Source organism: Zingiber officinale, chromosome 4A (genome assembly GCF_018446385.1).
Source record: "Zingiber officinale cultivar Zhangliang chromosome 4A, Zo_v1.1, whole genome shotgun sequence".
In the NCBI taxonomy this organism is placed as follows: Eukaryota; Viridiplantae; Streptophyta; class Magnoliopsida; order Zingiberales; family Zingiberaceae; genus Zingiber; species Zingiber officinale.
Window position 1 is genome coordinate 28,788,739 of NC_055992.1, and position 72,089 is coordinate 28,860,827.

General features: G+C 37.7%; 1 protein-coding gene across 4 annotated transcripts; it reads left to right on the forward strand.

Annotated features, from left to right (window-relative positions):
- The first annotated feature begins 1,823 nt into the window (after window positions 1–1,823).
- Window positions 1,824–38,151, forward strand: LOC121969759. 4 transcript variants are annotated; one of them, XR_006108642.1, is made up of 5 exons: window positions 3,670–3,879; window positions 9,177–9,335; window positions 14,000–15,152; window positions 15,376–15,514; window positions 35,816–36,082. XR_006108642.1 is itself a non-coding variant. In XM_042519996.1 (3 exons), the coding sequence occupies exon 3, from the start codon at window positions 36,081–36,083 to the stop codon at window positions 37,890–37,892; it is 1,812 nt and encodes a 603-aa protein (XP_042375930.1). In that variant the 5' UTR covers window positions 3,670–3,879; window positions 9,177–9,335; window positions 35,816–36,080; the 3' UTR covers window positions 37,893–38,151. The 4 variants fall into 4 exon arrangements, 3 of the variants coding, with proteins under 3 accessions (XP_042375929.1, XP_042375930.1, XP_042375931.1); XM_042519996.1 differs by lacking the exons at window positions 14,000–15,152; window positions 15,376–15,514 and having other exon boundaries at window positions 35,816–38,151; XM_042519995.1 differs by lacking the exons at window positions 3,670–3,879; window positions 9,177–9,335; window positions 14,000–15,152; window positions 15,376–15,514 and adding an exon at window positions 1,824–2,202 and having other exon boundaries at window positions 35,816–38,151.
- Window positions 38,152–72,089: the final 33,938 nt, after the last annotated feature.

A 72,089-nucleotide genomic window follows, 5' to 3' on the forward strand; every position in this document is an offset into this window, starting at 1 on the left:
TGAAGCCCAAGTAGGGGGACACAAATTATTCCACATAGTTCCACCATGTCGTTAGAGGAAATCTCGTCATCGGTGTCTGACAAAGTGGCAAAATTTAGATGCATCAACTTTAGGAACCAACTAATTGAATTGAGCTCTTAAAATATCTTTTAAGGCCTCAAGGAGTATAACAAAACTATTTTTAAAACTCAACTAGTTTAGATTTGAAAATCTTTCGGAAGTGAAAAAAAATCTCTTACTACACTTGTTCTTACAAATAATACAAGACAAATACAAATATAAAAATGATATCAAGAGGAATAGAAATAAACATGTTTACACAGAGAAGCTTGATCTTGATCATTGTTTATCGCTTTTGGATTGTCTCATAAAGTCTGAAAATATAGTAACACTATCCTCTAAAACCCCTAAGAATTAGTATACAAAATCCTCCACGAAACTCTCTCTTATAGACTTCAAGTCTTAGTCGCTTTTTGCCTATGTCAATTGCTCTACTTGAATCAAATGTTGTACCTACAAAACAACTTTTTCTAACTCTTCATGGATCACAACAGTTAATTTCTATTCACCACTAGTCGACTCTTGCCACATCAGTCAACTGTTGCTACTGAATTCAAAATATTCTATTCACTGTAATAATGCCAACTAATGACAATTAGTCGAGTTCCCGAATCAATCTAAAAATTTTGTGTTAGCTTAAATAGTGGTCAATTGCTCATACTTAATAGTCGTCTAATATATAACAAACCCACTTAAATCCCGTCAAATCTCAAACTCATGATTTAGTGGTTCATCAATTAATTATTACTACCTAATAATTGATTGATACCTTTGTTTTAGTCTTATAAAAAGCTAAATTCTCATCTTGCCTAATATTTGATTGATTTTAATTTATTAAGACTTTCTTTATCTAGCATTGAATCAACTTTAAGCTGTCGGAATTTTATCATTTTCTATCATCCGATTAACCTGAACCTATTTAGATTTTTCTCATCGTCAAGTGTTCGATTAATTTTGATCCATTTGAACTTTATGTCTTATGCCAAGTGTCTGATCTTTCACGTTTCACTTAGACTTCACCTCTTATATTAACTCTTCATTGGACTTTCAATCATCAAGTATCTGATTAATTGTGACCTACTTAAACTTCGACCTTATTAATTTCTTATTGAACTCTTAACTGTGAAATGTCTAATTAACCATGATTCACTTAGACTTTTTTAATATTAAATATTCTATTAATTTTGATCTATCTTACTTTTCACTCAACCAACAAATATATTAATTAAATATTAAAATTTAATTTAAATTAATTCTAACTTAATTAACAGAGTTCAGTAATCTTAATAAAAAGGTTGATTGAACGAAGAAGGATAACTCTATAAAAAAATTCAATAATTTGTGATAAAGAAGTGAATATATTCATCCTCAACGTCCCCGTCAATCCATCCTAGGGCCAACTCTATAAAAAAAAAAAAAAAAAACTTAACAAGCTTTATCTGAAATTTGATTATTTTGTATTCACTTAACCGCTTTAACTATAGTAAAACCACCATGGATCAAATTTCAAAAACAAATTTTTTTTTATTATTTTTTGAAAATCTATGAAGTAATTATTTTATAATATTATTTTAGATTTTTAAAGGGACACTTTAGAAATTTTGCCGGAAATATAAATGGATGGCTTCGTGGCTCCTACAGCAAAACGAGTGAAATCCTTAATAAAGTAGAGAGAAAAGTGGGGATGCGGGCCCACCCGCAGCGCACCACGGACGGTTGCGAGCCGCTGCCGACGTGGTATCTCATGCCCCGTCGTGACGTGTCGAGGCGGCGCCCCACGCCCTACCGCCTCATCGCCTGCTCCCCTTTCATGTTCTCGCTCGGTCGCCTCTCACTTCTCACCTTCATTAATCAAATAGCCAATTGATTCCCCTTTATATTAATTTTCTTTTAATCCTCGTTTCCGCTCGCTTATAAATATCTCCTATTCATTTCTTGTTTTATTCCTCTTTATCGCTCTGGTTCCTCTCACGCTTCCCGGTTCGCTCATCGCCGGAAGCCGGCGGCCGTAACTGAAGCCGAATCCACGGCGGTCCAGGCGAGTGCTCCTACTTTTCCTCTTTACCGCTTTGCTTCCTCTCACGCTTCCCGCTTCGCTCATCGCCGGAAGCCGTAACCGAAGCCGAATCCCCGGCGGCCCAGGCGAGTGCTCCTACCTTTTTTTATTGCTTCAATCTATCTCGTCAGTTTCTCCCTCCGAGGTATGGTTTTTTGGATTTGCTACCTTTGGATGCTATTGGCGCTACAAAATTTTATGCTGTAACCGATGTAGTGAATCATTCTTCGGAGTTCCTTCAATCTGAGATCTGTAATTCCATCTTCGTTGTTAGTGTTTGACTAATGATGAATGGCCGCAAAAGGAGGAAAGTTTTTCCAATGAGAATTAGATTAATCCTTATTGGTGCTTCCGTAGAGTGTTTTGGTTCCTTTCTCGTGGGTTGTCTTTCTTTACAATGGTTCCGCATTTTCAGTATCACTGTATTCTCCAGTATTCTAACTATTTCAATATTTAGTGGCTTCGATAGCATATCCGAATCTACCAGCTTCTATTAAAAAAAAAATATAGAAGCGAAGTGATCGAACAGTCAAGTCTACGTTACATACATTATATATATCTGCAACCGGCGTACATTATATTTATCTGCAATCTTCTATTTTTTTCACTAGTTATGGTTTGTAAATAACTAATATCTTGTTGTTCATATCATGTCATTTTTCCTCAAAGAAAAAAAAAGGTCTTATTGTCTCCCAGCTTCAATGTTCTGTTTTGTTGCAGGAGATGTATGATAGTTATTCTCATATTATCAATCCTTTCTATTGGAAAGATGGTTTTGAAACGGTGAATAAGGAAACTGTTAGCAGCACCTTGAGACTAGAATTCATAAAAATGAAAATTCTGACCCCTAATTCTTCATTAAAATTTCTTTATGATGAGTTTTAGACTTAATCCCATTTGTTGCACAATAACAATTTCCTGCTATTTTTATTGTTTTCTACTCAACGATAAATTTGATCTCATTGACTTAGTTTTTTATACAATCTTATCAAGCAGTAAAAGAATTATCTATATATTTTTCTTTAAGTTATTGTTGGTGCAATCATGCCCCAAATGTTCTAGTGTGACTTTTTTTTTTTTGATCTATATACCTAAATTTCATTAAGGGAATATGTACATCAAAACCTTGACACAAAGTGCCCCTATTAAGACATGGGCTATGTGCGCGACCACCATAAAAAAACTTCCTTATCCACTTCCCTCACCTATTACCCATTATTCATACAACACCTAAACCCTCTAGGTATAGTACAAATAAAATCTTGTATACTTGTACCTTAATTTTGTGTATGATGCACTCTTTCAAGCACACCACTCCCTTAAACACGTTTATTTCTGCTAGCCATATTAGTTACATTGTGGATGCAAAAGCGATTTTCTTGGCCTAGTTTCACTAGTCAGTACCTCAAGCTTCTTATGGAAACATTTCATGGCACTTTGTGGTGGTCATTTGTCTCTTGATTCCCATTCAACACCATATATGATCCTATATAGACTTGTTGCACTTATAGTCAAAGAATAGGTACTCAGTTTATAGCTTGGTGTTGCAGAATTCACATGATCCTGAGAGCTCTTGGAAGGTAATGCAGTTAGCAAACGTCCCTTTGCTTCCAAGCACAGGATGAAGGCTTCTTTCGGTAGTATACAAGAGCTTCAAATCAACTCTATAGCTGGCTGCACTCTACTTTTTGGTTTGAAGAACTCATAGGCTAGAGCGGTGCATAGCTGATTATCCTTACTCCAGCTTGATCTGAGGTTGATGGGTGAGTTTACCGAGCTTGTATTTTGCACTGCCAGTTGCTTGAAGATTGGTGAATCTCTTTTCTTTGGATGTCATTCTCACACTGATTGTAAATGGAGGTATATGTCATTGATCCACTTGACATAAAGTGTGTCGTCCTTGGCATGGATGTTCCAAAGTACCTTGATGAGAATAGCATGGTTCTACTCATATCCCTGAAATGAGTCTCCTTCTTCTTTGGCACAACAGAAGTTCTTCCACACCACCAAAGACCACTTCGACCCCCATAGAAACATTCTGCAAAGTCTGGTAATCCAAGTTACTAACCTTGTTGGTATCATGAAGGCAAATAGCTAAAGACATTCCATTCCTTATAACATTGATTGAATTAGCTTGGCTCTAGTAGTATAGAATAAGGTTTTACTGGTCCAACTGTTGATTAGAGAAGCTATCCTGTCCATAAGAAGTGTATAATGCACATTCTTGAGTTTTGTAGGTGCAAGTGGCATACCCTAATATATGAACCTCAGTGTACCCTTTGGGGATCTGAGTAAGGTTCTACATTTACTCTATCTCTGAGCTTACGATGTTCGAAGTGTATATGATTGGCTTCATGGAATTTACCTACAATCCTAATGCTGATCCAAATTCCTCTAGGCCTTGTAAAAGGATGTCAACTGAAGTGTTGTTCCCTTAGCCATGAGGATTAGATCATCTGCGAAAGGCAAGTGTGATATCTTCAAGATGGCACACTTTAGGTGATAGTTGAAATCCAGGTTTGCTGTCCTCCATTATAACAACTGGATAGGTATTCTATGTAAAGAAGAAAGGGGTTCAATGACAAAGGATCCCCTGGTGGAGCCCCCTTCTTCCCTGAAAGTGTTTATATAATGTATTATTGACCTTCACTGATTAGGATATTTAGTAAACTGGCCAGGGAATCCCATAACAGTCATGACCATCTCTAAGAACTCCTAGCTAATCAAGTCATATGCTTTTCTTAGGTCAACCTTTATCATGCAATGTGGTGAGATATACTTTCTGCTATATTACCTCAATAGCTTCTGAGTTAAGTGTATGTTCTCAACCATGCTCCTTCCTTTAATGAAGGTTGCTTGTGCTAGATCTATGGCTGAGTTCATAACCATGCATCTTAGTAATTACTTTGTATGTCACATTACAACATCAATGGGCTCGTAGTCTTCCACTCTTGGAGCATGATTCGCCTTGGGAATTAACACAATTTCAATGTGGTTGATTTTCTTCAATAAAGAGCTTAATGAGAAGAATTCTAGAACTACTACCATGAAGTATTGGCCAACTATCTCCCAAGCTTTCTTGTAGAAGCATGAGGAAAAAACCATCTGGTCCTATTGATTTGTCATCCCTAATTGTGGACAATGTTGATTTAACTTTGTCCTCCGTGGAAGGTTTGGTCAAAGCTTCTCCTTGTCAAGTAATAAGAGTACCTGTTGCCATCATCCATTGTTCAAACCCCGTACTTGGACTTGCCAAACCTAGCAAAGATGTGTAAAAATCCATAAACTCAGCAGCCAACTCCTGTTGTGATTATGCCCTTAAGCCATCTGGCTTATAAGTCACAGCTATGTAGTTCCTCTTGCCATTCTGTTTGACCATGTCATAGAAGAATTTTGTGCACTTGTTGTTGTGCTTTAGGTGTTGGCACTTGGCTTTCTGCTGATAAAACATGCGTTCATCATCACAAAGCATTATTGTCTTGGGTCGCAAAATTGCTGCCCGTTCCTGAAGTTGCAGATTTCTGGTTTCAGCATGGTACTATAATTGGAAAGTCTCTAGCTGTCTCTTGGCTTGCTTTATCTGAGTTGAGTTATGCCTGTAATGCTTCTCATTCAGTTGTTTCAGTGGTTGTCCAGTGTTTTTAGCCGCATACATAGGGAATATCTCTGAGTTCCTCTCTGAAACCAATTCCATTCAGCTTAAACCAGTGCCATGAACTCTAGATGATCCATCTGCATATTGAAAAAACAAAATGCCACTCTTCCCTTCTCCTCCAATCAAAACAAGGTCACCACACTAGGGAGTGAGATGAAAGACAACCTGCAAGTAGATAGGAAGTTCGCTTGTCCATAAGTCCTCTATTGCGTCCATAAGGTGTTAACCATTACCCAATCTAACTTCTCCAAATAGAACTGTTAGTTCAAGTGTAGAAACAACCCTTGGGAGACATATCACTTAATATCAAAGAAAGGAAACAATCTGATATCATTTCAGTCTCTTTGGCTGTATTTGACCTTCTAAAATTTACATAGTTGTAATATTGCATCTTGACCTCATCTCAACCTGATAATTTGAAAAATAGACAATAAGACAGTAGCCCCCCCATCTTCTTCTACTTTATCAAAGAGCACTTCATCCTCTCTTTGAATCACCTTCAACCCAAAGCCTTCCTCCGAATCCCTGTTATCGAAGAGATTCAGCTAGGGACTCTTTCCCGGCAGTACATTCTTCCCACTGAACTTTTTTATGGAAATCTTCTTCTACTTATAGTTGTTACTGTCTTCTCCATCCCCATCCTCTTCACCCTTAGAGTTGGGAACTTTTGTGTAAGAGCCTTCTTCCCCCAAGGCCAATGCCACACTGGAGTTCTCCCTTCCTCCTAACATAAGATCAACATTGTGTGTAGCTTCTTGCAAGGTTGGGAAGGCCTTAATAAAGCATGTGGTGGCTATTACTGCTTGGGTTGTTGAAGACTCCTTGTTCATGGCCTTCTTCTCCTTACCCATTGGCAGACCCCTCCTAATTGTATGAGGTTGTGTGGTGGAAGATGCTGGCCTCCCTTAAATGATATCTAATCATTTCAGGCTAACGTTCCCTCACCACTTGCACCGACCCTTGGTTTCGACCAACATTAATGAGGAGTTTGCACTGCCTTTTGTACCTTGCACTCTTGACTCCTACTTGAAACAACCAGAGAAGAGGCTATGTGGGGTTCGAGGTCCGTAGGGTAACACCAGTTCCTTCACTCGCTGATCGGAGCTAATGAGGGGAAGTTGAGCGACGCCTCTTGGACCCCTCCGCTGAATGAATGAAATTTTTTTCCAATGGGTTTTGCCAGCATCCATAGTTGACCACTTATGAGCCATGCTAACCCTATGATGGGAGTTGTTGGTCGAGAGAGGGGGGAAGGCGGTTAGGGAAGAAAATCCTAAGAGAGCATCTCTCTCTAGCTCTCTCTTTCTCATGCCTACTGAGAGCATTTTCTTATGAATTAGGTATGAGCTTAAGTTTTGATGTTTAGGCAAGAGGTTTTAGTTAGGCTTTGCTTATATATGTGTGTTTAAATGTACAAGGATTTGCAGGAACACATGGAACTCAGAAAGCTCATGGCTTGGCATGGCTAAGGTGGCGCGTGGTCAAGGTGGCATACTCAGTGGCTTCGAGGTTTGAAGAGATTGAAGAAGGATGGACCAAGACTTCCAAGGGACTGTAAGACAGAGCACTAAGGTGGCGCTGAAGCAACTCTAAGGCAATGACCTAGCGCAATTAGGTTGGCAACTTAATGGCTTGAGGTCCGCAAGTGATTAGTGAAGGTTGTATGATGTGGATGAGGGGTATTGAGACAATGAGGACGACAACCAATAGAGGCAAACTACATAAGCAAGAGGCATGAAGGATGACATAAAGAAGAGCCAAGGGCTCGGGTGCATTTGAGAGACATATGACTTGAGGTGAGATAGCTAAGTGTAAAGTCAAGTTGAAATGGGTAAAACTGTAGTGAGCAATGTTGAATGATCTATATCCATGGGACGAGGGTAGAGCTCAACATAAGCGAACTTGACCTTAGAAGTGGTTGAAGTCCAGGTTACTAATTGACTAGTGGTTGAGAAACTCAATACATGTTTCAAAGTTTGTGGTTTAAGCAATTGACTATTGATGGACATTAGTTGGTTAATGAAGCAATCAATTGGGGCAGTTGATTGACTCTAAGGAGCCGACAAACAAAATGATTTTGTTCGTGGCTGAGTCGACTAGGTAGTTGACAGATGAGTTATCTGATTGTTAATGTGAGTCAGAAGTTATGCTACACAATAACGGTTGGATCATGATGGAGTAGTCAATTGATGGTGCATGCCAATCGATTGTTGGACGGTAGACAACAACAAACATTAGTGGATTGAATGCTATAAAAGGAGAGCTCGTTAGAGGCTCGAAGGATGACGAAAATAAAATTGGTTGTCTTATTAAAGCTTCTCTTGTGTACTTAAGCTTCTAATAATCGTCATATTCTCATGTACATATAAGAGGTTTCTCCACCTTTGGAAGAGTTCTGAGAAGGAGAAAGATAGTAACTTTTGGGAGTGATCCACTAATGAATCATAGGTTATGGAGTAGGAGTCTAAGGCATTGCCGAACTATGTAAATGTTATTGTTAGCAATTTTATTAAGTATGATAGCATGATTGTTTCATTTCCATTGCGCTAATTGTGTTTGACATTGCTAGTTTGATAGCAAGAGTATAGAATTGCATTTGTAGGTTATGATCACTATTCACCCTCTCTGACCTTTTTTATAATCCTAATAAGTGGTATCATAGCCTAGTAGCTTTATAAGGATTACTTGTCAATTGAGGCATTGGAGAAAGTGCTGGAATAGCGTACCCAACTTCTTTTTTTATGAAAACTATGAACACCACTGTATTGAGAGGACACCGAGTTTTGAATGGAATTGATAGAGTGTTGATGAACAATTAACCATTGCTTTGGGGGTATACACAACTTAGAGATGAAGAAGGAAAGAAAGTTCGAACAAAAGATTGGATGAAGCACCAATTTGAGCTATATAAAGGGTACACGAAAATTTAGAATCCTCTAATATTGGTGGTGCCTAAAACAATCTTGGATGAGATAGATGAAGAATGTAAGGATACACACAACACTTTGGAGTCCAATTGTGTGTGTTCATGAGGATTCTAAGAAAAGGGAAAAAAAGTCAAAGATGAGGGAAGTGAAGAAAAATTTGAAACTCCATAATTGGAAGAAGTGGAAGAGATTAGAAGTCCAAGAGTTAAGGAAGTCAATGAGGACTCTAGACCTTGTTCGTTGGATGGATCGGGCAGGGAACCATCCACATCTTTATGAAGTGAGGAAGAAGCATTAAAAGCTCAAGTTTTGAGTACCTCCACCGAAGTCAAAGAGCACATTATATGCTTTAAGTGCAATAAAAAAGGACACGGTAAAAATAGATGCCTAATTGCCATGGAGAAGGAAAGAAATGTAAAGAGGTAAATCTTTCTAAACTTGTTAAAATGAATAATATTTTATCTAACCAATGTTGTAGGAACTTGGATGCCATGAAGAACCACATCATTTGTTTCACGTGTGGAGAGAGGTCATTACCATACTAAGAGCCCAAAGAAGGGGAGGTCAAGAAGAAGCAAATGAGGAAATGGGCAAATGGATGCTTATGTTGAGGGGGAACTCCAAAGGTAAAAAGAAGGTAAACTCCCATAATTTGAATTTCAACTCAAATTTATAATTTGAATTTCAACTCAAATTTGAATTCTTCCATGTATAGGAGTAATAATTTTCTCCATTAACCCATACATAACTATGGTTTTAAATATCCTGATAAATCTAGGATTGTAATTCATGATAATTTTAGGAAACAATTTCATGATAGGACTACTTTGTTTAGGAAGACGCAATTAAAATGGAACAGGCAAGCAAAAAAGGAAGGATAAACATATTCCTAGGAATAGGTCTAGGAATATCTATGGAAGACAAGATAAATTTAGAATTCACAAACTAGAATTGGAGACCAAGCTTTGACGGTAAAGCTTGTGGACCTAGAGAAGATCCAGAAAAAAAATTTACCATTGGATCTAAAAACTTAAATGCAATGTTGGAAAGCTAAAACTCATATTTGGAATCCATTTGGAGAATTTGAATATAAGTTAAGGGCCATGGTCGATTAAAAAAAAAGTAGCCTAATGCATGGAGCTCCCGCTATGCAGGCTCCGACCTGGGGAAGGATCCATTGTATGCAGTCTTACCTTGCTTTTTACAAGAGGTTGTTTCCAGGATTCGAACCTGTGACCTTTGGTCACAAAGCAATAACTTTATTGTTGCGTCAAGGCTCCCCCTTAAGGGCCATGGTCGATGCATAAGAAAAATTGTTAGGAGATATTTGGTTCAAAAGTCAAGCCCCTTTTTTACCGAATCATCAAAGGGGCGCCCTATGTTGATTTTTTATCAAAAGGGCACCTCACTCTCATACGAGCTATGATTTCGTAGCTATTACAACATGATTTTTTGTTTTAAAAATTAAAATTGTTTGGAGCCTCTAAAAAGGATTTAAATGACATTTTGAGCCTTGAATTAGGTCGTTATGGGTTCCATCCCATAGTTAGTTGTAGATCTCTAAACGAGCTTCGATTTGATATATTGTGTGTCCCGTAGTTCAACCCGAACCAAAAGTTATGACCTCTTAAAGTTTAGGGTTTAAGGACTTGGTTTCAGGCTAAAAAAATGTCATTTAAATTTTTTTCGGAGATTTCGAACAATTTTAGTCTTAATTTTTTTTAAATGTTGTAATAGCTATGAAAACTCCGCCCATGATGACCGGTCATGGCCGGTCCCAAGCCCGGATAAAGGAGGAGGGTTGCGTTAGGTTGCCAGCCAGCGTCAAACTATGGCAAATATTCAATGAATGAATCCATTAAACTATTGTGCTAATGTTAGGTTGTTCCCCGGAAGGAACGCTTTGCTACATCTCTAGAACTCGGGTGTAGTGATAAATATGCAAGAGTTCACGTTACAGGGTCCGACTGTAACGTCTCAGCAAGGACCACTACATCTCCATGAGAACTTGGGTGTAGTGTTAAATAGGCAAAAGATCTCACACCATAGGTTAGATAAAAACAAATATGATAAGAAAACTAATAATCTAAGATTTGGAACATGAAATATAGGAACTCTCACTGGTAAATCAATGGAGGTAGTAGATATGATGATTAGGAGAAAAATTAGTATTTTGTGTGTACAAGAGACAAAATAGATAGGCGAGAAGGCAAAGATGATAGAGAACTCAGGTTTTAAGTTATGGTACACTGGAAAGAGTAAAGCAAGAAATGGAGTGGGTATCATTGTAGATAATTTGTTAAAGGATGAAGTTGTAGGAGTAGTTAGAAAAGGGGATAGAATTATAGCCCTTAAGATAATAGTGGCGAAAGAAACTATGAACGTATATGCACCACAAGTAGGATTAGATGAAGCTACCAAATCAAGGTTTTGGGAGGACTTAGATGAAATATTACAAAATATTCCACCAAATGAAATGATTTTAATAGGAGGTGATCTAAATGGGCATGTTGGAGTGAAAAATGAGGAATATGAGAGAGTGCATGGGAGTTATGGGTTTGGAACGAGAAATGAGGAAGGGAAAACTATATTAGATTTTGCAATAGCATATAACCTTATATTAGCTAATACGTTTTTTAAGAAAAGAGAAGAACACTTAGTCACATTCAAAAGTAGGAATAATAAATCGCAAATTGACTTTCTTATGGTTAGGAAGAAGGATAGAAAGATTTGTAAAGATTGCAAAGTCATCCTGGAGAAAGCTTAACTACCCAACATAGGGTAGTAGTGTTGGATATACGCCTCAAACATAATATCAATAGAAAGAAAATATATACAATTCCTAGAATTAAGTGGTGGAAGTTAAAGGATGGGAAACAAAATATATTTAAGGAGAAGGTAGAAGTACAAGCATTAGGTGAAATATACGATGACTCTAATACAACATGGGATAAGATGATATCAAAGTTGAAAATAGTAGCTAAGAGTGTACTCGGTGAGTCAAAGGGACATGCACCACTAAGTAAAGAATCTTGGTGGTGGAATGAGAAAGTACAAGAGAAAGTGAAGGAAAAATGAATAGCTTATAAGGAATTATATATTTGTAAGAATGAGAAAAACTTAAAAAAATATACAATAGCCAAGAAAGAAGCTAAGAAAGTAGTGAGTGAAGCAAAAAATGAAACTTTTGAACGGTTATATCGAAAATTGGATACAAAAGAAGGGGAAAGAAACATTTATAGAATAGCTAAAGTAAGAGAAAGGAAAACAAGAGATCTTAGCCAAATAAAATGTATTAAAGATGAATGTAATAGAGTATTAGTAAATGATGGAGAAATAAAAGAGCGGTGGAAGAGGTATTTTCATCAATTTTTTAATGAAGGTTTAGGTGACCAACTTAATTTAGGTAATTTAATTAGGTCAAATGAGCATAGAAATTTTAATTTTTATCGTAGAATTCAAACTTTAGAAGTAAAACAAACTTTAAATGAGATGCACAATGGAAAAGCCGTTGGACTAGATGATATTCCGATAGAGGTATGGAAGTGCTTAGGGAAACAAGGTATTGAATGACTTACAAAATTATTTAACATGATATTGAAAACGAAAAGAATGCCTGATCAATGGAGGATAAGTACTCTAGTTCCCTTATATAAGAACAAGGGAGACATACAAAATTGTGCAAACTATAGGGGTATTAAACTAATAAGTCATACTATGAAACTTTGAGAAAAAGTAATAGAAAAAAGATTAAGGAAGGAGACCATAGTGACAGAAAATCAATTTGGGTTCATGCCTGGAAAGTCGACAATAGAAGCTATACATCTCCTTAGACAATTAATTGAAAAATATCGGGAGCAAAAACAAGATCTACACATGGTATTCATTGACTTAGAAAAAGCTTATGATAGAGTCCCAAGAGAAATTATATGGAGAATTTTAGAAAAAAGAGGTGTTAGCGCAACATATATTTAACTAATTAAGGATATATATGAGGACTTCAGGCGGAGTAACTGAAGCATTTCCAATAAAGATAAGGTTATATCAAGGATCAGCCCTAAGTCCCTATCTTTTTACACTAATTATGGACGAACTCACTGCGCACATTCAAGAACAGTACCGTGGTGCATGTTGTTTGCAGATGATATTATTTTGGTAAATGAGACACGTGAAGGAGTAAATGCTAAGCTAGAATCTTGGAGGGAAACACTAGAAGGGAAAGGTTTTAAGCTTAGTAGATTAAAGACAGAATATATGGAATTTAAGTTTAGCAATATTAGAAGTAATGAAACAATTGTTAAGATAGGAGAAGACGAGTTGCCCAGAACCAAGAGATTTAAATATTTAGGATCATTTTACAAAATGATGGAGGGATTGAGAGAGACGTCTTACATAGAATCAAGCGGGATGGGTGAAATGGAGGGCGTCGGGTGTTTTATGTGACCGTAAAGTACCTCTTAAACTTAAAGGTAAGTTCTATAAAATCATAGACCTGCTATGTTATATGGAGTTGAATGTTGAGCTATGACCGAATTACAAAGCATAAGATCGAGAGAGAGAATTGACGGAAAACCGAACGAATGGAAAAAATAAGGAAAACGAATTAGAAGAATTCTAAAGTCGGTCGGTTCGGTTCGGTTAACACGGTTATCGATTGCTACACTTAGACGACCAATAAATGCTCCAGTTAGGCGATGTGAAACTATGATAAACATGCATATCAAACGAGGAAGAGGAAGACCAAAAAAGACTTGGTTAGCAACAATAAAACAAGATAAAATTTATTTAAATATAGATGATGATATAATAGGAGATAGAGCTCAATGGCGTAAAAGGATTCATACAGCCGACCCCACCTAGTGGGAAAAGGTTTGGTTGTTGTTGTTGTAATAGCTATGAAACTGTATTTGCTATAACTTGTAGTAGCTACAGGTTTGTAATTGCTACAACGCATCGATTTAGGCGGGAAAAAATAGGAAAGAGATAATAATGGAAATAAATCGCCATTGTGTAGTAAAGGGTAATTAGGTAATTATACATAGTAGTAGGCATCCTTTTGATAAAAAAATCAAAATAGGGCGTCATCTTGATCATGTTGGAAACTAGGAGTTAATAGTATCATGGGAACCGAAGAGTTTCTGTTGGAAACTAGGAGTTAATAGTGTTTACTGGAAATCGAAGAGTCTCTTTCTTGTAAAGTGTGTATCATCTCTTGTATAAATTAGGTACCTGCTAAGTAATAAGTTCTAAGTTTTGGATTCACAAAGTCCTGAGTCTTGATTACTCTTTACATGGTATCAGAGCCAGGGGTTTGTCTATTTCTTCTCAAATCCAGAAGACAACACCTACCAGACAAGGTCGCCTCTTCTTCCTCTGCTTCACTAGCTTATCACTGTTACTATGGCTTCATCCTCATCGAGCATGGTCCAGCAAGGTTCAGGAGTCCAGAAAAGTCCCTTTTCATTTGCCTTTTCAGGAACTCCCTCTATTACCTCTGAGAAACTCAATGGCAAAAATTATATGGATTGGTCTTCGGCTGTTGAGATTTGGTTCCTTGGTCAAGGGCTTTCGGATCACCTCGAAACTCAAGTAGCGGAGCATGATGATGCATCGAAGGCTGAATGGCAGAGAGTTGATTATCAGCTGGTGTCTCTTCTTTGGCAGTCTATTGACCCATCACTCTTGGTTCATTATCGCTCCTACAAGTCCTGTTATGATATCTGGAAAAAAGCTAAGAGTGTTTATGCCAATGACATTCAACGGCTCTATGATTCTGTCCATAATTTGGCAACTCTTCAGATGCAGGATCATGACTTAACTTCATATCTCAACAAAGCCCAGTCCACGATTCATCAAGTCAAGATGCACCTAACATACAGCGATCCCAGCAAAGTGTTGGAGAAATTGGATCAAATGTATATGGTGTTTGTTCTTCACGGATTACATAAGAATTTTGACAGTGTCAAGAATCAAGTCCTTACCAACCCAAATATTCCTACTGTCGATGAACTCATTGATCGGTTGGTTCGTGTGCCATTGACCGATGGGTCTCTCAAAACTGAAGTTGATTCTGCTATACTCTTTACCAACTCTGATCGTGGAGGCCGGGGTCGTGGACGTGGGAGAGGAGGTCGTGGAAATCGACCACAGTGTTCCCATTGTAATCGAATAGGACATACTCGAGATCGATGCTTCACTTTACATGGCTTCCCAGCAAAATCTGCAAATATGTCACAGGTGCAAGTGGTAAACTCAGCCAAGAAAGATGAATCTCTACAAGAAAACAAGTTCGTCATGTCTAACGACGAATATAAAGAGTTCCTTAATTTCAAAGCTGCTTCTAGCGATGTAGCAGCCCTAGAACTTCAATCTGGTAATTCTTCGGTTTGCTTTTCTCACTCTTTGCCCTCTTCCTCCTGGATTCTGGACTCCGGTGCATCCGACCATATTGCTGGTAATCCTTCATTGCTTTCAAACTTGTCTTCCACAAAAAAAACCCATGTTATAACCCTTGCAGATGGTTCAAAAATACAACCAAAATTTCTCCCCTTCCTACTCTAAATTTAGATTCTGTTCTTCTTGTTCCCGGCAGCCCGTTTAATTTACTATCAATTAGTAAGTTAACTCGCTCTCTCAATTGCTCAGTAACCTTTCTTCCGGATTCTTTTCATATCCAGGACCGGAGTACGGGACAGATGATTGGCGCAGGCTCTGAGTCGCATGGGCTCTACTTCCTTCAATCTTCATCCTCTACAGTTTGTGCTGCGGCTGATTCTCCAGATACTCTTCATAATCGTCTAGGACATCCAAGTCTGAGTAAGTTGAAAAAGATGGTTCCTAGATTTTCTCATTTACAATCTCTCCAATGTGAACCTTGCCAACTTGGTAAGCATGTTCGTTATTCCTACAAAAATAAGAAAGCTAGTCGATCCAAGTTTCCTTTTGACTTAATCCACTCTGATGTTTGGGGACCTTGTCGCACCACTTCTGTTCTAGGTTTTCGTTATTTTGTTACCTTTATAGATGATTATTCAAGATGTACTTGGATCTACTTAATGAAAGAACGATCTGAACTATTTGAGAATTTTAAGAAGTTTTGTTCCGAGGTTTCTACCCAATTTGGTCGTACAATCCACATCTTCCGTAGTGATAATGCTAAAGAATACTTCTCTTCTTCATTCAACTCTTTTGTGATCGCTAAAGGCATGATTCATCAGTCTAGTTGCTCACACACATCACAACAAAATGGTATTGCAGAAAGAAAACATCGACATTTGCTTGATACTGCTCGTACTTTATTGCTTCAAGCTAATGCTCCTCTAAGTTTTTGGGCTGATGCGGTTCTTACCGCAGGATATTTGATCAATCGAATGCCATCTTCAGTATTGGGTAATCAAGTTCCTCACTCCCTTTTGTTTCCCAATGAACCAACATACAAGATACCTCTGCGTATCTTTGGATGCACTTGTTTTGTGCATGATTTATCTCCAGGAAAAGATAAACTCGCAGCCAAAGCAATTAAATGTATCTTCCTTGGATATTCAAGGGTTCAGAAAGGTTACAAATGTTATTCTCCTTCGTTGCATCGGTTCTTTATCTCTGCCGATGTGACTTTCTTTGAGAATACACCATTCTTCACCTCCAAAGAAGAAACTGTCATTCCATCCCCGGTCTTGCCAATACCCTTTCTTGATACAACCACTCCTAAGACCAATGTTCAAGAAGGATCTCCTCATTTGATCACTTATCAGCGTCGTTCCCGCAATGTTCCAACTCCTCAACCAGCTCCTGTTCATGAGCCCAGTGCTTCAGTGCCTGACCAAGCATCCCAACCGATTTCGGATCCTTCTGATCTCCCAATTACGGTTCGCAAAGGTAATCGTATCACTCGTAACCCTCATCCTATTTACAATTTTGTTAGTTATCATCGCCTTTCTCCTGTACAATGTGCTTTCACTTCTTCCTTGTCCTCTGTTTCTATCCCAAAAAATGTACAGGAGGCCCTTTCTCATCCAGGATGGAGGCAGGCAATGACTGAAGAAATGCAAGCATTGAAGTTTAATCAGACATGGCCCCTGGTTCCTTTACCCATAGGGAAAAATCCTGTTGGATGCCGATGGGTCTTTACTGTGAAGGTTGGGCCAAATGGCACTGTGAATCGACTTAAAGCACGCCTTGTGGCTAAAGGGTTCACTCAGATTTTTGGCCAAGATTATGGAGATACGTTTTCTCCTGTGGCAAAAATGGCTTCGGTTCGAATCTTTCTTTCCATGGCAGCCATGAACCAGTGGCCCTTACACCAGCTTGATATCAAGAATGCATTTCTGCATGGTGACCTATCTGAGGAGATTTATATGGAGCAACCACCTGGGTTTGTTGCTCAGGGAGAGTCAGGCCTGGTCTGTAGACTCCACAAGTCCTTATATGGCCTTAAACAGTCTCCTCGATGTTGGTTCGGACGATTCAGCTTGGCTCTACAAGAATTTGGAATGATCAGAAGTAAAGTAGACCACTCAGTATTCTACAAACATTCTTCGAACCTATGCATGTACCTTGTGGTGTATGTAGACGATATTGTCATAACAGGAAATGACCACGCTGGAATTCAAAGATTGAAGGAACATTTACTCCGTCATTTTGAAACAAAGGACTTGGGAAAACTGAGATATTTTCTTGGAATAGAGGTTGCTCAGTCCAAGTCAGGAGTCGCCATATCCCAGAGAAAATATGCCCTCGATATCCTTGAAGAAACTGGAATGTTAAATTGCAAACCAGTAGAGAACCCAATGGATCCAAATGTCAAACTTCTTCCTGATCAAGGCGAACTATTCTCTGATCCCAGCAGATATCGAAGATTGGTGGGGAAGCTAAATTATCTCACTATCACTAGACCAGACATTGCTTTCAGTGTAGTAAGCCAGTTCCTAAATTCCCCTCGTACTGAACATTGGGATGCTGTTGTCCGAATTTTGAGATTCATTAAAGGGTCACCTGGAAAAGGATTGGTATATGAAAATAGGGGACACAAAGAAATTACTGGCTATGCCGATGCAGATTGGGCTGGCCCCGAGTGATAGGAGATCCACCTCTGGGTATTGTATTCTATTTGGTGGAAACCTCATCTCTTGGAAGAGCAAGAAACAGAATGTGGTTGCACGATCAAGCGCTGAAGCAGAGTATCGAGCTATGACCCTTGCTACGTGTGAACTGCTATGGTCAAAACAACTCATTGCTGAGTTGAATTTCTGTGAGGTTGGAACGATGAGGTTAATATGTGATAATCAAGCAGCTCTCCATATTGCTTCTAACCCAATGTTCCATGAACGAACAAAGCACATAGAAGTGGATTGTCATTTTATCCGTGAGAAAGTTGTTTCTGGAGAAATCACCACGTCCTTCGTCAACTCTAATGATCAGCTGGCAGACTTGCTCACCAAAGCTCTTCGAGGACCAAGGATTGCGTATCTCAGCAACAAGTTGGATGCCTTTGATATCTACGCTCCAACTTGAGGGGGAATGTTGGAAACTAGGAGTTAATAGTATCATGGGAACCGAAGAGTTTCTGTTGGAAACTAGGAGTTAATAGTGTTTACTGGAAACCGAAGAGTCTCTTTCTTGTAAAGTGTGTATCATCTCTTGTATAAATTAGGTACTTGCTAAGTAATAAGTTCTAAGTTTTGGACTCACAAAGTCCTGAGTCTTGATTACTCTTTACAGATCACTCCAAAAAAAAAGTGCATACTTTTGACTTTTCTTTTTTTGGTGTGGCAACGGGAGAGAAAGGAAAAAGTTTTAGTGAGAATCTTATTCTCCTCTTTCGAGGTTCTTGGATTAACAACAATCAAAGTTTTTATCCCATTAAGTGGGACAGGTTATAAGGATCTTCCTACGATATGAGGCTCGATCCTGTCTATATCCTTATTTATATTTAAACGAATTTCATTCTATTTTATCATTATTAACCAAGTCATTTTTAGTCTTTCTTTCTCTATCGATGAGTGTATTTGTTATAGTCTTACATCGCTTAACTGAGACATTCATTTATTTGATACCTAAGTACTTGTCTATATTATCTTAAATGCGTTTTTCGGAGTTTTTCCTCATAGGTGCAACCTCAATTTTCTCCTGAATGTTTTTGTTTCTTATCTATCCATCCTCCTATATTCGCACATCCACCTTCATCTTAACATCCTTATTTTTGCGACTCATCTTTTGCTTGTGTGCTCACTTTATAACCCAATATTCAGTTTCATATAACATAACAAGTTTAAATTGTTGAACTTCCTTTTAACATTTAAAGGTACTTTATGACCACAATAAACATTTGACGCACTCCTTCATTTCAACCATCATACTTGTGTTATATGGAAAACATCTCTATCAACCACTTCAATGTTTATGTTTTGATTAAGAGGACCCTAATTTAAAATTAGAGGGAGAAAAGAGAAAAAATTTATGGGTGTTGGTGCAATTGTGCCTCAAGTGATGTATGGGCAAAGGATTTAAGTTAGGTCTTACATTGTGTTTAGTATGTGTGTTTGAGTGTACGGAGACTTGTAGGAACACATATGAAACTTAGAGAGCTTGTTGGTTGTTAACTTAGTGTGACTAAGATAACATGCTTAGTGGCTTGGAGGTTTGGAGAGATCAAAAAAGAATGATATGACACATCTGAGGAATCGTAGGACAAGGAGCACTAAGGTGGTGCTAAGCAATTTTGGAGCAATGACCTAGCACGTTTAGGTGGTAGCTCGATGGCTTGAGGTTTGTAAGAGATCTGAGAAGATTGCATGTGGCAGACCAAGAGACCGTAGGACGAGGAACATTAAGGCAATGAGGATAACAACCATTGGAGCCAAACAATATATAGGCATGAGACTTGAAGGATTGTATGTGGAGGAGTTGAGGGCTTAGGTGAATCCAAGGGACATATAACCTACGGTAGATGATCGAGAGCAAAGTCAAGCTGTAAAAGTAAGACTCTTGTAAGTTGATTGTTGGGTGACCTGTAGCCACGGGATGAGGATATCACTCAATATAGACGGGCTTGACTATAGAACCAATCGTAGTCAGTGTCTACAGTCGATTGTTAATGGACCACAATTGACTTGCGATTGGGAACTAGTACTCTAAATGGATAAAGGTTGACTAGTCAATTAGTATGGAATCCAATCAGTTGGTGTTGAAGTCAATTAATGAAAGAGGCAGTCGACTCGTAAACTAAAATCCCGAAGTTGTGGTAAACTAGTGTTTGTGATTTGGAGCAATCGACTACTGTTGATTTCAATCGGCTAGAGGAATAGTCAATTGGGGTAGGTTCGATGAGCCAATGAATAGAATGATTCTTCACGACTTAATTGACTAGGCAATTAACTTATAGTAAGTAACCAGACAACTGTTTGCTGACATGGAAAGCATAAAGAAATCGTTGTTGCATGATAACTATTAAATCATGTGGACTTGATGAAGATGGAGAGTCAACTGTTAGGCAATAGGCAGACTTATAACAAGGATTCGAAGGGTATAGGAGGAGTCGTGGAGACTTCTAAGGTTGACGAAATAGAATTAGTTAAACTCTATTAAAAGCCTTATATTTATGTGCTTTTCCTTTTTAGAATTCCTTTGTAATCTCGAGCTTGAACTTGCAAGATGTTCTCCACCTCTAGTAGTTGATCGAGAAGGAGAAAGTTAGTGGTGTTTTTTAGAAGTGATCCACCTATAAATCATAGCCGTGGAGTAGGGGCCTGGTGTTGCTGAGCCATGTCAAACAAACATGTTGGCTATTGGTAGGTGCGATTGGTTTTTTGTTTTCATTTCCACTACTAGTGGTTTGTTTGTAACCTTGCTATCGAGAGCAAGAGCATATTAGAATCATGCTTATAGGTTAACGATTGATAAGATTGATTGTTATTCACCCCTTCTCCCTCTAGCTTGGTCATTTGATCCTATCAATGGGAACCTGGTTCTCCTCTATAATGAATTTAGGAAAGTTTAAGTCAGTGGGAGCCTATATGTAGGTTCCGGTGCATGATATTGCATTTTGTGCATGTGCATGGGCGTTTTATTATTGTTTTGGTTTTCTTAACATAAACAAATTGCTAAACATCAGAAAATGGAATATTATTGGTTGGTGTAATCGTGCCCTAAGTGGTCTAGTGTGATCTTGAATTTTATTGTCTAGGGAAAAGGTTTAAGTTAGATTTTTCCAGTGTATTTTATGTGTGTTTGAGTACGTCAAGACTTGTAGGAACACACATAGAGCTTAAAAAGTTCATGGCTTGGTGTGGCTAAGTTGTCGCGTCGCCAAGGTGGCATGCTTAATGGTTTGGATGTCTGAGGAGATCAGAGAAGGATGAGATGGGGCATTCGAGGGACTATAGGATGAGGAGCATTGAGATGATATTGGAGTATCTCTGAGCAATGACTTGGCAAGTTGGTAATTTATTGGCTCGTGGTCCATGAATGATCAATGAAGGTTGCATGTGGCAGACCAAGGGAAGCCAATGTGACAAAAAACTACTGCAAGTCATTGCAGAAAATGCCATTGTAGAAAATATTACAATGAAAAAAATTTGTGTAAGTTTGTGACAATCTACAGTGTTCCAAATCTATTGCAATTCAACAATCATATATGACAATTCTTGTGATGGAAAACACCAATCATGAATAACCAATCTGACACTAACTATTGTGAGTGTTGTGTAAGGAATTGAATTGCAATCAACAGTGTAAACTTGTCATAATAAAGTTTCACATTTTTATCCATCATAGAAAGGTTTTATATTAAAAACATTTTTTAAAATAGAAAATCCTTTTTACATAAGATAATGTTAAGGATACACAAGTCTTGTATACAAATTACACATACATAACATTCCAAACATCAAAATGTCGTAGTTACATGATAAACAAACGCACAAATATAAACCAGATAAGAAAATGTTGCTATTGATTTTAAGATTTGTCACTCTTTTCAATTTCATTCTAATCCGTATGTTTGGAAATACTAGTGCCAAGTATACCAAGACTATAGGAGTGATCCTATGAGAAAGTCAATATGAAAAGATAGACTTTTGAATATCTCTCAATAGGATAAATCCTCTATTTTAAAAGTTGTATTGGCATTTAAAAAGGCTGTCAAACAATGACAAGTCAAATAAATAAACATTGAAACCATTTTTCACACCATTAAGAGATGGTATTGTGAATATAAATGCATTTGGAGAGGAATGAATCGGATGCAAATGCGTTTGGTGAAGGATTATAGGATTTCTTGGGCTAATAATGCATAATCAATATGATGTTCTTTTAATCTACTAGACATATCAATAACAATTTTATAGTTATCATTAACGTGTTCTTTTTAGTACCGTAGATGTGCCTTATGCACATGATAGATATCTTTGTCTAAAAGATAGAAGTATAAAAATGAAACAAATAAATAAGTCTTTGAGCTTTGAACTCCAAAAGTGACTATAAAATAGACATGTTTGTAAATATTGTGATAGAATTATCACAAATTAGAAACTTACTTTCCTAATTTTTTTTCTTTCTTTTATTCAATTTTGTTTTTTTTTGTCCTCTTAGGGTAGTGTTGCAATGGTGAATTTAATGTTGGATGTTCCCTAGAGGTGGTGAATTGTCAAGAGCTCTTTTGAAGGCTCACTTCAAGATCATTTGCCATAGGACATAAGTTACATGTGATAGAATTTTAGTGGGCATATGATTAATGTCATTTTGAATGTTCTTAAAGTAGGTAGGCCATTAAGATGCTCTATGGGGGTAAGATTAGGGCATAATGAAAAGCGCTTTAATCTCTAGAGAGAAATTGAGGTAGGAATTATGTCTTGTAGTGCTATGATTTTCTTCATCACTATCTCTCTATTTTTCTCTTGAAATGTAGAATGAGGAGTCTTGAGGTTACTTTTTTAAAATCACCTCCTTGGGACTCATTTTCATGAGATAGTTGATTTGATGACGGTGTGGCTTTTGCTCTTTTTCATATAGTATAGGATTAACATTACTCTCGAACCTTTTGTTTCCTATTTACGTTTAATAAGAAAGAAGATTTATAAGTTTTCATTGTTATTTACAACTCTAGTTTAGAGAGCACGGTGTCTAATGTTCTTCCTATTGTATTTTACGGTGTATATATTTTCACTTTCTTGGTGTGAGATCATATGGTTCGTATCTATCTGAGATGACATGGGCAGTGTTCATAGGGAGAACATCACACTATTGTATAAGTTTACTAGTTCATTTGATAAAAACCAAAAGGTTTAAAATTTTGAGTTGGTACTGGATTTAAGTTTCGGTTTATAACCATAATGATACACTGTATAGTGTCGTGCTAATATGACTTTGGTACTTTTTTAAATGTAAAACATATTATAAGATTAAGAATTATTTCATATTATATTATAAAATTAAGAATAATTTGGTTCAATATTTAACCAAAATAATAGTATATTTTATAAAATTAGGAATTATATTATATTTAATTTTTTTCATATCTCTTGAAAAAATTCTTAGTTGAAAAAGGAAAAGAAAAGATTTTGTGAATTAGGGGAACAAAGAGAAATATTAGAAGGTGAAAAAAATCAATGAATGAAAGAGGAAAGTAACTAATCAACAGGAGAAGTAAAAAAAGAAAGGGAAAAGAGGTAAAGAATTAGTAGGAATGGCTACTGCAAGGCCGCCACGAGCTTGTGGAAGGCCTTCTTTGTTACACAAGTTTTGGTGAGAAGAATCGCCTGCTGCCCAATCCTAATTGGCTCGTCTTATCATCCGTGACCGGTAAACTTTCTACTTTCTTCTCTTCATTCTCTTATCTTTGGTTTTTGTTGGCTCTATGTTGAATCCGGTGTTGTGCCTATCGGTAAACAAATGCAAATTTCGCTTGTGTCGGCTAGCACAACACGAAACTTTAAACCTTGAACCAAACATTTTTATGATTGCTAATGATGTTTGATCTACCCGCACAACTATAATATTTTTTAATTGTATATAATTGATTGCCTTTTGGAAACTACATTCATAAACTTTTATCAATAATAATCTTATATCTTGTATCCTTATTTTGCAAATGTATACAAAAATATTTGTGTACTTTTTTCATGTTTCATCTAGTATGTGTTAAATTGGGAATTTGACTATGTTATTTTTTTTAATTTCATCTTTATCGTTGTTTAATGGTTCATCTAAAGAGTATCTTCACTTTGATCCTTTTCTATTAATTTAAAATCATCTTAGTGTTTGATTGATGTCTAAACATGTTTGTGCAACATCCTTTAACATGTTTGTGCAACATCCTTTCCTTTTATCAACAAACTTGATTAGATTATCTAGGTTGCTTAAATTACCCTATCTAGGTTCATCTTGCATTTTGATTGTAGTATCTTTGCAAGTAGCATGGATACCTTTCATATCTCTTACAATAGTTGTGGTGGCGTTTTCTCTTATCTAACCCGCTATCACCTATGGATAAACAAGGAGGGTTGCTAGTTACGACCTACAACACATCAGATTTTCTATAGGTTGTAATGGAAGATCTCCACTCCCTTAGATGCAAATATACTCGGACTAATGGGCATATATGCTGTAAATTGAACCGTGCCTTAGAGAACAAACTCTAGCTAGAATTGGAAAGCAAAAGTATAGCTGTTTTCCGACCACCAGGACACCTCTTGGATCACATTATTTGTGTTGTATCAATCCTAGAGGACATTATCTGAAGGAGGAAGTCTTTCAAGTTCTACAACATGTGGACTACGCATGAGGATTTCACTCGGTTGGTGGTCGGAGGCCGGAAGCAAGTGGGTGAGCAAATACCAAATGACACAATAGGATATAGACTCAAGGCCAAATTAAATTAGTTGAAGGAGGACTTGAAACAACTCAATAAGCAACATTTCTAACACATAAGTGATAGAGTTGCTCGGGTGCAACAACAATTGACAGAACTCCAAGAGGTAGGGTTAGAAGGACAATAGGAGAAGAGTATAACGTGCGACAGAAGGTAGCCAGGAAGCTAGCTGAGATCGAGTCTCTTTTTTTTACCTATAGCGTGCAAAACATAAATATTTTAAGAGGGTTGACAAAAATACCACATTTTTTCACTCCCTAGTAAAAAGAAACAACAACAAAAAAAAAGAAGGAAATTGTAGCATTTGAGAAGAGTAATGGAGATGTCACTATAGATTTTTGTGAGGTTGTGGGGAAATTCAGAGTATGTAAATAATGCACCAAAAGAGAATGAAGGAGGAAGACTACAATCTACTTTTATTCATACATAATTAAAATCTCAATACATAGTTAAATAGAAAAAAGAGTACAAGGTAATATTCTAAAATAAGGAAATAGAATAAAGAAATATTTTAATCCTAATAATTACCAATAATTATCTTCCTAAATTTATTTCAATCAAATAAAATCATGACATATTTAATTTAATCAAATCATGCCTAATTTATCGAAATTCCCCCTAAGTTGGTGCAAAAATGTTCATCATGCATAACTTGCTAACTTGTGTTTCAAGCAGTTGTCGTGAAAGACTCTTGGTCAAAACATTTGGAACTTATAGCATGGTTGGAACACATGGAGTGAAAATTGTTCGGTCTTCCAACTTCTCGTTTATAAAGTGTTTATCAGCTTCCCTATGTTTTGTTCTATCATGTAGAATGTAGAACTGGATTATGAACAATACTGATTGCTGCTTTATTATCACATTATAGTTTCATGACAAGGTTTATTGGTCTCTTTAATTCATCCAAAACTCTCTTTAGTCAAAGAATCTCACATACTCCGTGAGTCATTACTCTAAACTCAGTTTTTGCACTACTTTTGGCTACAACACTTTGCTTCTTACTTCTCTAAGCTACCACGTTCCACACAAATGTGTAGTATCATGAAGTTAACCTTCGATAAGTAACAGGGCCTGCTTAGTTGCATTTGTATATACTTTAATGTCTCTTTTCTCATCCTTTCTGAAGAAAAGTCCCTTTCCAGGTGTTCCTTTTAAATACTTTAGGATTCGGTACACTGCATCTAAATGTTCTTCACATGGAAAATGCATGAATTGACTGACCATGCTCACTACGAAAATAATGTCTGGGCGAGTATGAAACAAGTAAATTAGTCTCCCAACAAGTCTTTGAGTCTACTGGGGTGCCATTTTTTATATCTCCCAACTTTGTATTCACTTCAATTGGAGTATCTGCACCCACTCATCCCAGTTTCTTTCAAGAGATCGAGAATATGCTTTCTCTGAGACACCATAATACATTTCCTTGATTTTGCTGTCTCCATTCTAAGAAAGTACCTTAGCTGACCTAAATCTTTAATCTTGAATTCTTGGGCTAGATTTGCTTTCAATCTGCTCATCTCTTTTATATCATCTCTAGTTAAGATTATGTCATCGATATACATGATTAGCACAAAGATCTTGTCTTTCTTAGATGTCTCTGTGAATAAAGTATGATCAAATTGTCCTTGGGTGTAGCCTTGGCTTTTTACAAACTTTGTGAGCATCCCGAACCACGTTCTGGGCGATTGCTTTAGTCCATAAAGAAATTTTTTCAGCTTACATACTTTTGATTCAAACTGATTAGAAAATCCTAGGGGTGCCTCCATATAGACCTCTTCTTCTAAATTACCATTTAGAAACACATTCTTCACATCTAATTGATTTAGTGGCCAATTGAGATTTGTACCAACTGATAATAAGACTCAAACAATGTTCAATTTAGCTTTTGGAGAGAATGTTTTAAAATAGTCTACTCTGTAAGTTTGCATAAAGCTTTTAGCAACCAAATGAGTCTTATATCATTCTAGGGAATCACCTGAGTTGTACTTTATGGTGAATACCTACTTACATCCAACAATTGATTTACCGTGAGGTAGATCAACCTTCTCCCAAGTAGAATTCTTCTATAGGGATCTCATTTCCTCAAAAATTGTTTCTTTTTACTAAGGTATCTTTAGTGTTTCTTGAATATTATTTGGAATACTAACACTGTCGAGTTGTCAAACAAAAGTACAATAGGAAGAAGACAAATATTTATAAGATACAAAATTCGAAGGTGGGTGTTGTGTGCATGACCGAACTCCTTTCCTTAGGGCAATAGGAAGATCAACTTGACTTGAAGAATTTAACTCAGACATAGCTTGGGTTCTATTGTCAGAGATTTTTGAGTAATCATTGATAGTCTCATGATTTTGCCTCTGATCAGATTCTTAGCTTTGTAGATGGATAATGTTTTCTTTTCTTTGAGCCCAACCTTCCCTTCTGTAAACATGACCTTTGAACCGATTGTTACTCTTTTTTGTTATGTCATTATTTTGAAATAGCACAAGTTTAGGTTAAGTCCGACTCGTTTAAACATTCATCTTCCCTATTATGCTCCCTTGAAGATGAGAATCGTGGTAAGATTGTCCTAAAAAAATGTGACATCCATGAATACCAATTTTGTTTTTGAAATTGGATCAAAACATTTGTATCCTCATTGATTTATAGGGTATCCAACAAAGATGCATTTATAAGATTTTGAATCAAATTTAGAATGTCTTGGGTCATGATTATGAACGAAGACAATGCTACTAAAAATTTTTAGGGAAATATTTGTGAAGAGGCGAGAGTTAGGGAAATCATTTTGAAAGATTTTTATCGGAGTTGAAAGTTCAGTATCATTATTGATAATCTATTTATTAAATAGGTAGCGGTTAGAATCACATCACCCAAAAGATACCTTGGAACTTTAGTATGAAAACTAAGAGTACCTTTGCAAATTCAAGGAGATGCTTATTTTTTTCTTTCAGCCATTTGATTTTATTGAGGAGTGTGAATACAAGAACTTTAATAAACAATTCCCTTCTCAGCAAAAAAAAAAAAAATTCCCTAGTAATTGATTAAAATATTCTTTCCCATTTTCACTATGAAAACTTTTAAACTATGTTTGAAATTGTGTTTGAACCATATTATAAAAATTTATGAACACATTTTCAACATTAGATTTATTTTTCAAAAGAAATACCCAAGTCATTCTAGTATGATCATCTATAAATGTGATATACCATTGTTTTTCAAACAATGTTACTATCCTAGAGGAACGCAAACATCACTATGTATCAAAGTAAATGGTGTTGATTTTTTATAGGGTTGTAATGGAAAGCGATGATGCTTGGCTAATTCAAAAAATTCATATCTAAACGATGAAGGACTTTTATTTAAAAATAACTTAGGTAATAATTGTCTTAAATAGTGAGAGTTTGGATGTCCTAAACGATAATGCCATAACATAATCTCACTGTCATTAGAAGCAGAAATCGAGTTGAAACATGTCTTGAGGTCTTGTTTGACAAAAGTTGATCCAGCATTGAAGATGTAGAGGCCATTGTCTTGTCTAGCATTGCCAATCATCTTCTTTGAGGCTAAATCCTGAAATTCATAATGAGAGGACAAAAAAACAGCACACTAGTTAAGATCAAAGGTAAGTTTGCTGACGGATAAGAGATTATATGATAAATGAGGCACATGCAAAACATTTCTAAGGATAAGGAAAGGAGAAACCACAACAGTTCCTTTCACTGTGATTAGCAAAGGATCCATCAGCAATTTTAACATTTTTATTCTTGCGCATGGTGTATGTGAGGAGAAACCTCCCGGAACTTTCTCTGGGATTTCCTTTGAGATGTGTTTTGAGGACTGCAATTCCCAGAAATCTTCGTCTCATGGATCAGGTAATGCATTGCCACAACAACCTTTTCCTTAGCGATAAATGGAGGTATATACAACCACTTCAAGGCGACCCCCCCATTTGGCATTTCCATAGTGTACTTGGTGTGCCTACTGGAACAACATGGCATGCGGTCAATTTCCATTTCCATCTAAAGTGTAACAACTCAGAATTGCACATTTTGCATATGTTGATGACCCGTTGCTATTCCTTAGAGGGGATCTACCATCTATCAACACACTCACCTCATTCTTGGCACAATTTGGTGTTATGGCTTGTCTCCAAACAAACTCGGGCAAATCAAATACATACATGGAAGGAGTGGATGAGTAGACTAAAGAAAGAATGTTGTCAATCATTGGGTTTTAGGAAGACAGCATACCCTTTAGATACCTTGGAATTCCCTTATCCTCGAAGAAGCTCAGCATAGTGAACTACAACCATCTCATGGACTCACTAATCGGGAAAATTAATTTCTAGCCGAAAAATACGATATCCTACATTGTAAAATAGACTCATCATCTTGGTCATGCAAGGGATGGAATGCTACTGAATGCCCATCTTGCCATTGCCTTGTTGTGTCGTTGATCATATCTACAGTTGTGCTTATGTGGACAACTAAGTATCCTCCAATCGCCTGGATGGTGCTATGCAAGCCTAAGGAGGAGGAATGACTTGGACTTCGGGATTTGAAAGTTTGGAACCTTGTACTATTAGCCCAAGTACTGTGGCAAATCTATGAAAAATAGGACATATTATGGATTCGATGGATTTATCATACCTACCTCAGGCATGCAGACATATGGATATAACAAGCCAAACACACAGACTCCTTACTATTAAAGACTCTTGAAAATCAGAGACAACATCTTAGCTTCTGCCAATACATTGGAAGTTGCAGGATAGTGGATTACAAAATGGTTTGGTCAAGCAAAGGGTGTAGTTTAAAAAGCCTATGATTACTTCAGAGGAGTGAGTGCTAAGAAGCCATGGGCAAGCACAATGTGGAAAAATTATTTGTAGCTGAGCCACTTTACATTATAGATGTTAGCACATGGGAAACTACCAACTCGAGATTGATGGGAAAAAAAAATAGGGCCCATGTGATAAAAGATTTACACGATTTCATTCTCTAAAAATTAGGGCCATTATTTTTAATATATATATATATATATATATATATATAAAGAATAAAGCCATGTGATTAAAGATTTGTTTTATCTCATTTTATGATCAAAGCTTCGGATTTCGCATATATCTCATTATGGTTCCAACATATATATAGAGTCATAAAGGGGCTCTTTTTTAACATTTGAAATTTATTTTTAATTATGCATGTTATTTTATGAGATCTAATTTATTCCTTTTTAATATCTCTCAATCCTAACCTTCTCTCGTTATGTTTATCTTTTATTGGCCACACTCTCTTTCACTGGTCACATTTTATCTCTAATTTTTTAGTTCCCCCTCTTCCCCTTTTTCAACTCCCCCTATCTGTGCTACTCTTGCTCGTTGAGATTGGGAAAGAGAAACCACACCCAACACTAACACTATCACGTTGATTCTGTACATGTTACTATGCTCCTTGCTTGATTAAATTCAAATGTTGATGCATTCATCCGTATTGTGTCTAATCGAAATGAAGGATTTTATTATTTTTTTAGCAATAATGAGTTAGGTACCTCTACCATTTCGCTTCCTTGATAGACATTAAGTTTCTTTTATTTAGATGTATTTACAATCATAAATTGTTTATTTCCTTTTTGTCTCCATTCTATCATTTACAACTATTCTGGTTTAGGTGATGAAAAATATGATTTGTTTTTTCTTTTGCTCTGTGCCTAAAATGGCTCTCATTGAGTTCTTGATAAATGATAATGGTTGGTTTGCTTTCATTACGATATTTATTTTCTAAGGATTATATTGAGTTTTGTCATTTTGTATATGTATTATTTATTTATTTATATATTTTTTTGTGCTTCACGGATGATAATGAGTTGAGCATGGGAGCATGATTTTTTCTATTGTTGTTCTATTACGTTGTTCTTATTTTCTCAATTTTGTTCCTTTTTGTAAGGGTTGTTCTCTCCATTTTTCATTAAGTAATTAGACATACTTCTAACTTTCTTTATTTTTAAGCAATTCTGAATACACTTATTTTCGACTAAGTGAATTGTACACTTATTATCTATTTAAGGTTTATTATATTTAATAATAATACACTGTTTAATACCGTAAAGCTTATACTTCTTTGAATTAGGTTATCAAAACTTGAATATGACAATTTAATTAATAATTTTGCATCTCAAATAGTGAGAACATTAAATTTTATATGAAAATTTATTTTTTTAAATTAATATTTTAATTTGTTAAAAAAAATTTTAAACCATCGTTTTCGTCCCAAGTCTAAAAGTTTGTTAGTCTCAAGTCCAAATGAAAAAGGGCGCGAGAATATTTTTTTTTTTTTTGCCTAGAGCCTCAAATAGGCTTGAGTCGGCCCTGGACTGGATGACCTGGGTATTTAGGTGATGTACCTTTCACTGGCTAGTGGAGGAGAACTAGGAATGCATTTTTTAGATGTCATCCGATAAATAAACTATGGAGGAAGGTCAGATGGTGGCTTTAAATGGAATATGAGATGTCCACGTATCAATGGATGCTCGGAGTTTTCAAACAATGATTTCATGGCACTATCAACTTAGTGAAGGTTCGACATTTGGCTATGTCCTCCATGATTCATCTTACTTGAGAGCACGAAACCAAAGTATGTTTGAAAGAGTTAGATTTGATGTGAAGCTGGTGTTTTGGAAGATACAAGTGCCTGCATATCGATCTTTAGATGTTTACTCAGATTTGAAGTTTTGTTGGACATAACGAGATATCCTTGGATGACAAGTCCACCTCAAGATAGAACTCTAAGTTGGGCTCGAGCGCTGGGTGCTCAGGTCAGCTCCACTATAGAGGCTGAATGTTGAATGGCACATGGGTACCCGCTTCAAGTAGGGTTCGAACACTGGATGGCTAGAAGTTCTCATATAGCAAAAGGTTAGAAATACTTAAATGCTGGAGGGGATACCTACTAAGATTAGGAACCACACAGAAGGCTTGGCAGCACTAGGAAGGCGGTTGGGATATCACTGAGGCCAAATTAAGCAGCAATGGGTACTTGGGAGGTGGGCCTGATGACACTTAAGGTGACTAGGAGTGCTCAAATGCCAGAAGGCGCTCAAGATACTGGCAACACTAGGAAGGCGCTCGGGATATCATTGAGGGCAAATTGGGCAATGGTGGGTACTTGGAGGTGGGTCTGACCACACTTAGGGTGACTAGGAGTGCTCAAATGCTGGAAGGCACTCACGATACTAGTTGCAACCCAATCGAGAAGTGGTGGGTATTCGAAAGGTGGGCTCGAACACACTTAAGGTGCTTGAGAGTTCTAGGATGTTGGAGGGTACCTGGGCAGAGGGCTTGTGAATACCTTAATTAAACTTAACTTAGGTATGAACTAGCAGTCGACTAGGTTAAATCTCAAATCCTAACAATAGTTAGAATATTAACCTCTCATCCACCAATCAATTTATAAACAACTAGTTCCTAATATTGGTCAAACCAAAAACTGCTTATAGACTCAAGATGTGATTTTCTCAACCATCATTTGTATTGGATCCTAATATCAATCGACTGGTTCCTTATATTAGTCAACTAGTTCCCTTGAATTTGACCACATCTATGGTCGAGTCCACATAAGTTTGTCATTTATCATCATCCCTTATATATAGATCATTCATATCTCTCATGGAGTTCTCTCCAAGCTTGGTCTTCTACCATCACTGCACCCCTCAAATGTTTCAAGCTCTCAGCTCCCCCTCAAGCCATCCTTGGTGCCTTTGCTTACATAATTCACCTCCTCAGCATGCCATGCTTTGATTCTCCTTGTCGTGCGATCCCTTGGATGCATCATCCTTCTCTAATTTCATAAACCTTGAGCCATTGAGCCATCACTGACTTTGCCACACCAAGTCAACTTGTATACATGGTAGATCCTGTGCAACTTAATGCACAAATCTAACTTGAGTCTTTTGCTTAACTCATCAAAATCCTTAGTTGTCTAAACGCAGAGGGGATGAAAATGCTAACAGGGCATGAGAATTGTGAGAGATTATGAGAGGGACTGTAATCTTGAAGTTCCACTTTTAGGCTGTAAGAGTTAGACTATCTGGTAGTTTCAATGAAACTTTCATGGAGGGGTGATGGGTCTTGGGTTGTATTTTGTGGCTCAGTTTGATCGCATCACTTTGTGTAGGCTTATAGAAGGGTGTATGTCAATAGAAGTGGAATCACTAAGTAGATTCAACTGACTGACGGGTGTGCCTAGATGACCAGGGATGTAATTTTGAACATAAGGGTTCATTGAACAAAATATTTTTATTCGAGCAGTAACTGACTAGATTAGATACTCATTTACTACTCAATGGCTATATTTGCCTAACTAGTTAACTGAAGACTCTTTTAGTTAACCAAAGGCGGATAAATAGAGCTTTTGAAGCACCTCTTATTATAAGCCTTGGAGGATTTTAAACAAAAAAGTACACAAAAATACTTAATATTTTGTTGTGATTAAGTGCTAAAGATCAACAACACTCCAAGGGCTTAAGATTCAAGTTGAAGGCCTTATTCCTTGTTAATCTCCTCTACTTAAGTTTACTCAATTCATTTATATTTAAGAGGGGAGTACCTTGTAATGATCCCAAAGAATTGAGAGAGCAAGCAGCTTGCTCCATTACCTTGTGTAAAGGAGTGACTATAGTAGATTGATCAAAGTGACTCACCTGACAAGTTACAAGCCATGAAGTAGGAGAGAAGTCTCTGAGCCACATAAACCAATAGTGTAGGCATTCTTTCATTGTTTCTATTATTTTCCCTATGAAAAATACTTGACACAATCAAGTGACTCACATATGAGCACCTCTCTCAATTTAACGCATGTATTTGGCTTTTCCTTTGCAAGATGCTTATATTTTGTCATGGCTTTTTATCCTTCCTTTGACTCACATACGAGCACCTCACTCAATTTAACGCTTGTTTATTGTGGTCTGTAGTGGATGCATCCATGAGCTCATTGGTAGAGAACTAGAGATCTCTAAAAAGAATCTCATGAGGGTAGCATTGTGACTAATTAGTTAAGAATTAAAAAAAACAAAAACAAGAGAGAAGTTGGTTCTAGTAGGGCAGAGGCCACTTTTCACATAGGGCATGGTTGTGTCAGCATGCTAGATGTTGCAAATTTTGTGCTTAGAGCAGTCAATGCAAGAGGTAGTACATTTTCTCCTGTTGGCAAATATTTTCAGATTTGAATCAATTTTAGAGGCATAGGTATGTAGTAGGACATAAGGGATAAATACATGTGAGGGTGGAAGGCAAATTGGGGTAGCCCACAGGAGGCAGAAGTCTCCTCTAATGACAGTGTCAAGATCATGAGAAATAAGAGACAGATGGTGGAATAGGAATTTGAATCATCGGCATAAGGGTTTGCAAACTGTATAGAATTGCATAAATGTCATATCATGCCTTATAGCAGGGTGTGGAAGTGAGAAAGAGGTACAAAATTTTGAGCAAGAGGCTTCCAAGTTGTATAGTTGGAAGCGTAGATGAGCTCCTAGCACTGAAATCATTAGAAGGAAGCAAGAGCTAACTCTTGTAGAAGAGGTGGAACAGGAAACAAATATGTTGCAATGGAATGGATGTCAGGAAGGGTGATGTTGGATGTTGGATGTTGATGGAGATACGAGAAGCAGTTGAAGGGGAAGTACAAATGACTCGAATCAGAAAAATGACTTTAATAGCAGTTAATGCAACACTTTGATAGAACAAAAAATCTACAATGAAGAAAACCAAAACTTATGAAGAGAACTAAAAAATATGTTAATTGAAAATAGAAAAAAGGTTTGGGATTTCTAAAAGTCCCAGCCATGACAAATTCTCTTTAAAACATGGTAAAAAAAAATAGCCAATTCCCAAATAACAAATAAAACTTGAAAATGAATATCTTTTTCTCTCAATGACTAATTTGAAAATTTTGACTAGACTATCTAATTTGCTATTACTAAACCAAATTAAAAGTCCGACTCTTAAAACCCATAAAGTTTTCTAAACTTGAAATCCCTAATTTGAGTTTGCATTAACATGTTTTTGTTGGTTTTTGCTGTTCCAAGTTTTTGCCTCATTTTCAGTAAGGACTATCTCATAGTGTACTCTCCCTATATGCACATGTAATTTGTTATTTTGGTCAGCTATTAGACCCTTCAGATCATGTCTTGATCTCCTAAAGTTCTTTGCAAGGTTTAATAGTTTAAAAATGATTTTCTCATTTCTTTTTCTTAAATAAACAAGTACATTAAAGGAAAGTCTTGGCGCGACAGTGAAGTTATTGCCATGTGACCTTGTTGTCATGGGTTCGAATCGCTGAAACAACCTCTCATAATGTAAGGTAAGACTACGTACAATAGACTCAATGCGGTTCAATCCTTTCTTAAGACCCGCATCGGCGGGAGCTTCGTGTGCCAGACTATCCTTTTTAAATTAGCAAGTACATTATTTTGTGTAACATCACTGGAGTTAATATTCTCATTAACCTTAATTTGTGGATCAGGATTTCAATTTGTTGATGACCACCTAATTGTCTCATGTTCATCAGTATAGATGTTTTAGTGGATTTCTTTTACTCATCTTCTCATCTAGTACTCTGACAAACTGGTTGAATATGCTAAATATTGTTTACGTAACTGCATAGATGTATAAAAATTTGTAATTATTGTTAACCATATCATATATTTTTTATACATTTGTAGACATCATTTGTTAGGTCCCAATAAATGCTTTTTAATACCATTTTAAAAGGAAATGTCAAAGAGAAATATTAGCATCACTGATGATACATGTGCTAAAACAAATTTGCCAAATTCATAGATCATATTAGTTTCTTTAGTTCATATACCTGTGGTTTTCAGTGAAGGTCTTTAAAAAAAACATAGCTGTTTGTAGTAGGTGATGGATATATAGCAGTATATAATCTAAATTGCAAAGTTCTGTCCTCGAAAACATTTCAAAATTTAAATCATGGATGTAAATTTTCATCATCTTTGGATGTTTGTGATAACTGACGAGTCAGTTTCTGTCATTAATAGTATCAAGTTTTGTAGTCTATCCTTGCAATATTTAAATTCTTGGTAATTGGTGGTCTTTTTTGGTTGTGTTTGATCTTCACTGCAATAAGATACTAACTTCAGTTTCCTCTCTGAATTAAAATCTTGAAATTCAAAAGAAGTTTCATCCAGAAATGTGATATATTGGATCTTTTTAATTTTCTCATTTGTGCTTTTTTCAGATGCAGTTTTGCCCGTATACTTTTGCTCCATGACATGGTGGACAACTAGCCTGAAGTGCAACAGTTGCTGCTAATATCTATCATCTCTTCCAAGATCTCCAAAATGGACCGATGTGATACATCAGGATTTGTTAGTGGGGGATGCATGCTCGAATTCCACTAGTTATTAACAATTAAACATTAATACTTTAATGTTACTGGAAGTCAAACTGACTGGTTCTTTTCTAATTTGATTTGGTGAATCGAAGAGGTATATCGATAAATAATGGATAATTCTCTTATGAATCTGGGGACTACTGCCAGCCTATTCTCCTCGAGTGCTTGTGATTTTTCAATGAGAGTTCGATCAATAGAAGATAACTCTAAGGGGATCAATAAAGTGTCTAGTTATGTGAATGATGTAGACTGTCCAGAGAAGTACTTCGCCCTATGTTTAGGTCAATCACTGAATTCTTTAGATGTTATCAAGAAGAGCTCCATGATTGTTCCTGCATCTTCAGTAACAGAAATTGACAAGTCCTGTGATCTGGGATTGAATTTTCAGCTTCTTCATGGGGATGCAAAAACATCAAATCCTAAATCAATTGCTACTCCTGATGATTCTCATATTGGAAATTCACTGGATCTCCAGTTAAGCCTATCAATTGGCTCATCTGGATCAGTCATAAGTGGCATCAAGCACTTCTTGGATCCAATTCAGTATAGTTTGGAGGCTTCAGCAATGGTAAGTTCAGTGCCAACCAATGATGAAGAAGGGACTTCATCCTCTTGTTGGATGTTTGGTGGCTACATGGATACAACTTTTCACAATTCAGAGACAAGCGGTAGTTTTTCTTCAGGCAAAATAGGTTGCAAAGAATATGATTCACTTGATGGTGCGGTAGACCACCCATTGACTATGTTCAATACATTGAAAAGTCCAATTGTCTTCACTTCTGAAATTACACATCTACAACATAATAGCACAAAGAATTGCCAGTTCCAGGGGTGTGTGAAAAGAGCAAGAGGTGCCTCTGGTCTATGCATAGCACATGGTGGAGGACGAAGGTGCCAAAAACTTGGATGTCAAAAAGGTGCTGAAGGGAGGACAATTTTTTGCAAAGCACATGGAGGTGGTCATCGATGTGAACACCTTGGCTGCACAAAAAGCGCTGAGGGCCGAACTGATTACTGCATTGCCCATGGTGGTGGCCGACGTTGCATCCATGAAAATTGCAGTCATGCTGCAAGAGGTAAATCTGGTCTATGCATCCGGCACGGAGGTGGCAAGAGGTGCAAGAAGGAGAATTGCACAAAAAGTGCAGAAGGTTATACTGGACTGTGCATCTCTCACGGTGGTGGTAAGCGCTGTCAATTCCCATCATGCACAAAAGGTGCACAAGGGAGTACGATGTTTTGCAAGGCACATGGTGGAGGCAAACGGTGTACTTTTTTGGGATGCACGAAAGGTGCTGAAGGGAGCACTCTATTTTGCAAGGGGCATGGTGGAGGAAAGCGGTGCCTATTTGACGGTGGAGGTGTTTGCCCAAAGAGTGTGCATGGTGGTACCTTATTCTGTGTGGCTCATGGTGGTGGGAAGAGATGTGTGGCTCCTTCATGCACCAAGAGTGCTAGAGGGCGAACTAGTTATTGTGTACGTCATGGTGGAGGCAGACGGTGCAAGTATGAAGGCTGTGGGAAAAGTGCACAAGGGAGTACTGATTTTTGCAAGGCCCATGGAGGTGGCAAACATTGTGCATGGGGTCAGTTGTATTCAAATGTCGGCGTTGGTGATGCACCTTGTGACAGGTTTTCCAGGACCAAAGCGGGTCTCTGTGCTGCACACCATTCATTGCAACAAGATCAATGTATTCACGACGAGAGCACTGCTGCTGTGTTTTCTACTCGCTATCAAACGTTCATCAAGACTGAAGAGGGTGCCATTGCAGGAAAGGGGGTATCGGGCTGGAGTGCATCTGATACAGCAGTCCCTACTACTGATTGCAGGTCGGTTTCGCTTCCAGAAGGTCGGGTTCATGGAGGAAATCTCATGGCAATGCTTGCTTCCAGTTCTACTACGATGTGTAACGATGGCTAAATACAACTCAGTTCTGGCGTCCACTGCTGGGCGGTGCTTCAATCCATTTATTGGCAATCGTGTGCATACTTTCTCATTTGCTTTGTCTGCTTTCATGTGTGCAATAATTTGCCGGTTTGTATTGCAAAAACATAATTGTGTGGTCTTGTATTTATGTTTTATTAAATTTGGTCGTCATGTATAATTACCTCCTCGACCATATAAAACAGCATACACTTGGCAGAAATATAATATATTTTCCCCCTTCTTTTCTGTAAAACTGGCTTGCTTTCAGGGAATCGATTATTATTGAAAGTAATTGTTTCTATGATATACAACATATCACACAATCTCAACTTCAGAACTGTTCTTTATAGCTGGGTATACAATAACCATTCTTCACTAGTTTCGGGACCATTTGTAGACCTTTTTATTGGTTCAGCTGCTACTAGAACTGCCTTTTTCTGTCCCTGTCCTTTAGATTTAACTCGGTTTAATCTAGCTTATTAGGGCTCAGATGTTCACGTCTAGTCTATATTAGGGATGCAAACGAATTGAGTTGGCTCGTGAGCTTTTCGAAGTATTTTGAATAATATTTGATCCGCATTTGAAATTATCGATCTCGAACTGAACTTGAACATGCTGGCAAGCTTTTATTTAATTTATTATATATTTATTTTTTATATATAACTTAGTAATAGTTAATGGTTTATATTCTAATGGGTTATTGGGTTAATGAGTTAAAGGGTTAAGTCATCACCCATTCATTACTATTTGCACATTTTACTAACCGTATAAGTTTATAACCTAATAGTCTTAACATTTACAACCCTAGCCCTGCTTCGAGCCTTCGACGCTATAAACATCAACGAGTGGAAGGAGTTTTAAGGCGATGAACTAACGATAGAAAACTGAGAGTAGAATCATGTTGAGGACTCAAGGTCGTGCGATCGTCCTTCTAGTGGTCGGGAACTCAGGATCTAAAGAATGGAGATCATATACAAGCTTATTTATTTGCCTCGACATTTGTCATCAAGGAAAATCTGAGACGTAAGTTCCTTCTTTCTCTTCTCAATCTCTTTTTGTTTTTTGAAGTATAGGATTACCCGCATCATTCTTAGTTTTTTTCCTTCTTTAATGTAGAAAATATTATTTATTGTTTGTTTTAATATGTATATTCATTTTATTTTTGGATGAAATAGAAGTTACTTGTGCGATCATGCTTCTAGTGGTTGGTAACTCGGGATCTAAAGAGTGTAGACCACACACAAGCTTCTTTCTCTACCTAAGCCCTCGACGTTCTAATCAAGGAAAATATAAAAAGTAAGTCTCTTTTTCCCCCTTTTCAATCTATTTGTCTTTTTTTTTTTTTGTTGAAGCATAGAATTTCTTCATAGTCTTTAGCATCATTCTTAGTTTTTTTTTTCTTTTTCTTGTAGAAAAAATAATAATAATCCCAATTAGTCTCATTGACTATTCCTAGCCTGCTTGGCCCCACGAAATTTTTCCATGGCCACTAGGGTAATTTGGCAAGTGCACGCAGCGACTAGCCTAGAAGCTCAGCATCCTTTGGTTGCACCCCTCATTTGGAGGAAAAATTCCTATAAATACACCATAGCTGAAGATCAAACTGCGGGTGCCTAGATAATAACTTGAATATTCTACCGTGGCACCATAGCCCTGGGGACTTCTTTTTCTAGAAGAAATTACTTCTGGCTGTTTTAATCTGCATATTCATTTTATTTCTTGAAGAAATAGAAGTTGTTAGATATTATTTTTAGTAGAATAGTATTAATTTTGATAACTTTTTGAGTTTACAGTTTTGCATATTTAAGTACAAGTGTTTGTTTCCATGAAATTTATTCGAGAAAATTTATTCCTTGATCTTGAAGATATGTTAATTTCATAGGATAATTTCTCTTTTAATTTTCAAAGAATATGGTTGATTCTGCTCCAGCAGCAAATTCAGTTATTCAAGCTTCGTTAGATTCAAATGAAATCGCAATAGATAAGAGATAAAGTGGATAGTGTGAATAATAATGCGTCTGAGAATGATAATTTAAGTCCAAAGTTAAAGAAACAAAAGAGATCTCATGTATGGTCAGAAATGATTGAGGTTGAGGATCCAAAAGGTGATAAGTATAAGTGTAGATATTGTCAACTATTCCTTGTAAAAATAAAGTCAGGTACACCTTTGTTACATGATAGAAAATTTTGTATGGAATGCATGAAAGAAGGAGCTGTCTCATGGATTTCAATGCATGAACATCCATTTACATTATTAGAATATGAAGGTTTTAATATGTTTTGTAGATGTGAAATGTCTGAGTGGATTTGTATATCACAAACAATAAGAAAAATGTAGTGTCCAGAATCAATTGTTTTAATTAAGAAGATTTTTATTTAATTAATTTCGATTTAATTCAAATTGATTTAATTTAAATGGATAGCTTTACTTAGGTTTAATTAATTTAGTTATATTACATCCGAATTTCTATAAAATTTCATGACTTAAATATATATAAAATTTGTATGACTTGAATAGCTATAAGATTTATTTCATCTGTATACGTATAAAAATTTATATATATAAAATTTATATACCAAAGGGATAATTTTTTATGTAGCATAAAAAAGTGGGAACTTAGACAAAAATTTATTGTTAGGGGATATAATCCAAAGTTTGGAAACAACAAGGTGTATAAAAATTTATATGGAACATTCAAAGGATGAGAGGGATTTGGCACAACCTACATATATATCTTAGAAAGAAAAAAACCTTACTCCTATTTGGTTTGTACGACCACCTCCCCCAAGCTCCTAGCCTCCACCTTCTTCAAAATCCCGCAGGTCCTAAAGCCTCCCACACTCACCTAAAGGCCATCGATCCTAAGCTCTAAAGGGAGGAGGAGAGGAAGGAGATTGGTAGCAAGGATTCGGAAGGCATGTTCTCTACTTTGCTTAATTCTTTAATTAGTTTCTATAACTTGTGGAATTCGGATTCTATAGCTTCTTATGTTTTTTTCTATTTTTAAGAAGATGATATCATGGTTTAGGTTCCTTTCTCATCTTTACTTGAAAGTTAGCAAGTTTTGATGCTCCAACTAGGTTGTATGGTTTATGAATTTCAGATCATGTAGAGATTATGCACCTCACTATTTTAGGGGATTACTTTCATGTTTTATTGTTCCTTTCTTGTTTTCTAAATGGAGTTAGCAATGGTTTGATGCTCAAATTAGTTTGTAGGGTTTATGAATTTCGGATCATGTAGAGTTTATGCACCTCACGGTTTTTAAGAGATTTCCTTCATGTTTTAATGAACCTTTCTTTTTACTAAATGAAAGTTAGCAAGTTTTGATGCTCTAAGTGGTGCTTGGGATTGGTGTAAGTTTCGAATTCTATAGGAGGGAATTTAAATTCTATTTTTAGAGTTCATTAATTTTAGGGTCGATTGATGCTAGAGGGATTTACTTGGTATCCACCTCAAGATGAGGTGACTAATCCAAGGATCCACACACACAAGCACTTTCCACTAAAAAAAAATACTCCTTTTCGGTAACTACTGGAGGTGGAGAAACCTCGTACAATACTCACACAACATACAACACAACGCAAGAAGAAAAATACAAATACCCAAAGGAAAAACCTCTTCTTGCTTGACCTTGTTGTAGTTGATTGCCTCTTGAACCTTGGAAGTGCAGCAACACTTGCCCCTAAGAGCTTCCAAGAATTGGTGCTGAGTCTCGAAGAGGATTACGTGAGCTTCAGAAGAAAAGTTACAGCGTTTGGATGCTTCATTGCCTTTATATCTGCGCTTCTAGGGCTTCCAATCGATTGGAGCTCCTCCCAAACGATTGCCACATCAGATCTCAACGATCTCAGTCGTCCAAAACCTACATCCTACGCAACGGTCATATCCCAATCGATTGACCAATAAATTGGGGAGGATTGAATCGATCGGCTGATCGATTCATAGTGCCTTTGTGCTCTTCGCTGGAAAAGTCTAAATCGATCAGCTGATCGATTCAGCTTTCTCATGTCACACGCGATTTTCAACCCCCAATCGATCGGCTGATCGATTGGCATTGCCTAATCGATCGACTGATAGATTGGCGTTGCCCAATAAATCGGCTGATTGATTGGGGAGGCTTCTGTTTGCACGATAAAACCCCTCCAATCGATCACCCGATCAATTGGGCTGCTGTTTATCGCAGCATTCTCTCAATCGATTGGCTGATCAATTGACCATCTTTGACTTACTTAACTCAAGCTCAAGGGTCCCTAAATCCAACATCCGGTCAATTGTGACCTGTTGAAACTCCTCATGCCTAGCATCCGGTCAACCTTGACCTGCTGGGACTTCTTCACCAAGTGTCCGGTCAATCCTTTGACCCACTTGAACTTTTCTCCTCGTGCCAAGTGTCCGGTCAACCTTGACCCACTTGAACTTGTCGTCTCGTGTTGAGTGTCCGATCCTCCATGATCCACTTGGACTTCCACTAGATGTCCGATCACCCTTGACACATCTAGATTTCTTCGTGCCAAGTATTCGATCAATCCTTTGACTTACTTAGGCTTCCCAACACCAGGTCTCCGATTAACCTTGACCTACCTAGATCTCCACGTGCTTGGTTTCACTCACCAGGCCTTTCCATCTGCCTAGCTTCAATCACTAGGACTTTTTATCTACCTGGCTTCACTCACCTGGACTTTCCATCTGCCTGGCTTCACTCACCCGGACTTTCACCTAGCTTCACTCACTAGCATTTTTCCACTGCCCGGCTTCACTCACCAGGACTTCCATCTGCCTAGCTTCACTGACTAGGTCTTTCACCTGCCTTCACTCATTAGGATTTTTCAACTGTCTAGCTTCACTCACTAGGTCTTTCACCTAGCTTCACTCACTAAGATTTTCCAACTGCCTAGCTTCATTTACTAGGTCTTTCACCTGGCCTCACTCACCAAGATTTCTAACTGTCTGGCTTCATTCACTAGGACTTCCCCTTGCCTAACCTCCAGTTAGGATTTTCCCAGTCAAGTATCCGGTCAACCCTTTGAGCTACTTAACTCTTCTTCATATCAGACAAATCAAACCTTGGCCAGAGGGGAATTGCTCCAACAATCTCCCCAATCGGATAATTACTCTTGCAATCTCCATATATTATCAAACATCGAAACTCAAACATCAAGACTCAAGATTGAGCCAACTCAAACTTAGTCAACCTGATCAACCTGACCCAAGGGATATTACAACAACAATCTCCCCCTTTTTGATGTTTGACAATTCCTTTAAGTTAAGCTAATCCCATAGCCTCAACTTTTTCTTCATGCCAATGCATGAATGATGATTTCCTTCATTATCTATCTTTCCTAGAGAGCAAACTCTCCCTTTGGATAATGAAGGTATAATTTAGACCCTATATTCTCCCCCAAACTTTCCTAGAGGGGTAGTGAAGGCCTAACTTAAACCCTACATTCTCCCCCTATTAGCACACATTTAAAACTCTCGCTCTGAAGAGTTTCTCAACATTGTTCATAACCTACCATGTTGGTCGCAACACCATAATGAAGGTCCCATACCCTTTATTGTATCCAATGCTCACCCTTGAGCATCCTCTCCACAATGCTCATCCTAGAGTATTCATCATTCTAACAATGAAGATCCCATACCCTTCATTGTAGCCAATGCTCACCCTTGAGCATTAATCCACTTCATAATGCTCATCCTTGAGCATTCACAACTTAACAATGAAGATATCCACTCTCCATTATTTTTCAGTGCTCAACCTTGAACATTTACTCTAAATAAGGTTAAACCACCTTCCATGGTGTTTAAAAAAAATTAATTTTCATGTCCTTAAAGAGTAACTTCTCTTAAAGACATGCTCCAAACTTCTGTCATTGCACCAACAATGACTTAGAATCCCTAAATCTTTAGGAAATCCAAAAACTTGAAGTTATGAGGTTTAACAGATTCAATATTGAAACCAACCTCATCCTAAACTTCAATCTAGTGTTCCTTAACCATTTCTCCCTATTTTCATCATGAAAACTATCCTTAAATGTATATAAATATATTCCAAGGGGTTAGAAGTGGTTAAAGGGACTAAAAGTGGTTTAACATGCTGAAATCAAACTTTCCCAGCCAAAATTAGCCTTTTCAATAGATTGGGTTGGTACTCAATCGATTGCCACTTGCTCAATCAATCGCTTGATCAATTTTGCAAGCTTCTGTTCATGAAAAATGCCTCTGAATCGATTGCCTGATCGATCCAAGCATGAGTGAATCGATCAGCTGATCGATTCCGCGAGCCTCTACTCACGAGAAAACCCTATCTCAATCGATCGCCCGATCGATTGAGACACTTCAATCGATCGGGTGATCAATTGAAGCTCTGATTTCCTGAAAGTGAATTTCAGCAAAATTCAAAAATGCCCCAAAAATTCTACAAAATTTTAAAAATCATGAAAACTCTTGTAGATATTATTTAGGGTATATACTATCATGAAAAAATAGTTTTCTAAGAAAATACACTTTATTTTCACAGACTGATACAAATTTGAAAACTCTTGAAAACTTCAATATTTTCTTCTAGTTTGTGTCTAACTTTTTAATGATGATTACTATCAAAAGATAGCTTTCACCAAGGTTTTCCAAAATATATTTAAAATGGTTTTCAAGACCAATTTCCAACCATGTTCTTTGGGCTCAATACACATGACTTGTACATTAGCTTTCCCAATGATTGGAGTACACATAACTATATGTTTTGATGAAATCAAAACTTAAATAGATGCACTAAATCAATATCTTGAGTCTTGTTCATCATCCTAACATCTCACTTGTATCTAATGTGTACTAAAACACATATAAGTCACCTTATAGTTTTTATGAGATGTAGATTTTAGTTTTGCGCTAAACTAGGGATCATGCATATCTATCTAGGTATTTTAGGAATTATAAGCATCCACCTAGGATGTCACTTGTTAGTAAATGCCATTGTCCTTAATCACAATGAAATTAAAAATAGTGCATGATGATTTATGACATACATCAAAAAGAATAATTTTTAAAAGAAAATATACTATTACTACATGATGTATGTATAACATGACATGATATTTTTGTTTATTTTTCATAATAAGCATAAATGCAAAATATGATGTCATGACATATAATGGAAAACAAGGCATGACAATTTAGCATAATTAAAATATACCTAGATATTCTATCTAAGTATCCTTAATCCTTAACTAAGCCCAAAATTGATCCTAGATTTGCCCTCATTTTCTCAAGAAAATGCCAAAATCCAACTTGGCATTTCTTTTACTCTTGATTTGTTGTGCCAATTAATATTAAGTCTAATTCCTCAAATTTTGGCACATTTTATTCTTCCAAAGAATAATCAATTTATCCTTTTCATTTTCAAAGGTTAACAAAAATCTTGAAAATGCCTCCAAGTGTCAACTTTATCAAGGTTGGGTTAACCACCCTTCCCATTTGGAGTTGGCACTCTTTAACCCCATCTAGGGTGTAGAGAATATGCTCCTCGGAACCCAAAACCTATTGGTGCTCCTTGGATGCTCTAAGTACTCACTAGGGATAACTTCCCTAGATACCTTCTTAATGACCTTTCTAGACTTCTTATAAGCCTTGGTCACTTTCTCTAGGTTAACTCTAGGGATAGCTTCCCTTGTGACCTTCTTGGTGACTTTCTTTGACTTATTAGAAGTCTTAGTCACATTAGTTTTTCCAAAAATACTTCTAGGGATAACTTCCCTTGTATTTTTGACTTGACCACTAGACCTAGGGTTGGTTCCATAATTATATGGAACCCTATGGTATGAAGTCACATCCTTCTTAGATTTAGGTTTGTATCCCAAACCTCTATGGTCATAGGATGACTTTTGTGTTCGTAAACCTAGGTTATGCTCATTTTGACACTTAAAAATATTTTCCATTTTCTTTAGGGGCTTTTCTAATTTATCAAGCCTTAATTTCAAGGCTTGGTTTTCCAACCTTAAATCCTTATATTTTGATTTTTCTTGATTCCTATGAGCAATTTTTGTTTTAGGCCTATATCTAAAATCCTTAGAGTTATTGCCTAATTTGTTATCTATTTTTCTTGCCTTAGATTGAGTAGTTTTAGCATGATAGGCTACATAATTTTCTTTAATTCTATCATGCTTCCTATTTTTATGATAAATAGAAATTAAATGATATAAATTATTTCTAGCATGTTTTTTATCATGGGTCAAAGGAATAAGTTCAATGAATGATATCTTAGATTTTACCTTGGAAGCTCCCCCTTGACTTGTGCTTCCTCCTTTGACTTTGGTTGACTTCTTCCCTTTAGGACATTGACTCCTATAATGTCCTCTTTGATTGCAAGAGAAGAACATAATGTGCTCCTTGTCCTTACGTTCCACGGGACCGACTCTCTTGGGCTTCTCCTTGCCCTTGGGTGTCTCTTGGCCCTTCTTCTTAGCCAATTTTGGACACTTGCTCTTATAGTGTCCTCTTTCCCTACACTCAAAGCAAATAATATGATTTTTATTATTTAAACTTGAAATTGTTATACCTTTGCATGTAGGGGCGACACATGATCCTTCATTTGATTTTTCTTGATTTATGGAGGTAGCACCATCTTCTTCTTCTTCATTTGATTTGGAAGTGGAAGCCTCTTCTTGCTCTAGTGTCAATACATGACGCTCCCCCTTAATCCTAGAGATGGAGACTTCTTCATCTTAATCCTCTTGCTCATTGAACAAGGAGTATGCTCCCTCTTTGCCCTTTTTGTTGCATTCTATTGAGGACGAAGCTTCTTGTTCTTCTCCTTTGGAAGTTGAGCATCTCTCAATTTCGGAGTCCTCTTCCTCTTGATCTTGATCCAATGAGTCGCCCTCTTTAGATTCTTCTTGGTTTGGTACAGTGGTAGGGACCTCATAGAGTTTAGCCAATTTGCTCCATAGCTCCTTGGCATCTTCAAATTCTCCTATTTGCTTCAAAATGTTGCTAGGCAATATGTTGACCAATACTTTGGTCACTTTGTCATTGGTTTCACTTCTTTAAATTTTCTCTTGGCTCCACTTGCTCTTCTTGAGAATTTTACCTTTTGAATTTGTTGGACCTTGGAAACCTTCTATTAGAGCAAACCATTGCTCTATGTTCACCATGAAAAAATTTTCGATCCTTGATTTCCAAAGATAAAAACTTGTTGATATGTACGATGGAGGCACCCTCGTGTCGAATCCGAATCCATCTCGGAATTCCATTTGAAGTTGATCCTTGATGAAATCTTTGACTTGTTGAATTTGTTACTTCAACTTCTTCTCTCTCTAGCTTATTACCCTTTCAGGTGGTGATTCTGGTGAAGAGCGATCTCGCTCTGATATCACTTTTTAGGGTCGATTGATGTTAGGCGGGTGGGGGGATGAATAGCTCGTCGCACTTCGGTTGCTTGCTTTGATGATGTTGTTGTTGCAACGGAAAACACTCAAGCAACTCTCACAATGCTAACACAAGGGATTTACTTAGTATCCACCTCAAGATGAGGTAACTAATCTAAGGATCCACACACGCAAGCACTCCACTAAGAAAGAAATACTCCTTCTCAGTAACTACCAGAGGTGGAGAAACCTAGTACAATACTCACACAATATACAACACAACGCAAGAAGAAAAATACAAGTACCCAAAGGAAAAACCTCTTCTTGCTTGACCTTGTTGTAGTTGATCGCCTCTTGAACCTTGGAAGTGCAGTAGCACTTGCCCCCAAGAGCTTCCAAGAATTGGCGGTGAGTCTCGAAGAGGATTGCGTGAGCTTTAGAAGAAAAGTTACAGCATTTGAACGCTTTGTCGCCTTTATATCTGCACTTCTAGGACTTCCAATCGATTGGGGCTCCTCCTAATCGATTGCCATGTCAGATCCCAGCTATTTCGACCATCCAAAACCTACATCCTACGCAACGGTCATATCTCAATCGATTGACCAATCGATTAGGGAGGCTTGAATCGATTGGCTAATCGATTCAAAGCGCCTCTGTGCTCTTTGCTGGAAAAGCCTAAATTGATCAACTGATTGATTCAGCTTTCTCACGTCACACATGATTTCCAACCCCCAATCGATCGACTGATCGATTGGTGTTGCCCAATCGATCGGCTGATCGATTGGGGAGGCTTCTGTTTGCACAATAAACACCCCCAATCGATCATCCGATCAATTGGGCTGTTGTTTATCACATCATTCTCCCAATCGATCGGTTGATCGATTGGGCTTTGGTCCAATCAATCGGCTGATTGATTGACCACCTTTGACTTGCTTAACTCAAGCTCAAGGGTCCCAAAATCCAACATCTGATCGACCATGACCTTTTGGAACTCTTTGTGCCTAGCATCTGGTCAACCTTGACCTACTGGGACTTCTTCACTAAGTGTTTGGTCAATCCTTTGACCCACTTTAACTTTTCTTCTCGTGCCAAGTGTTTGGTCAACCTTGACCCACTTGGACTTATCATCTTGTGCCAAGTGTCTGATCCTCCATGGCCCACTTGAACTTCCACTAAATGTCTAGTCACCCTTGACACATCTGGATTTCCTCGTGCCAAGTATCCGATCAATCCTTTGACCTACTTGGGCTTCCCAACACCAGGTGTCTGGTCAACCTTGACCGACTTGGATCTCTACATGCCTAGCTTCACTCACCAGGCCTTGCCATCTGCCTAGCTACAATCACTAGGACTTTTCATCTGCCTAGCTTCACTCACCAGGACTTTCCATCTGCCTGGTTTCACTTACCTGGACTTTCACCTAGCTTCACTTATTAGGATTTTCCCACTGCCCGACTTCACTCACTAAGACTTTCACCTGGTTAGCTTCACTCACTAGGTCTTTCACCTGTCTTCACTCATCAGGATTTTTCAACTGCCTAGTTTTACTCACTAGGTCTTTCACCTGACTTCACTCACTAGGATTTTTCAACTGCCTAGCTTCACTCACTAGGTCTTTCATCTGGTTTCACTCACTAGGATTTCCAACTGCCTAGCTTCACTCACTAGGACTTTCCTGTAACGACCCAGCCCTCTTGGTCCATTTGGCGGCCCATTTGGTTATGAATCCTGGTAACTAGAGTTTATGAATCCTGGTAACCAAGTGAGATCATCTCACTTGGTTACCAGGATTCATAAACTCTAATACTTAAGCTTGGAGGTTTAGAGTTCGAATCCTGGGGGAGGTAAAAATCCACTGACCAGGGGTGGAAAGTCCTAGTGAGTAACGACACGGCCAAGGGTCGTCGGTCGACGACATTAGAGGTCACCAAATGGGCCGACGACATGAGAGGTCGCCAAATGGGCCGCCAAATGGGCCAAGAGGGCCGGGTCGTTACAATAAAAAGGCACCTTTTTATTGTAACGACCCGACCCTCTTGGCCCATTTGGCGACCTCTCATGTCGTTGACCGTCGGCCCTTATGTCGTCGGCCAATTTGGCGACCTCTAATGTCGTCGACCGACGACCCTTGGCCGTGTCGTTACTCACTAGGACTTTTCACCCCTGGTCAGTGGATTTTTGCCTCCCCCAGGATTCGAACTCTAAACCTCCAGGCTTAAGTACTAGAGTTTATGAATCCTGGTAACCAAGTGAGATCAGTTTGGCTCTGATACAGTTTGGTATCAGAGCCAGGTTTAGCCTTTTCACTACACACATGTCAAGCCTCCATCCTGCCGCTCCAAGTAAGAATCTATATGCTTAATTTAATTCTTTTATGATGCTTTAATATTATGCATGTTTACTTATTCTGTTGATGATGATAAGTCACAGTTCTAGTTTAGGTATGCATGATGGTAGGATAAGAATGATAATGATCTTATGTTAGCCTAGATAGAAATAACGATAATTTATTGTCATTTAATGAAGATAAGCATGGCTAGGAGATGTACTACTCGAGCAGACGAGATAGCGACTCCACCAGATCTGACCCAGGTAGTTACCGATCTCCAGCGTCAGATCACGGAGCAACAACAGCTGATCACGACTTTGATGGGTCAGCAAGAAAATCCTGCCACCCCGCCAGTAAATTAGAATGCAGTGCCCGTCATCCCCGTAGTTGCACCAGTACCACCGATAGCCCCTGTCCCAGTGGTCCGACAGGAGACCTACTTGATACAGTGGCTAAGGCTGAAGCCGGAGAACTTCTTAGGTACTTGCGAGCCATGGGACGCCCAGACCTGGTTCAAGATAGTGGAAAGCATAGTGGAATTACTGGACTGGCCCGTATCGGAAAAGATTAAATGCGTATCATTCTGCTTTTCCAGAGACGCAAGAATGTGGTGGGAAAGAGTGAAGGCAAAGAGACAGATTAATCTGATGAACTGGACGGACTTCGAGACAGAGTTCTTCGAAGAGTTCTTCCATATGCAAGTGACGAACCGGCATTACGACGAGTTCACCGAGTTTCGACAAGGTGACCTATCAGTGAACGAAGCAGTAAAGCGCTTCAACCGTCTGGCATGCCTATGTCCAGAGTTGGTTCGCACAGAAAGAGAAAGGGTTAGACTGATGCTGAAGATGCTTCGACCCGAGATAGCACTGAACGTGACCGGCGGAATTAATAGACCGCAGACTACAGAGGAATTGGTCAGCAGTGCCCTGGTTACGGAACATTATCAGAAAGTGATGAACGAGAATAAGAATCGGGCCTGAACAGAAGGACAGAGACCTTCAGGTACCAAAACAAGCTGGAAAGGGACCCCTACGGGGAAAAGGAAACAATGGGACAATGCAAAAGGTGGCCCAGTGAATAAGCAACCAACATACCCTCAGTGCACTATTTGTGGAAATCTGCATTCCGGAGTATGCCACAAGGGTACAAGAAAGTGCTATAATTGCGGAGGGGAAGGACATCTGGCCAGAGACTGCACTAACCGGTTTCAGGCACCACCCCAGCAGAATAACCAGAACAAGAGTGCCCCCTCACAACTACATCAGATGCAGGTTGCTATTGAAGGAACACCGATTAGTCAAGGAAGATTGGAAGCCCCGCCAACTACAACGAACGCCAGGGTTTTCTCGCTTACCAAGGAAGATGTGGCGAGTGCCTCTACTGTCGTCACAGATCAGTTACCTACTTTTAGTCAATATGCTAAAGCTATATCTGATGCTGAAAGCGAACCAATGTTCGAAACTATCGGGAAACCGAGAGACATTATGATCGAAAATATGTCCGGGCAGCTCTCTACCATGACCATAGCACCCACATTATTCGACAACCTATTGGAGAAACAAACCAGTGACCAAAGCCTCCAAAGGATTAAACAAGAAACCCTAGAAGGAAAGAATGACGGATTCCTGATCGCGGACAGTGGAATTTTATACCTCAGGGATCGATTATGTATTCCTGGGGATCCAGAGTTGTGAAGAAGGATACTAGAGGAAGCTCATTCAACGCCCTATGCAATGCATCCAGGATCCACCAAAATGTACCAGGATTTGAAAAAGAAATTCTGGTGGTTCGGTATGAAAAGAGATGTGGCTCAGTATGTCAGTACCTGCCTGACCTGTCAGAGGGTTAAAGCAGAACACCAGAGGCCTGGAGGATTACTGCAGCCTGTCCAAATTACAGAATGGAAATGGGAAGATATCTCTATGGACTTTATATCAGGATTACCCAAGACAACAAACGGCTATGACGCCATATGGTTAATCGTGGATAGATTAACCAAATCTGCCCATTTTCTAGCAATCAAGATGACTTATTCAATTGAGCAACTGGCTCAATTATATGTCAAGGAAATTATTAGACTACATGGGATTCCTAAGACCATCATTTCAGACAGAGATGGTCGTTTTGTTTCACATTTTTGGGAATGTGTCCAGAAGGCTCTTGGTACGAAGCTATTATTCAGTACTGCCTTCCACCCTTAGACTGACGGACAAACAGAAAGGGTTAACCAAGTATTAGAAGACATGTTACGGGCATGCGCATTAGACTTCAAAGGGAGCTGGTGCCGATATTTATACCTAGCGGAATTCGCCTACAACAATAGTTACCAGGCTACTATTGGGATGACGCCCTACGAGGCTCTGTACGGGAGGAAATGTAGATCCCCTATATGTTGGTACGAAGGCGGTGAAAAGAAAGAGATGGGATTTCAAACCGAGTTCATCGATAACACCACCCGTGCTATACAGAACATCCGCCAACGAATAGAAACTGCTCAGAGTCGACAGAATAATTATACGGATAAGCGACGAAGGCCATTGGAATTCAGTGTCGGAGACTCAGTATTTCTCAAAGTAGCTCCTATGAAAGGGGTGATGAGGTTCGGTAAGAAGGGAAAGCTAAGCCCGCGTTATGTAGGACCATACCAAGTTCTGAAAAGAATCGGCAAAGTAGCTTATGAAATAGAGCTGCCTCAAGAGATGTCAGCCATTCACAATGTGTTCCACTTTTCGATGCTAAAGAAATGCATTCCAACCACGGACCAAGTGATCGAACGACGGGCAGTACAAGTGCAAGAGGACCTAACCTACGAGAGCTGACCAATTCAGATATTGGATCGAGACGTCAAAAGACTAAGGAACAAAGAAGTACCCTTAGTAAAGGTCCTGTGGCAAAATCAACGGTACGAAGAAGCCACGTGGGAACGGGAAGATGATATGAAACGGAAGTATCCATCACTATTCTAAGTTCGAGGATGAACTTTCTATGAGGTATGGGGTACTGTAACACCCACGAAATTATAAGATAAGTATATGAGTGTTATTTTCTTTAGAGCATAAAAGTAAGAGGAATCAAAAAGGAATAATAGAAATAAAAAGAGAGAGAGGTGAAGGTTTGAACCTTGAACCTCCCACAAATAATAGAGATAAATTGATGTATGATAACCACTAGAATGATGAATAATATATGGATATAAAGGAATGAAAATTGTAGTTAAAGGTGAGAAGAAAAAAAATAAGCAAAAGAGCAAGAGAAAACCAAGTTGCTTACCTCCTCTTCCTCTTGGTTAAGAGAGGGAGCAAGAAGAAGGCAAATTGCCTTCCTCCCCTTTTCTTCTTCTCATTTTCATGGGAATCAAAGAGGGAAGGGATAGAAGAGTTAAGGGAGGGATTAATGAAGACATAATTCACTCTCATGATGAATAAATAGGATTTAGAGGAGAAAAGAGAAAGAAAATTTCCAATTCTTCTTCTTCCTCCTTCTTCCTCCTCTTTCCTTCTCCACCGAAACTTGGAGCTTTTCCTTCTCATTCTCGAGGGTCAAGTTAGGGTTTCCTCCCTAAGAAAACCTTATTTCCAGGAAGGAATCTCAAGGTTTACCTCTTACAAGAAGAAGAAAAAAAAAAGGGAAAACTAGGAAGAGAAGTTCTTCTTCCTCCTCACAAGGGTATTATTTTTCTTAAGGAACAACAAGCGAAAAACTATGTAAGTTTCCCCTCACCTGTGGTACAATAGCTTATGTATTTTCTATGAGATTAGGTTGCCTAAAAACCTAGGATACCTTCATGGAATTTTCGGCCAAGACAAAAAAAAAAGAAGGACCTAGAAAATGTAAAGACCCAAGTTTGACATGCTCAATATGTTTCTTGTAACATGTATCTTATGGTAGGGGATTTATCTAATGTTTATATGTTAGAATGTTTGGTTAGAACTTAGAGTCATGTCCCTAGACTCTCGGCCAAGCATGAATAAAGGAAATAGGTAAGTTAAGACTCAAACCAAGTATGCTCCTTTTGTTTTATGATATATGATGAGAGAGTTGTTAACATGATATGCTCATGCCTATATGTTGATTGAACTTTATTCCATACTCATAAACATTCGGCCATGGTAGGTTAAAGGGCCTAGGAAATTTTAAAACCTAAACTAAGCATGCCATGATCTTTCTTAAGATAAGATATGAAGTTGATATGATATGCTCATGTTTATATGTTGGGTTGAACTTTATTCCATGTTCATAAGCATTCGGCCATGATAGGATTAGGGGCCTAGGAAATTGTTAAACCTAAACTAATCATGCCATGATCCTCCTTAAGACAAGATATGAAATTAATATGACATGCTCATGTTTGTAGTGTGGTTAGAACTTGTTTTCATGCTCCATGAACTTTCGGCCACAACAATTCTATAAGCCTAGGAAACCTAGAACTTGAACTAAACATGCTCATGATGTTCTTGGTAATAAATACTATGAAAATGGTTTAGGGTTTCCATGCTTTTATGCCACATGAAACCTAGTTTCATGGTTCACAAGTTTCGGCCATGGTAAGTTAATAAGCTTAGGACACCTAGAACCTAAACTAAACATGCTTATGTTGTTTCTCATGATGTATGATATGATTTTTGGTTTAGAGTTCACATGCTTGTATATTGATTTTCTAGCAAATATGATGCTTGATGATATTTGACCATAACAAGTTTATAGACTTAGAAAACCTAGAACCTAAACTAAACATGCTTATGTTGTTTCTCATGATGTATGATATGATGTTGGTTTAGAGTTCACATGCTTGTATATTGATTTTCTAGCAAATATGATGCTTGATGATATTCGGTCATAACAAGTTTATAGACTTAGAAAACCTAGAACCTAAACTAAACATGCTTATGTTGTTTCTCATGATGTATGATATGATGTTGGTTTAGAGTTCACATGCTTGTATATTGATTTTCTAGCAAATATGATGCTTGATGATATCCGGCCATAACAAGTTTATAGACTTAGAAAACCTAGAACCTAAACTAAACATGCTTATGTTGTTTCTCATGATGTATGATATGATGTTGGTTTAGAGTTCACATGCTTGTATATTGATTTTTTAGTAAATGGGATGCTTGATGATATTCGGCCATGATGACTTTACAAGCTTAGAAAACCTAGAACCTAAACTAAACATGCTCAATGATATTCGGCCAGTGGAAACCTGGCTCTGATACAATTTGGCTCTGATAAGTAAACTGTACTAGGCTTGATCTCACTTGATTATCAGGATTCATAAACTCTAATACTTAAGCCTGGAGGTTTAGAGTTCGAATCCTGGGGGAGGCAAAAATCCACTGACCAGGGGTGGAAAGTCCTAGTGAGTAACGACACGGCCAAGGGTCGTCGGTCGACGACATTAGAGGTCGCCAAATGGGCCGACGACATAAGGGCCGACAGTCGACGACATGAGAGGTCACTAAATAGGCCGCCAAATGGGCCAAGAGGGTCGGGTCATTACATTTCCCTCGCCTAACCTCTAGTTAAGACTTTCCCAGTCAAGTATCTGGTCAACTCTTTACCTACTTGACTCTTCTTCATATCAAACTGGTTAAACCTTGACCAGAGGAGAATTTCTCCAACAATCTCCCCAATCCGACGATTGCTCCTGCAATCTTCATATATTGTCAAACATCGAAACCCAAATATCAAGACTCAAGATTGAGCCAACTCAAACTTAGTCAACCTAGTCAACCTGACCCAAGGAATATTGCACCAACAATTAATTATGGTGTTGCACTACAACCTGCTTATGCTTTCTATGTGGGTTCCCTTAGAAGTTAGAGAACTTTTGTTTCTCAAATCAATTTGTATAGCTTATAAAGTTTCGGGTTCCATGGGGGTGAGTTTAAATTCTATTTTTAGGGGTTATTAATCATGTTCTTGCTCTATAATTATGTTCATATTTTCTATTTCTACTTGTTACCTTTAGAAGTTAGTAATGTTCTTATGCCCCAAATGGTTGTAAATTTGTAGATTTGGGGTTATGTAGGGACTTTTTTTTTCCTCACTATTTTAGGGTTTTAAAATACCATGAAATTTTCTATGTTATGGTAACCTTGTAGGTAATGTTAGTTTCAGATTATAAGGTTTAAGAGGCTATGAATTCATTTATGTTTTGATAACATTATAATACATATTAGTTATGAATGAGAGTTAAGTTGCCATGAACCCAATTATGCTTTGATAACATATAATATATGTTAGGTCTGAATTAGGAATAAGTGGTTATGAACTCAATCATGTTGTAATACCTTTATAATACCTACTAGTTTCGGATTTAGGGTTTAATATGCAATGAATTCAACTATGTGTTGGATAAATTTATGGACTCAAATTATGTTTTTGTATGCTATGGATTCCACTATGTTTAAGATAATTTGGTACCTTATGTTAGTTTCAGGTTTCATGCTTTTATAAGCTATAAATTCAATCATGTTTATATTTATGTACATGTTAATGTTTATGCCCATGCTTGTATAGTGATCATGTTAATATTATGTACATGTTTATGTTCATGCCTATGTAGGGATCATGTTAATATTTATGCACATGTTTATGTTCATGTTTATGTAGTGATCACATGTTTAGGTACGTAATCATGTTTGTCTATATGTTTATGCTTATGTCCTTACTTATGAAGTGATCAAGTTTATGTTAGGTGCATGTTTTTGGTTATGCCCATGCTCATGTAATGATCCTATTTACATTATATACGTGTTTATATTTATGTTCCATGCTTGAGTAGTGATCATGGTTATACTTATGTACATGTTTAAGTGTAATTAGTGTGACCCTGGGGACCCACGCCTGGGCCACTTATCCAGTCATGTTCCGAGGACCTATGCCCAGAAAGCTTACTAAGTTATGATCCAGGTAAGCCCGGAGAGCTTACTAAATTATGATATGTTCCGGGGACCTATGCCCGGAAACTTACCATTAGAATTAGTTATGTATGTATGGATAAGATTTATTTCGGCAAGCTAGGAAGCTTGCCATAAAATTAGTTATGTATGTATAGGGAGGATATGTCTTGGCAAGCTGGGAAGCCTCCCAAGTGTTGATTCGGGAGAGTCCTACACCTCGGGGAGCTTACCATGCTACGATCCGGGTACCGTGTATCACTCTCATTCCAAGGTTTGGGTGCGGGTACCTTTTATTCGGGGAGCTTCAAGCATCGATCCAGGGATCCTCTCTCAAGTAGCTCACACTATGGGTAAGATATGCTTCAGGCGAGCCCGAGGAGCTTATACCATAGTAATAGTTTAAGTATGTATGGGTAGGGGTGTCCGTTCTAAGGCTTAGATCCCTACCAATTATGATAGGAGCAAGGGATTGTGTAAGATATATCTTGGGCAAGCTTAGGAAGCTTACCTAAGAAATCAGTTAACTTTATGTATGGGATGGTGGTATGATCTAGGGACTCACACCCTTAGAGTGTGCCAAACCATGAATGCTTATGTTCATGTGTATGTTTATGTAGAATTGAGATGCGCTAGGGGGCGGGGGGTAAATAGTGCTAGTGGCTTTTACGTTCGTTTTAAAACAATCGGAGAGAGAGTAAAGGCAACAAAATAAAGAAAGACACAAAAGAACAATGCTAACTCAACCAAGATTTACTTGGTTCAAAGCCTGTGGTGACTCCTACTCTAAGGCCCATATGTGAGAGTGCTCTCGTTGGGAAAATACTAATAAATCGGAAAGTTACAATAGATGATTACAATTTAAACACAAGTAACTTGAATAAAGAGCGATGAGGAGGCATCGTGAAGTTACAATACCGACAACTTGGAGGATTAGATCTTCAGTGTAGTCATCATCGGAGCAGCTTTTAGGTGTCGAGGAGGCATTTTTTGAGCAGTACAAAGAAGTGAAAGTTGTTCAAAATGTTGTTATTGAGCCACTAGTCGAAGCCTTCTTTTATAGCCCATTCTGGGCACCTGGATCCCCTCCCAAGCACTTGGACCGTGCTGACATGGCATGCTCTCGTCAAAAGTTGATCGATAAAGGTTATTCACCTCAGGGCGCCCGGACCCCCTTCGGGCGCTAAGACCGTGACGCAGGTCCAACCAACCCTCGTACTCCAACTCAGCGAATAGATCATATTTGGCCGTCTGGGCGCTTGGAACAGCTCCGCGTGCCCGAACCGCCAGGGCGCTTGGCCAGGCTCCCAGTCCGGGCTATTCGCCATTCAAGCCAGTCCAAGCGCCTAGACCATTATTTTTGTCAAGTTAATTTTCTACAAAACAAGGTTAGTCCAGACAAATAATATATAAAGAATGATAAAATTTGACAGTCTTTGGAGTATCCGATCCTGACTTTGAGTTTCTCAAAACTCTAGGTTGGACCGACGCCTATTGTTCCTTCTTCAGGGAACGCGTCCTCACCTACTCCTCTCAGGAGAAATTACCTTTTGCCAGACCGGTCCTCTGGATCATCTAGATGTTTTCTCAACGTTCGAGACTTCAGAACTTCATGCTGGACGCTTGATCCATGACCAGTCCAGTCTTCCACCTGGCGTCTGCGACCCCCAGGATTTTCACCTAGAATCCTTGACTCTAGGATTTCACCCAAAGTCCTCGACCAGCCAACACTTTGCTCAGTCCCTCGGACCAGGACTTCGTTGCCTAACCGCAGTTAAGACTTCCCTTTGCCTAAGATCACTTAAGACTTTCCTACATACTTAGTTCAACTTGTTAGATCACAAGACAACTTAACTTTGAATGCTTTACCATAATCAAAACTTAGGTTTGATCGTCTGGTGCTTTCTGCACCAACAGTTTATGCTATGTATGTTCATGCTCCTGTCTATGCTCTTATGCTCATGTTCACATCCATATTCGTATATGTTTATGTTTATGTTTATGCCTATGTATGTTTATGCTCACATCTATACTCTTATGTTCATGTCCATGTTCGTATATGTTTATGTTTATGCTTATGTATATTTATGCTCACATCTATGCTCTTATGTTCACGATTATGTGTATGCCCTTACGTGTAGTATGGTTACATTGATGCTTTAGTATGAATATGTAAGCAAAATACTTTACTATGGATAAAGATTTAGTTAAGATTCTCCACTTGGACATATGGATATAGGAACTAATTAATACATAGTATGGTTTGAATGTGCTGAGTCTCTCAACTCACAAATTTTAGCTATTTTAGATAATGAGACGAATGAGGTGTTGGAACCCCAAGGTTGATTTGATGTGATCAACAAGTTAAGTTAGATCCTGTGTTGTTTTAACCTTGTGTCTAAGTGTGCAGGATCTTAGAAGCATAGGGAGTCGAGCAAACGATGTAGTTAGCGAGAAGGATGGCATGGGAGAGAGCCGACGGGCTCGGTGCGTCTGAGGTACGAGGTGCTCCGGAAGAGTACGCGGGCATATGAGAAGGAGGCACGCAATGTTTCCGAGGGACGAGAAGTCGGAGTGGAAGGTTGCTCGAGAATGTCAAAATTGGGTTCAGGTGAGCCTTATTTCGATTGGTTGAAATCACCTAAGCGAGCGGAGCCGAAGCGGAAGACCCGGACCGAGGCGAGCAGCACCAAAGCAGAGGGCCTAGACCAAAAGTCAACTTTGTCGACTATTGTGGTCCGAGCGCCGGAGCTATTCCGGGCGCCTGAAATTGAATCTTGACCAGATCACAGTCAAACGTGATCCATTGCGAAAGGGATAAAATTTATCCCCTCTCAGGCACCTGGAACCCTTCCAGGCACCCCGACCAAGGCTATAAATACAGCCTTGGTCCAGAAGCTTTTTCAATTAATTCAAGAATTATATACTCAACACTTGTGTGCTTACTTTTAGTAGTTTAGCTTCTATTTGTTTGGACGTCATTGCTATAAGAGGCTTCTCCGCCTGAAGGAGATTATAGTGTGACTCATTCCTTGGATTAACAACCTCCCCTGTTGTAACCAAGTAAAAATCCCTTTGCCTCTTCTTTCAGTTTTATTTGTTTACTTTATTTATGTAAGTGTTATTTTAAAAGTTCGAGAAAGGTAGTTTTCTTTTACTTTTGCAGGGCTATTCAACCCCCCTTCTTGCCGGCCGCAGCGGTCCAAGAAGTGGTATCAGAGCCAGGATGCTTTAGGAGGACTAACCGTCGAACGAAGCACCGAATTAATGGCCGGACCAAGCATCTACCTGCCAAAATTCGAAGGGGAATTCGCTAGTTGGAAAAACCGAATGCAGGTATTTTTTTTTTAAAACTGATTTCAATTTATTATTAATAATGGAGTTCAGTTTACAGCATCATAAGGTAAAGAAAAATACCAGTGGACGAAAAAGGAGCAGGCCGACTACGTGGCAAACGGTAAAGCAGAATTCCATCTGCTGAGCATCCTTCCACCACAAGAAGTCAACCGGATCGGCAACTACGACTCAACAAAGGAACTGTGGGAAAAGTTCCTTGAGCTGCATGAAGGGATGTCCGAAGCCAAGCTCACAAGACGGGATTTACTTCGCAACCAGCTCACCAACCTGTGACTTGAAAAAGATGAAATAGTTGCGCATCTGCACTCGAGAATTAAGTAAATCATCACCAGACTTTCGAATCTCGGAGAAAAGATAAGTAACCGAGATTCGCTAAGGTACACACTCAATTCCTTTCCTAGAAATTCAAAATGGACATCACTAGTAGATGCGTTTTATATTTCTAAGGATTTAGAAACTATTTCATTAGAGGAATTATTTTCCACATTTGAAGTGCATGAATCAAGATATGCAGGTATGAAGGAGCCCAAGCACAACATTGCCCTCAAAGCATCGAGAGACGAACTTGAGTCAGAGTCTTCTCTCGACGATGAAGAAATGATTATGATGGTAAGAAGTTTTAAGAAACTTTATAAATCTAGAAAAACTAACCATCCGTAAGGTAAAAAGAAAAGGATGATCCGATGCTACCAATGCAACGAAGAAGGGCAGGTCAAGGACAACTGCCCCAAGCTAAGGAACAAGGACAGAGACAAAGGAAAGAAGTATGTCCAAAAACACAAGATCTTAAAGGCGACGTGGGACGATACGTCGTCCGAATCGGAAGTCGAGGCTTTCTACGGACTTGCACTAATGACAAGTCATCAAGATGAGGACTACGATTCAAGCTCATCTGAAATGAGCATCGAGAGCATCGATGAAGGGGGAGCTACGTCGGAAGAAAGCAGCACTTCAGGGGGAGACTCGGATAACGAGATCGACAAGGTAAGTCAGGTACGATCTCTTCCTCCCAATAAATTATTTAAATTTGTTAAATTATTAACTAAGGATTTCTGTAAATTTGAAAAAAAAATAAAAAATGTAAAAGTAATTTTAGCTAAGTCTTGTCCATTAGAAGAGTTAAACAAATTAAAAGTAGAAAATGAAAATTTGAAAAAACAAGTAAATGACTTGAAAAATCATGCATGTTCAAATAAAATAAATTTTAGAAAATTCAATAATTTAAATTGGTATTTTAGATATCATAATAGATAGATTAGAAATATTTCAAAGAAATATGTCCCTAAGAAATTCTTAGCTAATCCAGTTGGCTGGAACTTATATTGGGTTCCAAAGTCGTGTCTAACTTAAAATTTAAAATTAAACTTAGTGCTTTCAGCGAGAAAAATTAAACGTTAAATTTCTTTATGAGGTTTTGTCTAAGAAAGTGATTGTTGCTCCAATAACCAAGAAGGCCTAGTGCCTCGCCACTGCCTGGAAGCTAAAATATTGAAATGAAATGTTTAATTAACTTTCTGATAAAGCATTAAAATTAGATAAATGCTTTAAAAAGTTTATTTTAACATTTTGGAAATCTCTCAAAAATATTTTTTTTAAAAATTGACTAAGGGTAGAATTTTTTCTGAAATTAGAAATTTTGTTCAATTTTTTTACTTATTTTTTTTAAAAAAATAATTTTCTTGCAAAATTCTCTAACTTAGAATTTTGTTTTACTCAGAATTTTTAACTTCCAATTTTTTTCAAAGTTATTCCCTTAGAGTTTTCTTGGAACCTCATTTTTTTATGTGATCAAATGGGGAGAAGGAAAAGTATAAGTCTAGGGGGAGGTAGACTACAATTTCTGAATCTTTTCTATCTTTTTGAACTTTATTGCAATATTAGTTTTTTTTTCATTTTTTGTCTATTTACCCTAGCTTAACTTAGGTTGCTCACATGAAAAAGAGGGAGATTATTGGAATCCCAAAGTTGTTTTGATGTGATCAACAAGTTAAGTTAGGTCCTGTGTTGTTTTAATCTTGTGTCTAAGTGTGCAGGAGCTTAAGAGCACAGGGAATCGAGCAAAAGATGCAGCTAGTGAGAAGGATGGTACAGGAGAGAGCCGACGGGCTCGGTGCATCTGAGGTACGAGGTGCTGCTGAAGAGTATGCGGGCGGACGAGAAGGAGGCGCGCGACGTTTCTGAGGGAAGAGATGTCGGAGCGGAAGGTTGCTCGAGAAGGTTGAAATTGGGTTCGGGTGAGCCTTATTTCGGCTGGCTAAAATCACCCAAGCGAGCGGAGTCGGAGCGAAAGACCCGGACCGAGGCGAGCAACACCGGAGCAGAGGGCCCAGACCAAAAGTCAACTTTGTTGACTATTTGGTCTGGGCGCCCGGAGCTATTCCGAGCACCCATAATTGAATCTTGACCGGATCACGGTCAAACATGATCCGTTGTGAAGGGGATAAAATTTTATCCCCTCCCAGGTTCCTGGAACCCTTCCAGACGCCCCGACCAAGGCTATAAATATAGCCTTGGTCCAGAAGCTTTTTCAATTAATTCAAGAATTATATACTCAACACTTGTGCGCTTACTTTTAGTAGTTTAGCTTCTATTTGTTTATACGTCATTGTTGTAAGAGGCTTCTCCGTCTGAAGGAGATTCTAGTGTGATTCATTCCTTAGATTAACAACCTCCCCGGTTATAACCAAGTAAAAATCCCTTTGTCTCTTCTTTCAGTTTTATTTGTTTACTTTATTTATGCAAGTGTTATTTTGAAAGTTCAAGAAGGGTAGTTTTATTTTACTTTTGCAGGTCTATTCAACCCCCCTTCTAGCCGGCCGCGACGGTTCAAGATGAGGTAGGAGGCATTAACAGGTGAGCAAGCTCGGGATAATGACAATACAACCCAAAGACCTTCTTGTTTAGTTTTCACATTAGTTAAATGTTTCCCTTTGAAAAATAAATTTTGGAACTGTATGACCAGTACCCAAGGTTGCTAGTAGTTAATATTTTAAGAGTTATTTATGTACCTTAGTTAAATTGAGAACCTGTTATGGATGTATGTGCAATTGAGATTAGGGACTGTAACACCCCACCCTCCTCACTACTAGTCTGTGAGGATGGGGCGCTATTGGACTACTAATTTATCTTAACTATGTTGCTCACATGTAATTATCAATACATAAAACTCTCTAAACATACAATTAGTGACAGCGGAAACATGAATAACTTATCTCTACATTCTACTCCAGCATATATATACAACTAAAACTATATATCAATCTAAACATGCTGAAATATATGTATTAATTTGAACATGCATGCAACATTAACACAACTCAATAGTGAAACTAATATGCATAGCAATTCTAATGAGAAAATTCTAAATACATAAAGTCATTTTATGAATTAAATCATCTACATGAATAAAAAATCCCAATAGTCTAAATACAAAATATCTTAATAAAATCTTTAACTAAATCCCAAGGCTTCTATAGTCCAAACATCACACATCCATACGCACCTCATTGTCACCTTCCTTCGCTATAGCTTTTCCTTTCCTTTATCTGCAGTAAGAGGAAATGCAACTATAAGCAAAATTGCTTAGTAAGCGCTATCTAACTCACAAAACTCGAATATGCATGTGAACATACTAAAATGCTAAACATGTAAATCTGCACATCTAATAGCAAATAACAGCAAGAAAATTCTAAATGACATGCTAGCATAAAAGGAAACTAAACTTGCTGATCTTTAAACTTATGTGAAGCTTATTTCTTTTGTTCAAAAACTTATATTTTTATACTTCAAAATAATAATCAATCTCTTCTTGGGCTCAGGCGTAGTACCATTGCGCGCTCCCTAATAGAAACTGAGGTAGCGAGCCACTAGTCCTACGAGGGTAAAGACCTCGGTCTTACCAGGTCCAAAACCTTGGAATTGGTCACCTGGATTTGTTTAACGACAACCTCGGAAGTCGGGTACTTGCCTCTCAAAGTAAAATATCTTAATTACTTCTTCTTTAAATGCCTTGGCATTTTAACAAACACCTTGTGCCAAAATCCCTAAAGTATTGACTTTGGGATCTACTTAAGGCCTTGACCTTTTTCTTTCTTTTCTTTATCTTTCTTATACTTTTCTTAAACTCAAAATACTCTAATACTTAACAAGATCTGCACTATGATACCTAACAAAATCTGCACTATTACACTTAACAAAAATCTGCATTGAAATGCTTAATAAAACTGCGCTGAGATGCTAAATAAAACTGCAGGCTTATAAATAAAACCGTTCATGCATATTAAGGTGGCAAGAAAACTTAAATCTGAATGCTTAAAATAAATAACAAGATCTAAACTGAAATACACTAGCACAAACTGAAACCTGTGGTTCAGATTATAACACTTGAAGCAATAATTCACACAGGCATTCAAAACTAACATCCTGCTAAAGCTTAAAAAAAACCACGGCATACTCAGATTAGAGGAAATTGCTACGGTAAGGAACAAAAGGAATTGCTACTATGACAATTGCTACGGTAACAAAAGGAAACAGAAGGTTGCTAGCTCCCATTCAACCCAACATGCTCACCAAGTCACAAATAACAAATCTAATGGAACTTGCTACTGTAAACTTAAAACATAATTATTCTTCTTACTATGTGCCACGGCAACAAAAAGGAAACAGGAGATTGCTACTGTTTCAGTCCACGGCAAAGAACCAAAAGGGAAATTGTTATTGTAAACAATTGCTACTGTAACTCAAACTATAACTGTTCTTCACACTATGTGCCACGACAACAAAAGGAAAACAAAACATAACATTTGCTACTGGAAACCTAAAGATCATAATTGTTCTTCATGCTCATTGCCTTGAAAAGCATGTCTAAATCTGATGTACTAATTATAAAGGTAGAAGGATTTAAAATTTCATGCCTAACCTACACAAATTTTCCTTTCTTTGTCCCCTTTTGAGACTCACGACAGAACTTCAAAAGCTTCACACTTTACAGGAAATAAAGGCTGAAACAAAGATTCAAGAACTACTCTTAATCCTTTAGAAATCCCGATTCTATACAGCCTTCCGGAAGCAAAGAGAAGAAACAAAAACCCCTAGCAAACTCAAATTTCTGTACAGCATGTTCCAAAGCAAAGAAGGAGAAAGCGAAGCTCGAAACTACGCTTACTGCAGGTGAGTAGCGCTTACATTGGTTTCTTGGTCTTACAATCCGAATTAGGCATCTAGGGTTTCGGAGATTACAAGTTTTCGGCTTCTTCTTCGTGCTCACGGTTTCCCCTCAACGAGAGGATCACAACCGTGTGGAGATCTCATGAGAATACCCCTTCGCCGACCACCGGAGACGAAGCTAGAGCTTCGTTCTTCGCTTCCGCCTAAGCCAAGTCACCGTCGTCGTTCGTGAGCGAGGGAGATGAGGAAAGTTTAGGTTTAGGTCACGGAAACATAACAACTCTTATCCCTTTTATAACTTCGGTATTTTCTGATTCTGTTATAGCTTAAGACCAATTCGTTATTAATTTGTTCATGAAACACCTGTTGAACGCTTGGCTAGCGCGGTTCGCTTAAGTCTCGGACCGGGTCGGAGGTCGCGGGTTCGAATCTCGGTCAAAACTCTTTTATACTTAATATTTTCTATTTTCTATTTTCTATTACTGCTTAAATTTATTTCACTATATAATTAATCAGCACGACCCTGTTGGGTTCTTGGTCACCAAGACAACTTAAGGTTTTGCTTAACCAGAGGTCTCCGGTTCGAACCTCGGCTTAACCTCTTTATTTTTTTGCAACTTGTTTCTTTTGGTAAAAATACCAAACGAACTCCAAAAATTACATTAAAATACTCTAAAAATTTCTAAAAATCTCTAGAATATTTCTGAAGCATTTCTAAATATTTTTAAGTACTATTAGGACTCGAAATGAGGAAATTTGGGTTGTTACAGGGACATCCGCATGCTTGGATATATATATATATATATAACAAAGATTAGCCTCACGACAAATTTATAGGAGTCAAAAAAATTTAAAAATAGAGTGCATGTCTATCACTAGTTATTAGATTGAGTCTTCTTGGAAGAACATATGCTAGACTCATTCAATTTGCTGAAATTGTGAAGTAATTGAAGTTACAAGAAAGAAAATTGATTGATGATTGTATAACAAGATGAAATTTAACTTATGAGATGTTGAGAACAGTAATTGCTTTCAAAGAAGTTTTTCTAAAATTTAAAGATCGAGAACCTAACTACATTCATTGTCTAATAGAATCTGATGGGGGAGAAATTGCTTAAAGTATTTTTAGTTTTGAAAGTTTTTTATCAAGCAACAAAAATTATTTCTAGAAGTGAATATCCTACTACCAACCTTTTTCTAAATGATGTTTAACGAGTAAAAGTAATCTTGGATGAGAAATCTTATGAGGAAGAAGAGTTTATTAAAAAAATGGTGTAAAAAATGAAGGAAAAGTTTGATAAATATTGGGGTGAATGCAATGTATTAATGGTTGTTGATTCAGTTTTGGATCTGAGATGCAAAATGCTATTACTTGAATTTCTTTTTCCAAAACTTTATAACACATTTGAATCAAAGAGTAATAGTAGAGAGGTCTAAAAGCTTTTGTATGCAATTTATATTATCATCTTCGGAAAGATTATTGGTGTTATTATCCCAGTATTAACAAATATTTTATCTTAATAGATGTTATTTTCATGGAAGATACACCTTATTTCTCATCCTCACCTATTCTGACTCAACAAAGGGAGGATGATGATTTACTGGTGTATTCTCCTCACCTTATTTCCTAGCATTCGATCACGCCCTCCGCACCTGTCTCAGAACCAGCACCTATCTCAGAATATGCTCCTGTCAAGCCTCCTATTATTCAAGTTTATTCTAGGCGTCATCATCAATATTCATGTCCTATACCTACTACTTCATCATCAGATACAATCTCGAACGGTGATCTTCCAATTGCGTTATGCAAAGGTAAATAATAGTGTACTTATCCTACTTCTTCTTGTGTTTCTTATAACAACTTGTCATCTTCCTCTTGTTCTTTTATTGCTTCACTTGATTCTATCTCTATTCCTAAGACTATGTGTGAGGTCATATCTCATCTTGGTTGGAAAGATGCAATGATAGAGGAGATGAATTCTTTAGATGACAATGGCACTTGGGACTTGGTTGATCTACCTTTAGGGAATTGAGCTATTGGATGCAAATGGGTATTTACAGTTAAAGTCAATCCGATTGCATCAGTTTCCGTATTAAACACCCATCTTGTCACTAAAGTTTATGCTCAGATCTATGGAGTGGATTGTTCTGATACTTTTTCTCCTATTGCAAAGTTGATATTGGTTCGATTGTTTATTTCAATAACTGCTACTCATCATTATCCTTTACATTAACTTGATATCAAGAATGCATTTCTTCATAGTGATCTTCAGGAGGAAGTGTATATGGAGCAACCTCCTAGGTTTGTTGCTCAAGGGGAGTCTAGGCAAGTTTGTCATCTTCGAAAATCATTGTATAATTTGAAATAGAGTCCTCATGCTTGGTTTGGAAAATTTAGTCAGATTATTGGAAAATTTGGTGATGAAAAGCAAGTCTAATCATTCTGTGTTCTACAAGCAGTCATGAGTTGGTATCATTCTATTGTTGGATCGAGTCACACGTGAGAGGGGGGGGAGTGAATCACGTGGTTTTGAAAAACTTATCTTTTCTTTTTAAAACTAAGATCAAAGTATGTAGCAGAAAACTAAGTTAGACAGTGAAGCAGAAAAGACACACAAGGAAGTACGCAAACATAATAGGTTTACTTGGTTCAGAGCCTACGACAACTCCTACTCCAAGACCTAGGTCCCGTGGACCTATCGATGGGTAATCCACTAAACGCCTCTTTCTGTACCCCCGGAAGAGGTTATCGAATACAAGATGAAGGTAGGATAGTGTAACAACCTATACTTCCTTTTTGCAAGTATGATAGGTAAACAGTAAATAAAAAATTCGTTACCAACACTTTAGAAGATAGGAATCTGAATAGGTTCGTGTGTTGATGTTGGTCTGCCGACAACAGTTGGATATCGCGGGGTAGTAGTGCAGCATCAGCAGATCTTAGTCGAAGCAGCAGAAGAATCGTAGAAGCTCAGTATCAAGTTCTATTTTTTTCAGTGTCTTCGAAGTGTTGGCCGAGACCCTTTATATAGCCAAGCTAGACTTGATCCAGATCCACTGATCTCGAGATCAGGGTTTGACTCAACGCTGATTGATCAACCAATCTAGCTGTTCAATCAACTGATCTAGCTATTTGGTCGATCGTTCCTGCCTGATTCGGTTCGTCAGATGAGTCTTCATTCGGTCGACTGATCCCTTTGTTCGGCAACTGATCCCGCTATCCTCTCTAGCTTATCTAGTATGATCCAATCATCTGGCCTGATCTCGGTCACCGTATATCCACTATTCGATCGATCGATCCCAAGGTTTGATCGACCGATCCCTTGGTCAAGCCTTAGTTGCAAGCTGATCTGATCACCGGAGTTCGGTCGACTGATCCAGACATTTAGTCGACCGATTCCGGTAAAATTCTAACATGCACAAATGTTAGTCTTCCTGCAAAATAGAGTTAGAATAACAAATAATAAAACATGTAAAGATAAGTTTTGACAGTCTTCGGAATGTCCGGTCCTGACTTTGAGTTTCGTTGAAACTCTAGGTCGGACCGACGCCTACTGTTCCGTTTTCGGGGAACACGCCTCACCTAGTCACTCTTCTCTAGTGACCTACCTTTACTTACCAATTTATTGTTGGTTAACTAGCCTCTTGACCCACCAGGTATTCATGTAGTTGTCCAGTCCCACGAACCCAACTGGACTTTTGCCGGTTGTCCGGTCCCGCAAACCCAACTGGACTTCCTGCTAGATATCCAGTTGGCCTATTGACCTATCTGGTCTTTGCACCAGCTATCCAGCCCCATGGACCTAGCTGGATTTCAGCCTGGTGTCCGGTCCTTCGGACTCGTCAATTTCTGCCCACTCAGTAAAGCAGTTAGATGACAAAACATCTAACTTAACTCACTTGTCATTCATCAAAACCTGAGTTAGACTGTTAGTGTAAACTACACTAACAATCTCTCCCTTTTTGATGCAATGAGAACTTGGGTTAAGTTAGGAAAATATATGACAAGTACACACAAAATGATTCTAAGAGAAGCAACAAACAATGAGATAATTAGTTTTGTTCTCTTTATCATTTTTAGATTTAAGTTATTGTGATTTGCATTTGTTTTCTAACTTGAACCATAACCCTTCCCCTTTGACATTCATCAAAAAAATGAGAAGAAAAATGAATCAACAGATGAAAAAGTGTGCTAAGTAAAGTAATTATGGAAATAGTCAAGGGTTTTCCTAAAAAAACTTTCAGGATTATCAGGGGAAGGAGTCAAAGGTTTTTCATAAATAAAAAAATGCTAAGTAAAATAATTTTTTAGAAATATGTAAAAGATGATTTTCGAACAAAGTTTTTAAAAGGTTTGTGAAACTAAAAGGTGGTTTAAAACACTGTTGCAAGAGTTGTACAAAACTTGTTAAAACCTTTTTAAAGTGTGTGCTTAAAACATCTTTCAAACTATGGTTTAAAACAGTTTTCAAAATACTTGTAGGTAAATTTGTAAAACATACATTTTGAAAAAGTAGTAGAATTTTTTACAAGAAAAAATAGCTTGTGAAATAACTTTAAAATAACTTTAACGTGCCCCTAGGGCGTAGCGCAGACGGTGGACGCATGGTATCTCTGACGTAATGGTCAGGGGTCGATTCTCAGGAACTGACTACCTGGGGTTTACCCCGCCATGCACCTATGGCCTGTGTACCTGCATGAACCTCCCTTCATATCCGTGGGGCCGGCACTAGGGGGGCCGCTAAGGTAGCGGATCTACCTTCTTGAAAAATAACTTTAATGTTTAAAGTGATTTTGTACCAGAAACTTTTGAAAATAGCTTGTCAAATTAATGTTAAAATATTTACAAAGTAATTTGGAAACAAAATAAATTTTCAAAGTATGGTTAAGAATGATTTTCAAAGTAAAAAAAAATTCCACAATAGATATTTGTAAGAGTATTAGTTTTGAAAAATAATTTTCAAAACGTTTAAACAAAAACAGTCTTGGAAATATTTTAAGAATATTTTTCAAATAAAGTTTGAGAAAGTTTTTTAATATTTAATTTTTCCTCCCCCGGACCTGGTATGTATTTAAAAATATTCATCTAGAAAAATTATCCTTAAATATCTAACCAATAGTTACTAAACTAACTATCAGAAGATAGCAATGTTTACTTGGTTAGTCAAGTTAAGTATATAAGTCCAGTTAGTATATAACTAAGATGGATTACTTAACTTGATCACTGTAATTTGATATTTCTTCCTCAGACTTGTGTTGATACAGAGATATAAGCATCTTAAGTCCAGGCAAAGGGCTTACGCATCTCATGCTAGTCTAAGTGTGTGAATACACAATCAAGGTAAACTTAGTGTGTTTGTGAGATATTCAAGTCCTAGATCTATAGGAAAACGCTTTCTATGGATTTGACCTAGACTAAGACTAAAATAAATTTTGAAAGTCTAAGGAAATGGGAATTTTAAGAAGATAAAAGTAAAGATTTTTCCTTAGAATTTTCAAACCATTTTAAGAAATTATTTGAAGAGAAGTCTTATTCTATGAAACACATTCCTAATTGTCGTCGCAAGTTGCTAAATTCATTCTCGGGGAGTGGTTTGGTAAATATGTCAACTAAGTTAGATTTGGACTCAATATACTTGAGTTCAATATCTCCCTTAATGATATGATCTCTGATAAAATGGTGTTTTATTTCAATGTATTTAGTTCTTGAATGATGCATTGAATTTTTTGTTAAGTTGATTGAGCTAATGTTATCAATGAACACTTTTATGTTTTTAAAGTTTAGATTGAAGTCTTTTAGGGTAGTGTGCATCATCCATAGGAGTTGTGCAACACATTCCCCTATTTCTATATATTCTGCCGCAGTAGTAGATAAAGCAACACAGTGCTGCTTTCTACTAAACCAGCTGACAAGTGATGATCCAAGTAATTGACAACCACCGCTTATACTTTTCCTATCAAGTTTGCAGCCAACATAATCTGAGTCAGAGTACCCTATAAGTTCAAAATTTGCTATCCTAGGGTACCACATTCCTACATTGAACGTACCCTTTAAATATCTAAAAATTCTTTTAACATTACCCAAGTGTGATTCCTTGGCACAAGTCTGTTACCTAGCACACATGCTGACTGTAAATAAGATATCTAGTTGACTTACAGTTAGGTACAGTAGGCTTCCTATGACACTTCTATAATATTTGAGGTCTATAGGTTTTTCATTTGGGTCACCATCTAGTGTTGTATTGGTAGCCATTAGAGTTTTAATGTCTTTAGAGTTTTCCATTCCAAATTTCTTAAGTAATTCAAGCTCATATTTTTGTTGATAAATATAATTACCTTCATTTGTTTGTTTGATTTGTATACCTAGGAAGAATGTTAGTTGTCCTATTAGACTTATTTCAAACTCCTGTTCATTAACATTATGAATTCTTATAATAGTTTTGAGTTAGTTGATCCAAATATTATATCGTCCGCATAGACTTGAGCTATAAATAGATCTTGATTAATTACTTTTACAAAAAGGGTTGGGTCTATTTGACCTTGTTTGAAGCTTTTTGAGATTAAGTATGTGGTCAACCTTTCATACCAAGCTCTGGGGGCATAGTTTAGGTCATACCAGACTTTCTTTAATTTGAACACATGATTAGGGTATTCTAAGTTTTCAAACCCGGGAAGTTGACCTACATACACCTCTTCCTTAATCAGTCCATTTAGAAAGGCTGACTTAACATCAATTTGATATAATTTGAATCCCTTATGGGCTGCATAAATCAGTAGCATTCTAATTTATTCGAGTCTAGAAACTGATACATAGGTTTCATCGTAGTCAAGTCCCTCAATTTGGCTGAATCCTTTTGCTACTAATCTGGCCTTGTTTCTAACAACTTCCCCTTTTTCATTTAGTTTGTTTCTAAAAACCCTTTTAGTTTCGATTATCCTTTTATTTTTTTTGGTAATGGAACTAAATCTCATACCTCATTTCTTTCAAATTGGGCTAGTTCCTCTTACATAGCTAAGATCCAGTTTGGATCACTTAATGATTCTTCCATTGTTTTGGGTTCAATGTTAGAG

What these genes read in the sequence shown, in the direction of transcription:
- LOC121969759 (XM_042519995.1), top strand. Translation starts at nt 36,081, where the DNA reads ATGGATAATTCTCTTATGAATCTGGGGACTACTGCCAGCCTATTCTCC.